Consider the following 72,089-nt stretch of genomic DNA (forward strand, 5'->3'; position numbering starts at 1 on the left):
CTGTGCCCAGAAAGGTTGCTAAAAAAATATTTCTGCACTTTGTAGATAGACGGTTTGTGATCTTAGGTTATATATTTTGAAAGAAATATACACTCTCACCATTTCCCCTGGACACAATAAAGCAGACACAAGCAACCTTTGTTTCAAAAAGATGTCATAAAATTGAAGGGGAAAGCTACTGATTGATATGTTTAATTTTATTAAATGGTACCAAAGAAACATGATTGCATCTTTCAGAAACACTAGCAATTAAAACGATGCGTTAAAGTGTGTAAGTAAATCTCTCAGTCTTGGTAAGTTTTCGCAAAGGATTGACACATATTAAGATTCTGACCATGGAAATTACAATCAAGTGAGAAGCTATTTCCTTTAAAATGTTGAGATTCTCAATACATGAGAGGAGACAACTGAAAGATAAATCCAAAAGACAGAGAGCTGATGCAAATGTGTTTCTTTGTACCATTGCAAATCTGTACGAGGTCCACTGGTTTATATTACACACTTCTTCTATATATTTATGCACACTTAACCTGAAAAAAAAATACAAGGTCAGCTTCTGCTTCCAGGCCCCAGCCAAGCAAGTCCTTTAAGCATTTTCTTAAGATCAGCAGAGGAATAATAATGTTGACATCTAGAAAACTCCACATATGTTTAAGTGATTTAAATGTTCACAGGTTCAGGGTAGTTTTATTTAGGATCTATTCTCTTGTAACAGTGAGCACTAACATGACTTTCACTTTCCTTCCCATAGACTCACTGGTTATAACCAAAAAGAAGTTTGTAGAGCCAGGCAACTCTTTGAATAGGTATAAGTTTATACAATAACAGCTATCCCTTGTGTCCATCCCATCCCACCCTGTCTGTGTCCCCCTACTCACACTCCCTCCCTTCCCCTGACTTCTTATTGTATTTTATCCAACAATGCTGGGACACACAGGCTCAGAAATGTTTAAAAATCAAGAATAATGTAAACATGTTATTTGACCAAATGTATGAGACAAAAGTTGTCCAACATCTGTCTTGCAGAAAGAAGTACTGAAGCAGCACTTCAAGGGAAATTAGATTCGGAAGAATTAGCAAATTTTTTATAATTTTTTTACCTGTTAAATATTCAAGTTTAGGAAAAGAAAAATCCTGATTTTCTTTGTAGGTACACAGGTTGTAAATTTTCTTTTCACTGTTAAGGATACGATTTAGAATGAAAAAACCATTGGAACAAAACTTTTAAGTTTTCCCTGTTCACTTCTTCTCCACCTGTATCCAACTAGGAGTTTAGTATTCACAATGCTGCTTTTTAAAAGCCAGTCAAACTCGAAGGGTCATTATAATGATATAAAATACTTCCATCCAGAGATTCTTGCATGTATCATGGAGTGTGTGTGGAGTTGTGGGGAACAGAAATACAGAAAATTAAAACAGAGTATCAACATTCTCACAACATATAAATGGCAGAAAAAAGAATTTCAGAATTCCTGAGATTTTAAAACACGTACTAAACCTCAGACGCTGCTTCAGCTCAAGCAGTTCAGCTGAATTTAAGGCTTCAGAGATTATAACCGGATTTTCAGTTGATTTGAAACTTGTTCTCTCTAGATATGAAACACCTGAAAACGTCTGCTAAATGTGGAATAAATCTTGCTGACTGATGAAGGAAAGAATATTTTCTTAAGCAACTGCTTATTCTTTCCTCTAGATCTGTTATGTGTGGTGAAAAGATACCTGATATTTGTTGCTTTCTCTTCAATCCTCTGAATTGCCTTTCAGGCTTTTTTTTTTCCCTCCTCATTTATCTTGAAAAATAAATTCGCAGATATGGTTGAAAATCAAGTCCTTTATAACACTTTCATATGCTAGTAATTTGTGCCCAGTAATGGATCTTCTTCCAAAGATATAAAAATTGCATTTGTATTTTACAAAGTGTACTGTGAGACACAGGGGTGGAACATGCACACTTCAGACATCAGTTGCCCTAAGCTTCCTCTGCAGATTTTTTTCAGTAGAGTAAGAGAAATTTTCCGACAGGTTTACCAAGAGCTTAGATATACTCTCTCTTAAGTCTCTGCACATATTGTAATGTTATCATGGTGCACTTAAAAATCTCTCCTAAAATACCAATACAAAGCAGATGTATTGGATATATTCTACTTTCTAAAAATGTATGTATTGAACTATTAGCATTTAAAGTAATTTGTCCTCTCTCAACATTAAAAGGTGCTAAATTTTCAAAATTAGCACCACTGAATTATATTGTTTGTAAGATCTGTCAAGAAATCATAGTTGATATTGATTTGTATTACTGATAACATGAAATTACATGAAAAACCCATACATTTACATCTATCTGACTGAAAAGAGAGGGTCTGACAAATTTCTTCTAGTTTAACATCTGAAAAATCAGAATGGTGACATCCTAATTGGCATTCAAAGGAATACCGAGGTAGAAAAGTGTTGCTGCAGGAGTGAATGTTAACAGTGTGAAAGATTTACACTTACATCTGGGAAAGTCACGGCACATTGGATGAGCTCCAGCAGGTAAGAAACCACTGTGTGGGAAAGGCAAATAATTATATGTCACAGCATCAAAGGAGTTCTTGAAATGTTAGAGGAAATTACTACATGAGTTTAGAAGAAAGGTTTTTTCCCTCGTGGAAAGCTTGCACTGGCTGTCATATGTGGCCAGTGAAAGAGAAGACTGCATGTCCTAAAAATGTCGGAAGGCTATTGCCGAAGTGATTAGGGAAGCAGGTTGCAGCACAGAGATCACACTGCGCTTTGGCATGGGAAGGAGACTTACAACATGAGGTTTCAAACCAAAGAAAACTCCCACAAGAGCTGAGGGCTAAAGAAAGATTCATTTATTTTGTGTAGTTGTAGCATAGAGCTTTTTTCAGCAAGTGGTTCGAGGTTTGCACCTAAGCATCAAAGCTGATTTTTGTAAGGGGTATAGGAGGATGTAGTTTACTGTCTTGCTGAATTTTTGAAAATAAAATTTGATTTAGTTAAGATACCTTTGTTTCATGATCCACTGCTTCAATAGTCATACCCTTCAGAGAGTTTAAAAAAAAAAATTAAATTAAGGTTTCAAATGAAACTAATTCTTGTATACCCTGAGATAGTCCAGATGTTGATTAAACTGCCTTCAACATGCCATCAGGTGTTAAATTTCAGGTCTACGGCAAAAGCCAAATGAAAAACTCTTCCTGCCTCCAAATGTAGGAGCTTGCCAGGATATTTATCAAGGTAGCAAAAGTCAGGTGAGCAGGAACTTAAATAAAAATCAAATACCAACTTCAGGATTTGAAGTTTTGAAATTCCTTGAGATTAGTCTCTCTTGGTTTCCCTTGAAATTAATGATGGCAACAGAATTGATTTAGATGAGAATGTAGTGAGCTTAGCCAAGAGCAAATCTTCAAATCCTGCTCTATGAACACCTAATCCTGAGAGATTAAGTTACAAAAAGCATTTGTAGTATTCTTTTCTCAGTTTTCTTCCCATGGAGCTATACCCTAACAAACAACCATTTTGCGAGGATGAACTTGTGAAAGAAAAAACAGTCTCATTTTCTGTTGTGCAAATTGGCCACATATTTTAAAACAGTTTTTTAGATAACAATTTTATGTGTTACTACAACTAGTACAGAGTCTGTGTAAGGAAATATGCACATGCTCACTGCAACAGAGGATGCTAATCGTGTACTTTAATGAACTCCTGTTGTTTTTAGAGGAATGACAGCTAAATCTAACCAGAATATCCTGTCTGTGAACTCATTTATTTGATTCAAAATATGAAGATTAATAACTACCCAGCTAATATACCTCTAAAGAATTTCTTTAATGATCTCAAATGTCAATCACTTAGTGAGCTTATGTAATTAAAAATACTTTTGAAAACTAATGTTGACCCATGCCTCCACTTATCACAGCATGTAGGATATTCAGATGAGAAACCTGGAAGATGCCTCAGAATTGTTTGAGAGTTGACAAACCTGCAACAACATGTGCCAGGTTTTTACCCTCACCCTTAGGGCCTAAGGGTGCTGACCAATTTCTTTTATCTGTTGATATAGATTACATTTCCTTCCAGGACTTTAAAGACCTTAATGAGTTTCCAGAGGATATTTTTGCACAAAGTGAATCTATGACTCCCCTCCTAACCTCTGTTATGGTTTGAGAGTGAGAAGACTGAACAATACAGTTGCTCCTGCTTTGTGTGCAAATGCTGCACACTGCTACACTGATCTTGTATGGTATTTGTTGTCTTTAGTTGAACTTATTTTTTTTTTTTAATAGGCATTCGTGATTATGAAGACAAAACAATCTAAATGCAGGAACAAAATAAAGTTTTTCTCAAGCCACACCTTTTCCCTTTATCTCAAATAAGGTTTCTAAACTCCAAAGCAGCATTGTCTTTTGACAATGGCATCATGTTTAGAGCTACTACTTTGTTGTGTGATATTAGTCTTTACACCTTTTTAAAACTTTTTTTCAATTTCAATTTCTGACTTCAATTTTCTGTCTCTTTTTGTAATGTGCAGGTTCATGGCAAAAGAAAAGGAGGCTTTGGCTGAAGAAAAGCTCATGGAAAGAGGTTGATGCTGAAACCTTGCAGAATAACACTAGCACAAAATAAGAGAATTTAATATACTAAATGATAACAAAATAAATCTATCTTTTCATCTCCTTCAAGAATTAAGTGTTTATTAGATAGTACTTATTCATCAAACTTTTTAGTTAAACAAAGTAGGTGCATTCTAGTTACATCACATTGGAAAAGGATGTTGCTGCTACTTAGAAATTTCTGACAAATTGTGAGGCATGTTAATTAACTGTGGAGGTTTCAGCAGTTCAAAGAACATACTTCTCTTACTGGAAATGAGAAGTGAATATTTTGTCTGTATCACTTGTTTATCTGGTTTCATTATATGTGCTTTAGCCTGATGAAAATTATCTGAAACAGTATTTTTGTTAAGCTCTGTTTCCTCAGTAGTCAATACAGAAAATGGGACTGTGGGGAGGAAACCAAGGTAAAAAAGGAACTTTAACATGAATAAATTCACTCTCCACTGTTCATGTAACTAAGGAAGTAGGAGAAATGGGATTTAAAATGGGAAACAGAGAGAAATAAAATGCTAAGCAGCATTGAAAGAAGAGGTGTGTATTTTGTTATTTATGAAAGGAAGAATTATAAAAGAAGCAGTAGAAATATTGAGGAAGGTATAGTCTAGTCTTAAGTCTGGGCTTCCTGTCAGAAAGTTGTAGTGCTTGCAGTATTATTAGCAGGGAAAAAAATAGTTTTTCTATACAATTACTCCTGAGAAATTAATAAAGAATTGGAGGGGAAAAACTTCAATCACCCTCATTTCCATTCCCTGAAGTTTTAAAATAGGAAGTTTCAACTGTTGTGTCCTATGATTTTTCAAGGTAAATGCAATTCAATATACCAGAAATTACAGTAGAAAACACATTCTCTCCAAGTTTTCAGCTATTTGCAGAGTCAACAGATTTTGATAATGCATAGAAATGTTCTTTATAATTTTAATAGATTAAATGTCAAAATGGCTCATCTGCTTTGCTTTTCCTTGGCAAACCTTTTCAACACAACAAATAAAGGAGAATGAATACAAAGGGGTTAACTTGGAGCAAGAGAATGTATTTTGTTTTGAGATTCACAGTGCAAAATTAAAAATAGTTTTCACTTCTATCCCAATCAGAGCATAATCCTAGAAAAACTAGGACTATATTTCTCAGGCTTGTTTATTTTTATCCCCCAATTTACAGGGTGCTCTTTGATATATACCAACCATAGAAGCCCTTCTTTATGCTGATGTTTTCACGTCTCTGTTCACACATCCAAGATTTTGAAATCTATAAAAAGGAGTAATTTTTTTATGATAAAGTAGTTACATAATACTATCAACAGTTTAGGCTCTAAATCTGATCGTTGAATGCCCTACATAATATATTTTAGATCCAATGAGACATTCCACTTTAAATCTTTTTATGCTTTAAAAGTAGAGAAGAACCATCTACAATTTTCCCCTTTATCCTAGTTCCCAGCTAAAGGCACAGAGTAAATTAAGTGTGGTTTCTTGATCTTTTTCTTTACCAAGTGCCAAAAAAGGATTTAAAACTTTTTGAACTCTTGTGAACGCCTCTAGAACCTTTACTCTATTCACTTCAAATATGGTAAAAAAGGACTTTAACAGTATTAGCTGTGACCTGCTAACTTTGAGGTCAACATTGCTTTACTTGCAAACAAAATTCCAAAATAAAATGCAGTTAAGAAGATCTGTTCCTTTACAAAGTATTCTGATCTGCGTCTTTTATGTAATGTTCTATACCCATGCTTCATGTATACTTTAAAAAAAAGCTGTGACAACACATGAAATGTATCTGATATTTTTAGATCTACCTATCTCTTGCTCTATGTAAACACCTTTCTGCCTCTTCTGAGATAGTAATTTTCATATTTGACATGCACTATGGCACCTCCTGCTTGGGATTTAAAATGCTATATCTCCTGTAAACCTCGTCCCTGATATTAAAGCCTAAAATATATTCCAGCCATTGTTTTCCTAAGTGTTCTCTGCTTCTGGAGTCTTGATGATATAATTCAGATCTGCTTTCAAGATCCTCACCTTAGGCCAATTGTATTCTAATTGCACGACTTTATGATTTCTTGGGAAAGGAGAAGTAAAGCATTTCATATTACATTTTTTAATCATTTGAGGCGGAGGTGACATGCAGAAGATACAAGCATTACACGCTAGAATTGTGTACATTTTCTCTAAATAAATGTGACAGCACAAAATCAATGTGTACTATGCATAATGGACACTCAGTGAATGACTATTAAGGTTTTTTAAAGTACTTTATTAATTTAAATATTTTATTGCCTTTTGCCAGGATGTAGGTTTGGGAAACTGTTACTGAAATTAATTTTTTTTTAAATTTGATTTTCACTTTAATTCATAGTGCTTTTATAAAAGACAAGGTTTTAAAGTAACCTTCTGATCAGCATGGAAATACGGAGAAGAAATTTCATAAAAGTAGATGTGTAGGAGGCAGAGAAAAATTCCTAATCCTGGAAGAAAAAACAAACAGATTTAAACTGCAAATAAAGTGACAACTGCTCACAATAAAGGTTATAAGTGTAATAAATCTTCAGAGCAATTTTCTTAAAAGCATGGTAGAGTGTTCATCCTCTCAAGTTTTTATATTGTTTCTAAGGGTCCTTCTAATTGCCTTCAGTTTACAGTTGGAACAAACTGTAATAGAGCTGTGCTGACTTTGCAAACAGTGATAGAAATAAATTTCATGCCCTCAAACATTTTGTCTGATTATTAACAATCCCTACCCTTGCTATGAACCCACCACACATGTAATAAGACAGAGAAACAATAGAAATAGAAAATCAATCAAGCATTTTTATACACCATGCTATGATTATAATTTCTGCTCTTTATATATGTTAGAACATAAAACAAGACCTTTAGTCTTTTTATAATTTTAAGTGCATGGATAGAAACACAGTTCTTTTGTTGTTATCTTTAAAGCTGTCCAAAATGACAAAGAATTTTTTTTTCAATCACATACTAAATTTCCCAGTTGCTAAGATTTATCAGCTTAAAAAAAATTCAGAAATTTTTAAAGGACTTCTCTACACTGCCTTTTAAAATGTTCCATGTTAGCTGTATTCCCAGATAATGAAAGAAAAAATTTCATTTTATCATTATTATGAAGGCAAAATCAATATCTTCATTTCAGAATGCATAACTCAAAAAGTTACTTTAATTAAAGCTCTTGGGAGAGCTGGGAAAACTAATACCTAGTCTATTTAGTTAAGATATAAAAAGTACTCATAAGAAAACGCTTTTAGTAAAAATTCCCAAAAGGTGGACTGCGAGAAGCACTGCTCTGCCTATCCTTACTGCACAATTTCCAAGAGATGTTTAAGAAGGGATCTCTATATTAAGTGTGAAAATTAGAAAATTAAGCCTTTTTCAGTGAGTTTTTTGAGCAGGCACACAGCACCATGTAGAAACAGTAAAGACTAACATGAAGAATGTAATCTGAATTCCACTTTGAATTCTGCATATGCTAAATGAGAGCCAAATAACCAGGTGTGTATATATATGTGTATACATATACAAGCATGTCACATTTCAAACCTAAAGTGTTATGACAGGAATACTTTTATGTAAATTTGTGGGGTTTTTAAAAGGCAAAAATCTTCATCCATAAGGAAAACAAAATCAACTAACAAGCCACCATCACCACTACCAATTGCATATCTTCACTGCAGTATATGTGCAGCTTAGGTGACCTAACCTCTTACTGACCTTAGAAAGAAACTTTTCTTTATTTTAAAATGTTACTGAAATTATATAAATATATAGGCCTGCTAAAATGTCCATAGTAGTATTCTTCCTCCCATCTCAGAGAATATACCAAGCATATTCCTCATAACTTCCTGAATTTCAGTGAATATATGCCCAGAGTCAAAGTGACCTAAATGCTTTCCACTTCTAAGAATAATTCATGGACCATCTCAAGAGCTAATCAAACTGAAAGCAATAACTCCTAGGTGAAATCCTACCCCCTTAGGCTGCCTTGTTTCTCATCTCAGAAGAACCACGATTTTGTTTTCTATTTCTAGTTGGGCTTTTTTTTCTAGGATAGAAAAATGAGGGCAAGTACTTTGAGCAATACAGAAATAGGCTAAATGCTATAAATCTTAACAAAATTAAATTGCAAAGTTAAATACAACTTAGGTGTTCTACAAACCTTTCAATCTTTCCAGTTCTAGAAAATTAATGAACCATGAAATAAACTTTTAATATACTCCTTACTTTTCTTTCCTTCACTCTAGAAAATAATTCTATATTTTAAATCAAAGATAGAAAGACAACTCAGAAAAGCCTACATTAGGAGCCTAGCTGCTGGAAACAAAATTGAATTTTGACCTTAAGAGGGTTAAAAAATATTTTTTCATGGCAGTACTTTGCTATATCCAACTTGGTTTTGTTTCAGTATTAAGAATTATCTTTGTATTTGGTCTTTAAAATAACATATGAACTTGTTTATAATTTTATCATTTGTTATGGATCTCTTTTAAAATTCAAGTTTGGAAATTATTTTTAGAAATCCCATAATATTTGACATTAGTTTAAAGAGGATGGTGGAATGGCCAAAATACATTTATGAAGATCCAAACATGGCAATCCATGACTTACAGATTATAAAACGGCCTGGATAATAACATGTTTGAGCTATAGAAGAAATTTTTTCAGAAAGTTTTAAAGCCCCACTTCTCAGAATGGTTAAGAGGGGAAGGGACTTCTTGAGGTCATCTAGACTAAGCCTCCTGCTCAAGCAGGGTCACCTACATTGGTTATCTCCATATTCTGCTTAGAAAACCTTTTTCCATGTTTGATTACACTCATAGTAGAAAAGTTTTTTCTTATGTACAGATGGAATTTCCTGGGCTTTGATTTGTATGCATCACCACTTGTCCTGCCAGGGGGTATCACGTACTTTTATCAGAACTTTATAGGTATTGAACAGATCCTCCTGAGACATTTTTTTCCATGCTGAATCATTCCCACTTTCATTGCCTTTCCTCCACAAAAGATGCTCTAATCCCTTTATCACCTTTGTGGGCCTTGCTGGATCCTTTCCTCTGCATTCCTGTCTATCTTGTACTCAGAAGTTAAGAACAGGATCCTTTTCTTCAAGTGTGTCTCACAAGGGTTGAGTAATGGGGAGAGATCACCCTGTTGAACTGCTGGCAGTGCTTTTCCTAATGTAATCTAGAATTGTGTCATCCTTCTTTGCCATAAGGGTGCTTATTTCCTCATATTTTCCTCTCGCAATGCTGGACATGAGCCAGCAATGTGCACTCAAAGCCCAGAAAGCCAATCATATCCCGGGCTGAAACAAAAAAGGTGTGGCCAGAACTCCTTAAGAACTTCTCAGAAAAAATTGCAGTGACTATGGAATAGGTACATAAGACTAGAAACACTGAGAAATTATCAGTGGTATGATAGGAGTCAGAAGGAAGGAAGGAAGGAAGGAGAGGCAAAACTGAAATTTTAGAAACTTCCAGTTTATGTGATGAATATAGGTGAGTTACTGGTGGAATCTTGGGAATGGATAATGTTTCAAAAAAGATGCTGAAATGTCCAGACTTTGATTTGGAATGGGAGAATACGTATGTGCCGAGAAAGGCCAACCAAGATAATGATGATAAGTAATGCAAAGGGCCTGAATTAGATCCTTTACAGCATGGGTCTGTGACTGGACTAGAGATAACTCTAACACAGATTTGCTGAATGATGTTACTCATGCACAAGGTCTGGAAAATGGAGAGAATAATATTCAAATCAGGCCAATCAATGAAATTAGTGTGTTTATGATTTCTAAAGGAGGTCTTTATGACAATGAACTATGACAAAGCTCTGGAGCTCTAATGACACAGGATGAAGAAAACCCAGTGTTTAAGGTCCTCAGATTCACATTGTTATGAGGAGTCATCATTTAGGATTAGGATCATATCTTCTGGCTGTCTGGAGGCTTTTAAAAAATATCCTTTATGCTTTGTTTGCACCTCCTTATTCATTAGACATTGTTTCTTTTAAAGAAATATTTAAAGTAGTGGGTAGAGGGATGTTTGGTTTGCAATGAGTTTTGAACTTCATGTGTCCTGATGTGTATTTTCTGCATGTTAACAAGACACTTGTACATACCACAAAGGCAAATGAAATCAGTATAACTATGAAGGATGTGATGAAAATTTGTATTCTAACTCAGTATTCACCCCTCAAGTGTACACGTGCCTCTATTACAAAAACGGACGTTTCTCTCTCAGTTTTATGCTGTTTTAGAAATAATATGGATCATATATCTACTTATATTCATTATATACATAGGTAAATAAATAAAGATACTCTACCAAGTATTAGAAAGATTCAGAACTAATTTGTTAAAATGTTTGTATGCTATAGTTTACTGCGGGATGCTGTTTTTCTAAGAAAATCAAGGGAGGATTTCAGCTGCTTAAATACCAGCATGTCCAGCCATCTTAAACTCTGAAAGATATCTAAGTCACAAGCATAGAGTGCTTAAGTTTTTATTGTGAATAAACCCAAATTATTTCCAAAGTAATATTCACTCTTGAGAGAAACAAACCAATATAAAGATTTACAAAACATGTATTTGCTCTTGGACTGGTTTGTCTATTGATTTGGTTGATAAGTGAAAATAGTTGATCTAATGTTAGATGAATTATTCTGTGACAGAAAATTTCTAATGTAAGAAGTGTTGAGTAGAAAAACAAGAATGTGCTGATATATCAAGGTCTCTACCAATATTACAGATGCTGAGTGGATAATCAGAACAGAGTAATACAGTAAGCATCATTAAAAATTCAATATTGAATACTCCATGGATCAGCAGGGTCTGCTATTGTCCACTGCCTCAAAAGGGATGTGCTGCAAAGATATTTTAAAGCAACATTTATTGAGGTTTTAATAGAACTCACTGTACCTGAACATTTTCAAATTCAGTTTTTGCATAGCTTCAAAGGAATAGTTATTCTTTCAGTGGTTTTTAGTACCAATCCTTCCTGCCTTCCTGAAATCTGTAATCTAAAGGAGATTGATTTTATTTTTAACTGACATTTAAAAGTAGCAAATCTTCTTCTACAAATTGCTTATCACTTAAAATAGACTGCTGATACTCTGTCATCAAGAGATAATGTAGGATATAATTAGTCCTTTTCAAAATTTTATGCCACTAAATACAAAAATTATACACATTAGCCATGCCTCTTAAAAAAATATGATACATCAATGCATGCAAATCACTGTGTCTTTATAAATATTTTCTTAGGAAGCAGAACATCCTATTAATCCAGAACCAACCAGAAAGCCCTGATCAACTTTCACAGGGTCAGCCTTTCAGTCATCCTAAATATTCGGGTGAAATCGAAAAGAATGAAATATCAAAAATAGTAAGAATGTTAAAAAAAACTCTTGACTTTTTTTTTTTTAATAAAATTATTCTAAAATATTTGAACTTAGATCAAAATTAATTTACTGCAAAATTGTGTGAGAATGAGTGAAAAACACTATACTCATTTTCCAAAGAAAAAGGACAAGATAGTTTATATTGCTGTGGTTTAAAAAATGCATTTCAGTTTGAATTCAGGCTTCTAATATATGATAGAACCTTCTTTATATTGAAGTTGGGCAGATATATTCAATTTAAAAATGGGAAAATGATTTTGGAAAATATTTCATTATTTTTACATGTGGAGGACATAATAGTTTTGAGTAAGATATTCACCCTAAATTTAATTGTGAAGGAACAACATCCATAACTCATTCAGTATTTAGTCATGATGTGCTTGTTGTCCTCTGCCTTTTTGGAAATCAAGGGTTTCATTCAAACAATTGACTGCATCATAATTTCATAAGTTTATTGTGAAAAATTATGTATTGAAATTGAGGTGAAAATGTCTTTATACTATTTTGTGTCTCATTTCTTCCATCTTTATATTCATTTTGTATATAAACATACGTATATAACTGGATATGTGTGTTCATGTGCATGCATGTATCCAGTGTTCTCTGAAGTACAAGCACGGCTATCTATCTAAGACCACCTTTTGCAGCTGACACCTTCTCATAAAATAGGAATGCACTGTAAAGTGAGCTGGTCCTAAAATGACAGCTAAAAAGAACGACAAATAGGGCCTTCAGCTTGCACATTTTAAGAGTGTGACAGCATGACCTCTATTGCTGTCACTTCATAACTTTCAGACTATAGCTGTCACAAAAATAGGAGGAAGACATTGTCATGATAATCTCTAGGTCTTGGTCCTGTAATCAGATCTATTCCCTTGCAAAGTCCCAGAGATAGCTTTTTAGGGCTGGGAACTTTTCATTTATTTTGAGCAATTTAAAACTCAGTCAACTAGACCAAGTTATGGGTTCTGCACACTGCCAGTGGAGGGGGAAACAATCCACTAAAGTTTAATTCACTTTGCCAGTTTTAGAACATGGTGAATGCTATTGTAAAGACTAGTTTAGGTACATACAACTGATGATAGTTGTAAATATCCCACTTTCCAAAGTTATGTTGCATAAATCCCGCCATAAAAGGATGCCTGAGGTATATGACAGATTGAACACTGATGATTGAATTTGTGACTAAATTAAATTCTACTCCTGTTCATCTGACTAGACTACTATTTCAGGTGCAAGGTGAGAACTTTGAAATAGCAGTAAAAAGTATATTTTTTACAAGATCTGCTATAGCAGAAACAAGAAAGGAAATAGCTTAAAGCTTTTAAAATACAAGAATTTTTGGAGCTAAAACATTTTGAACTGAATATTTTGTATTTTGATTAGTCACTTATTTTAATTTCATAAATTAATAGTCATAGAGTAGAAAAAACATTAACAATGAAAAAATTCACAAAAATCTGAAAGTAATATCTTTGCAATTAAAGATCATTGTAAAAATTACTTTAAAAAAAATTCCCATATTCTTGGAGTTACCAGGATTGTAATCAGAATAAAGTAATCCTGAACTTTTAGATTTTAATCATGCTTCTGATTTGCATTCATAAGGTATACTGTACCTCACTATTTCCTGTACTTACACAAATATTTCTGGAACGACATTCCTTTACTCTCTGTAGTAAGATACATCAACATACTCTTATTTTTATTGTGTTGGTTGCAGGAGTTGCCCCAGGATGTGTCCCAGGAGGAACCCTGAGGAAGGCTGGAAGCTTTGTGATGCATTAATGAATTTGTCTCATGTCCCAGTTTCAAAGTAAGTAGCTTCTAGCTGAAGCCAAATTTTTTATCTTCAAATCTGCAAATTTGCAGGACGGCAAAAAAAAAAAGAATTAAAAAAAGCCTTGCTTCACACGTGAAGAATCATGTGGAGGTCAGATTGTTCAAGACCATTTATAAGAAATCCAGCCAAATCTATGTTATGGACTTACCTAGAAGGTTGTACAGTAAGTAGTGTTGTGTAATGCCACCTGAGAAATCTGTAATTATATTGTTTAATTATTCATAACGGCAGCTGTCAGGATTGTACATTCAATATGTTAAATTATGCTTGCAGTAAGGGTAACTTCACTCCATCTTATGCAGTGAGACTGTATGTGCCAGCATATGATTCAGAAGACTCCAAACAAGAAAGTCCCTGAGAACTTTCCACATTTGACCTCACATCACTCAAGGGCCTTACTCTTTTTCACTACTTCCAATAGCTATGGAAGAAAGAAAAGAAAATTTTGCTAGTTCCAGGAATAAAGGTGATCTGAAAAGTGAATATAGCATTTAACTTAGCTAAAGCACATATATATACATATATACATATAAAGCATCTATATATATATCTGCTTCAGCTGCTGTCATGATATTAACTGATTCCTTCCAGAAAATGACAGCGTGTTTTGTTTTCTTGGTATTTAGGAAACACACCCTCAGATGAACCTGAAATGTTGAGGGTGGTTATAAATATCAGTCTTTTTGGAAAACACTTTTCAGCATGCCAACAATATAGAGCTTTTTCAAACTTAGTAAATCTTTAGTTTTCTAAGAGTATGGGACCTGATCCTACTGAATTCAGTAGAACTGACTTTAGTAGCAGCATCAGGATAAATTCAGGAGAGCCACTTGATGTGCATTTTCCTGTTGGGTCATTTTGAAATCACCAGTATTCATCTGCATTAAAAATGCCATTGACAGGACTCATTGCATGGTTTTCAAGTGATGTTTTCAATCTCTCAACAAGCATACTGTTTAAGGAATAGCTCTCCCTAGTATTCCCCTGCACCTTGAGCACCACTTATGTGTTTAAGTGCAATTCAGTTTAGAATGGCATACCTGCAGGTCAAAGAACAGGCTGAAGGAGTTAAACCAGACATAAATCAGAATGAAATACATAGCTCCATAGAAGGCTCAACTGGATAAAACAAACCATGTATCCACTTGTGCACAGCATGTCTCTCCCAGATGAGCAGAGTTGAGAAAACAGGCTTCATAGACAGAACAAGTGTTGTCCATTGATGTACATAATAAATCATCAGTCTAGAGAATTTGTCAATAACATGCTGCCCTAAACATCCATATGTCTGCTGCATCAGGCTCATGTTGCAACTAAATGAGATTTCAACCAACACAGAATGAAAAAAAAAGCAGTGTAGCTTAAAGCGGCAGGAGATCAGTTTGTGAAGAACACACATTATATCTCCAGTTCCTTTTCAGAGCAGTTTGGGAAATGCACAGTCATTTATGAGAACAAGGAGAACTAGTCTATGCTCTGCATGCCTACTAGAAATCTAGACAGGCATTGGGAAAATTCTTTTAACAGATTCAGACCACCTACAGTGTTCCCAAATACATGACCAACTTTGGCAATGTCTGCAGTGCAGCTCACTCAGGTGACCAGTGGGATTTAGCACTCAATGCAATTATTTAGGGATTCTCGTTTCAGCTCTACCTCCACATGGTGGGGCAGCCGTGAGCAAGTCACATTTGTTTCACCATTGATATTTAACATCTTTTCCCTTTAGTCTCTGTTCATGCAGGGTGAACACGTGTTTGTATAGTATCTATGTTACATTTGGTGGCACCACAATACAAATAAGAACTATCAAAGAACTTCCAAGAAATATGTCAGGAAAGCAATTTCTGAGGAAGTAAAGCAGGTTGTGTATTCTAGAATAAAGTGATATTTAATACATAAGAGAAAGCTGAAATTTATTCAGAAGTAAGTATGTCTAGCCCTCTTACTGCTTAAGACAATCTATAAAGGCCACTAATCCCTCTAAGTTGCTATAAATGTTCCTAATGTATTTACTGCCTGGTATTTTCTGTTATGATTCACACTGCAATACAAGAAAAGCTAAATCAGAAATAGATAGCATTGTTCAAATTATCTCTTACAAATCCAAAAGATATAAAAATTGGATGTATTTATTATAACACTCTATTCACTTTGAGAGAATATGTGTTGTCTCATGAATTTTATATGTAAGGAATTTCTGAGTAGAAAAGAAAGGGTTTTCTGATGAATTTTTTTCTAGAACAGATGCTTCTCCACATTTTTTTTGTCAAGGGATAGAAGTAACTTTTAACTCAGAACTGCTGAGTTTTCAAACTGGACAACATATTTCTTGAAGGACTTGGGGAAAATGAATTAGTAAGAAGGGAGTAGATCTCAACTTGTCCATGATATCCATGAGTAGGACAAGAAAAAAAGGATAACTGATTATCACTGGAAAGAACCTCAAAATTCCTTCTCAAGTACTATATGGAAATAGAGTATGAAGAGGAAAAATCAGATTTTTCAGTACAATTTTAGCAGAATTGAACTCCAAAGAACAAATGGTCTGTGTGAAACCAGGATGAGCAGAATTTTGACTGGCCTGCTGCTGCTATATTCACACAAAGATGATTTTTTGTGATATAATATGGGGGTAACCATAGAATTCTTAGGAGTCTAAATTTCAAACTGACTTTCAGAGCTGGGCAAGAGTTGAGTGGGCATTTAAGTCTGTTGTTGACGGGAAGTGCAGTGAATCATTGTTCACGGGTGTGATAATCTCTTAATGAAACTAAAACATCGGGGAACAGTCCCCATGTGAATTGTGAAACACTACGTATTGGAATACAAAGACAATATGCTGCCAAAAGTAGCTCCTTTGGAAATGTTTAAGTCTGGAGGTTAGCTTTTTCTGTAATTACGTATATATATATATATATATATATCTGTGTGTCTCTGTTTGTATGTGTGCACGTGTGTGTGTAAAGGAAGAGAGTAATAGAGACGAAGAGTCTTGTAAAGGCTAATTCAGAACATCTACTTAGTGGGTTCCCTAAATCATGTAAGTATTCCACAGAATATCAGCCAACTGATAGAAAATCACTAGACCAGAACAGCCCATTTTTTTTTATTGTTCATGGATAATTTACCACCTAGGCTTGTTGTGGCTTTTCCTTTTATTATCTACTATTCCTGACTTCCACACTGTGTTTTATTTTTATGCAATTGCATACAATTGAATTTGGAACATAGAGCATTAGAGAGAGGAAAATAATTACAATCAGAGAAAGAAAATACACATGAGCAAGTGAAATGTCAAACACTATGAAACTTCTTCCCCATCCTTTTAGACAGAGCAAGAAAGGGTAAATTAAAATTAAAAGACAGAAGTAAAGCTGCGCAATGATTCTACTTTCCTCATGTGGTAACAATTAACCAGTGAAAATAATTAATACAAGACTATATTAAAGCAAAAAAGTTTGGGATCTAAACTAATGTAGACACTCACATGGAAAATACACAGGATAACCAGAATTTCAAAATTCATTTGGAAGAAAATTAAATACTCACTCTGCAGGGAATAAGCCATCATATCACAGATGAAAACTCAGGAGAAATTCACCTTTCAAAAAATCTTTCTGTAATGGAGTGTAATTTTATTTTACACTTATGAAAAGGAAATTTAAAGAAATGGGAGAAGATGTTTCTAACCACAAAAAGAACTATGAGCCTAAAGGACAACAGGATTGAAAAACAGAGTGTGAGCCATCTATTTTCTTTCTGTTTAAAGCTCTTGCATTTTATCTTTCTTGCAGACAGCTAGACATATTTGTACTGGACAGGTTTTTTGAGGAGGACATTGTAGACTTAAAACATCGTACTATATTTTTCATTTTTAAGGTACATGCAATCCATCCCCATCACTTTGAGGTAACTTTGCTTTCCAGTAGAATGCTCCAGGTTTTAATCACGAGTCTACTTTTATTCTCAGTTTGAGATCAAAATAAATACACCACCAGCGTGAGCACTTTTCTGAGAGGACAAGAGGGATTCCTGCTTGTCATAACTAATGAGAGTGATCAAAGCCAACCAGGTGCTCACACTGACCTGAGCTTTGATCATTTACTATACTTTCCAATATCTGAGCCTGGGAGTGAGTTGCCCTAATGGCCTCTGGTTACATTAGTGGCATATGGCAGGAAAAGGGAGTAGAAGATAAGAAGAAGCAAGAAGGAGAGGGGAATGTCTAGCTATGCAGCATGTGTAAGTCTAAAAAACCTCTGGGTAATTGAAGTAAGCTCATATTCAAGGCTTTTTATACACTGTACATGCTAATGTTATTGAAATACTCAGTAGATTTTTCATGAAAGCTGGTCCCAAAGGGCAATGACATGATTCTTTTCTCACCTTTGAGCAATTACTCAAATGAGCAGACCCAGTAGTTCAAAAGGGGTTTTGTGTGTGTGTGTGTGTGTGTGTGTGCGCGAGTGCCCTTCTGAAGCCTGCGAAATTTCTGACTCCTCAAAAGAATATGTTAATGCTTTGTTTTTGCATATTACAATTATTTCTACTGACTTGAGATTCTTTCACCCATTGCTGGCTGTGATCTTCATAATAGCCACCAGTGTACAATCCCTCAGTTGCAGACTACGATGCTGTCAGACAAAAAATGTTGTCTATCCTGCTAACTATAGTTTCTCATTAGTTTTAAAGATAAATTATATGACAGAGTTGATAGCTAAAGGCATTTGGGGTAGACTTGCTCCCATCAAGTCTGATTCACACTAAGTGAATCTTTTTGAATACAGTTTTCTTTTGTCTGTGCTAGCACTTGAAAAATTTTATGTACAGTGGCAGCAAGTTTAAATGTACAGAAATACATAATTTCTTTAGTGTACTCAGGTTCTCCAACTGCTGTGCAGATTTCAGATGTTCTCCAAGTGCCTTGCAGCCACAGAGATTAAACATAGCAGGGGATATTATTATATGGGCCAGAAGCTGAGATAATTATTTAATTCACATCCTAATAAAAAGCAATGAAGGAAAAAGATGCTGCTATCATCTTTGTAAGACTCTCCTTCACAAAATTCAGAGGGAACCAAGAACATCAGTGTCCTATTTTTCATTTCCAGAAAAGTGGAGTCTTTCCTTGGTGATGGCATGAAGATTTTCTGCCTTTTCTTTTATACCCCCATTATACCTTTTTACAACTTCTGTATTCTTAGTGCTTTTTGCCTACATTCTTGGACTTATTTGTTCAGCTAGGAGACTAAACATTTTAGAAGCTTCATAGATAGGGGTTAGTGTGCCCCAGACCCCAAGGTCCTTTCTAGAACACATTCTGTAAACTAAGATAGAATCATCCAGGGGAAGGTTCCTTGGGGAGGGGGGCTCATTCAAGCCTCTCACTGGGGAATTTTTGATAGATATGCTGATTAGTAAGACCTGTAATGTTATACCAGATCTTTTGGGGTTTGCATTGCAGTGGGCATTTCGGTGCATTTGACCTGGATGTGGTGCACCCTAAGGATCCTTAAAATAAATACTAAGGTAAAATCCCTTTTTCCCTCCTAACTATGTTTGACTCTTGATTTTAAGACCAGAAAAAGGTATCATTAGCACTTTAACAAGGCAGGAATTCAAGGCTGTGATTTTATAAAAGAAAGAAATTTCAGCCTTCAAAATATCTCCAGTCCTCAGCAAGGGAAGGTTTGTTTTTTTCTGTGTTATGACATCCCTGTTGTAAGCAAGACAAGAGAGGGTGATCAAAGTTACCTGATTCCGCTGAAAACCAGAATCCTATTAATCATTAAATGTTTTAAATTTCTTCCGGCCCCCTTATTACAGTCACTATAATTTTTAAAAATTCCCTCTAATTAGAATAATGCCCTTGAAGTTGCCAGCTAAACCAAGCAGCTACAGAGTGATCAAAACACCTACCCTGGCGAATTAATTTAAAAAAAAATATTATTTTACACAAAATTTAGCTGTCAGTGTTTATTCAGCATAACCCTGACTGTAGAAAGCCTGCTAATAGGATATGTTAACCTTTTCTACTAATGCACAGGCTTGGTATTTCCATTGTCCTACACTGGTTCAGCCACCTTTGGACTGTTTGTTACTACTGATGCTTAAGATGTCTTGCTTTTCCACAGTAACTGCCTTTAAAAGTGGAAAGGAAAGTCGCATAATTTATTTTCCTCTAAACATTTGTATATTTATGCTTACGAACTTTTAACTATAGCTGCCATCATAAATCAGTTCTGCTGCCAGGGGAATAAAGGAAAATTTTATTATGGAATTATTGTCAAAACAGAATTTAGCTGAGATCACACACTTTCAGTGACAACACCACAGATGAATACATTTACAAATAGATGAATGATGTCCAATATCGCAAATAATAATACAATGAAAGAATGTTTTGCTCTTCCTTTGAAGTGCCTTTACTATGCAAACGATCAGCTTTAGGCTTAATTCTGCAGATAGTTCCCTTGTTGCATATTGTGTGGCCTCTGAAGCCAGAGTGCTGTATCACACGTTGGTAATTGCATGGTGTCAGATTGCACCTCGTCTAATTCCATGTCACAGTAAATTACGAGTGTCTGGGTCCTGCAACATGTGCAGCTTTAAAAGCCAAACTATGCAACGGTGCTGTGTGCTAGGTGGTACTGGGGAGCACCGACCTTGATATGTAATTCAAGTAACTTTCAATGCATTAACGGTAGCTGATGGAAGTATTTAGTAGTGTCACAGGCAACAGAGGCGATACAATCTCTTTGATACTTTTACAAACTGGAGTTCTGCTACCTACTAAAAAGTAAAGTGTTTTGTGGAAAGCGCTTTGTGGAAAGTCAGCAGGCGTAATGCCTTCCACAAACTTGTACCACCACATTATTTATATCCTTCTGTTGGTATGTTTGTCATTTTTGGGGTTATAAATGGAACATCAAAAACACGCAGCAGAAGCTGAATGAATTCTACAACTATTCCTGTGTCTACGGCTCACTTTATGTCACATTAAAGACAGCAACACTTGTGATACTTTGTAAAAAACATGTATTTTGTATCCAGGGAAATCAGGGCAGGTCTGAGCTCTGGTGTGAAAATAATTATTTTTTTCCCTGAACGAGCTTGCTACAGAAATACCATGATCCAAGGCATAAATTTTGCAGTCTTTTATACACAAAAAAACCCCAACCATCTTTGTATTGTAAATATTTTTACTATGAGGGGTCATCATCATCAGAGGTCAAAGGCAATAGGCAAAAGAAGCAGTTTGAACTTGGCTTAATGAAAGTTGCTTAGGGTAGTTGGAACAGATATCATATTTTCCTGTGACTACACATAATGCTTTTTACAATGGGAACGAGGTTCTTTGCTGCAGTGTAATCACAGGAGGAAGGGATTCTTACAGTGATGTTGTGCTTCTTGGAACAGACATATTTTAGATCTGATAGAGAAGTCATTATTTTCTAGCAAGAACTGTACTTCAGGTATTAAAAAGCAATAGTAAACCAAGTCTGAAGGTTAGCTACCAGAAGAATTTAGCTTTTATTCTGACTGTCAAACTTCCCTCTGAATCAAAATGAAAATATTTAACAATCCTGGCAAAAAACAATAATGCAGACCCCAAATCCCTAATCCTGTGTTTCACAGCATAAGATTTACACTCAGTAAAAGTAGGGGACTTTCTAAACTCTGTGAGACTTCACTCACTCTTTGGTGGAAGAAGATCCCAATGCTGAATTTTACAACAAGATTCAAAAAACTATTACTAATTCCCAGAAAATTATAGTTGCCTGACCAAGACTTCTTACATCAAAAAGTGTTGAGACTCATGAAATGGTGTCAAAAAATTACCTCTTTCACAGAGAGCCCTATCCTTGTATTAATGGCAGGTAAATTTTTCAAAAGCCATTACCTGATTTAACAGCCCAAATCACATTTTAGAGGTGACTTTAGCATTTAATAATTCAGCCTTACTTTGAAAGCAACTTGGAAGTTACATGTCATCTGTTTTTGCCCTTTTGAAAATCACATCTTGTACTTAATGCAATCTTTAAGCCCCTTGGAAAAGCTGGTTTAAAATCCTTTTTGAAAATGTCACAGTTGTAAGGGTACTTCTAAATTATGGGAGTCCAAAGCTTTCAATGTCTGCTTGGAGTTTATTCCCTTGCTCTTTCCCTCCATGTTAAAGCAATATACCTAGCAAACTTTTTTTTCTGTTCTTTCATGGAAAGGCAATGACATGCTTGTACCAGGAAAATGAATCAAAACCTTTTTTACCTGTACACGGTAAGGTGTATGTGTGGAAATGAATACATGAGGACAAGGCAGAGGGGTGGAATGACTTTTAGATCATTAGTGCTTTTGAGTGGCTTGCTGAAACCAAAATGAGTTTGCAAAATGCAGAGGATGAATAGAATTACTGGCATGATAGATTTGCCTAGCTTATCTGTAATGATCTAGCAACATTTGCAGCTATAACATCTTACATTTTTTGCATGATATCTCTCTAATATTCACCTCACCTGAAATCGCTTATGCTGGAAGATGAGGGAGACTATTCCCATTAATAAACTATCAGTGTTTTTGCAGGGTGCCTGACAGGTGCAAAGAAGAGAGTAAAAATTGGAAAACAAATGGGTGACTTCAGTCCTGCAAAGAACTTATCCATTTGCATCATGCTCTGAGTTCTGAATATCCCTCTTTGCCCTTGCTACACTATTTGCTGTGTGGCTACAGATGTGAGCAAATCCTGTAGGATAAGGGTCTGTAGTTTTGATTAAAGCGCAGGACACAAAATCTGTGTGCTCGCAGCCCGCAGGGCCAATCACATCTTGGGCAGGTTGAGATCAGGTAATAGGAAGAAATTCTTCACTGTGGGAGTGGTGAGACTCTGGAAGGAGGTTGCCCAGAGAAGTCGTGGATGCCCCATTCCTGGAAGTGCTCAAGGTCAGGCTGGATGGGGCCCTGAACAACCTGGTCTGATGAATGGCATCCCTGCACATGGCAGAGGGGTTGGAACTAGATGATTTTAAGGTCCCTTCCAACTCAAGCCGTTCTGTGGTTCTATGACTCTACTTACCCCCTATTTTGGTGGTTCTAGAGAGACCAATAAAACCTTGCAGAGCACAAGGACCTCTGTGCGCATAATGCATTTTTTGGTCTGGATCTACACCCTCAGTAGTTCTTTATCCAATTTTCAAATTGTGGTGTTGCTGCACTTGTGTGTTTTTTACTATTATTATTAATAACAGGAACTAGAACGAAGTTTAGATAGCTGAAAAGTATAAGCAATGATCACATTTGAAAACACAGTAGGATATACCACATAAGTGCTGGAATGCTACAAATGCAGTATTTAATGCTGATAGACTGCTGTTGTGACTAGAACCAGGCTTTTAGACAAGTAAAGAGGTATTTCTTGGTATTATAGGGTCACACCCTACAGTCAAGCTTCAAGTATCACTCTGCATTGACCTCAGTGGGTAGTTGTGTTTAAAAATTGATGGCATGACCTGGTCCTTAATATGGAATGTCACCTGAAAAGAACATACAGATTTTGCTGCTCTCTGCACAGTAAGAACAAGAAGGAGGAAACACAACAGGCCTCATGCTATCTTGACATATGCAGACGGCACAAAATTTTAAGCAGCATTTCATAGTGTGAGCCTCAATCTGCCTAATAACCAATACCACCTTAACTTATTTCCACTGACTTCAATGGAGCTTTGGATTTATGTCTTTGTTAATGCAATCAGAAGCTAACTACACTTGGAGTTAAATGCAGAAATATATTCACGAAAAAAATTTGAAGCATCTCTAAATGTTTTGTTATTGAAAAGTTTTTTTGGATTTGGAAGCAGAACTTGAAAAGGTGCAATAATATTTCCAACTATTCTCCCAGTTTTGAAACCTATGGATATTGCATATCCCTTGAGCTGCAAGTTTGCTGCATTTTCCCAATCTGAACCTCAACAAACCCTTTTCTATCAATCTTTAAACTTACAACAAATTGTAACACATTTTTTTAAGATTTGACCAGGGAATAAATTCTGAAAGCTTTGTCTATCCTGATTCAAAATTCCCATATGCTATTTTTCTTGCTCATATATTCATATGTTTTGTATAAGCTCTCATTTTTCTTTGACAGCCAATGATCTTTTATTATATGAAAGAGATTTAAATTCAGCCTCTCAGCCATGCTGTAACTATTTTGATCTTCCTGATTTGCTTCTCCTCATACAAACATCTGCTCATAAACTTGTACCACATAGCAAGGCTACATATACAGTGTGAGCAAAATCCTCTTATCCCTGTTCCATGTTTTTTTGTTTTTGTTTTTCCCTTTGTCTTACCAAAGGGTGTGATCTGGTTCAAATTACAATATGAATATGGCATAGCAGAGGGATGTATGCAATGAAGATTTAAAATAAGTCACTGAGCTCACTGTAACTTCCTCAATGTCAAAAAATGTGCCATTGTAAATCCCCTGGGACTGCCTGAACAATACTTGCATATTCCAGGCCTTATGTCAGGCTGATACCCATCTGTCTATTTTCAAGCCTCTGTCTCTTCTGTCCTTTCTGGTATCACTCCCTCTGTTGTGGGGGAATGGGAGAGGAGGGGCTCTGAACAGCAAAATTTCCCTTCATTTTGTTGAAAAGTGAGATTCTCTGAATATGATATCTACCTGCAAAGTACTCAAACTCAATTTGCATACTGTTGTAGGATGTTTCTGTGCTAATCCTAAAAGAAAAAAGTCAGCACCCAACATTTTAAATAACCTTGAGTATCACTATTGTACTTGAATAATTTAGAACAGGGTCCTAACTCTCAACTTGCAAATAAAAAGTTTTGATAAATCCTAGTGCAGGGGCTGAATTTTTGTGGTATGCACAGCACAAAATTTGCAGAAGTCAGAAGATATCAAGAAGAGGTAACATTAAACTCTGCTGGTTCTGTATCACCCTAAAATTGAAGAGGCATGTGGAGTAATTTTGGACCTCTACAGGAATGGCCTGTGAGCCACAGTACAACATACACTCTCTGAAGTGTGATGTAGCCTTACTCTGGCATGTCCTTCCTCTAGCGCTGTTTCTGAGTCAGAATTTTGGGGAATCCTTTGGGGAGGAGTTAAGAGTAAAGTATCCTCTTGCAGACTCAAGACTGAGATCTGTAGGTGAGTCATTGTGCAAAGCTGCGTCTTATGAATATTTTGTGATCATGCTGTGGGGAGAGGTGTGCAAATCTAGTATTTGTCACTACCATTAAATTGTTAAATACTTCTGTAAATAGCAGAATACACTTTCTTTGGATTTTTGCCTGCAGTAAAAGAGCAATATACTTGTTTTTCCCTATCATCATATAACTGACATGACCTTAAAATTATATATCTACCACAAGAACCTTCACTGTGATATTTTCAACTCTTTTGTTTTTTCCTTCAACAATTTTGAAACTCTGCTGGATGTTTATCTGGGCATGGGTTGGTTGGTTTGGAAATACAGACTTTGAGTGGTTGGCAAACATGCATGAACTGCTTAGTGCCTGGTTGCGTCTTCTTGCCACTGTGTGAGACAAGCAGAACCTGTCCTCGTGCCTGGAAGACCAAACACAGGATTTAATTCCCAGGAAACACGCTTTGTTGGTTTCCTGTAGGATGTTACTATCTCTACATCTCCTCTTTCTCTTAAACTAGCAGGCTAAAATGTCACTAGGGGAGAACTGACAGGCAGACAAAACCTTACACTGAACATGATTACACAAAACTGCTTTCCCTAAGAAGGCAGGGGAGGTAGGAATTAGCACTGTTCTGATGTTATGCACTGACTGCACTTGACACCTGATTTCAGCTCGTTTTCTGAGTAGGTGCAAAATATTACAGATCTTCTCTGAAGTTTCCAGAAATAGATGTTATCGTCTGGCATCATTCAATTTTTATTTGGGGTTGAGCAGCAGAGGGGGGATGATATAAATAGAGCTGCTTTATAGCTGAAGTATGCAAAAGAAAATATCTACTCCTGTCTGGCAAATTATTTGCTTAATATATACAGCACAGTCTTCTAAATTGTCTCTAAATCACTGTGTGGCTGCCCAAAGTCTTATGTACCTAAGAAACTGATGACCTATTCTGTTATGTGATAGTTGTCTTCAGCTTTTCTAATGTCCCTAAATTAGCAGATACTGGGTGCAAGCAAAAATCACAGGATTTGGAAACATGGCTTGTGCAATGCAATACCTGTTTATTAGACTGTCCTTGGACAAAAATAGTAAGAGACTTCTCTAGTCTTCTCCCTGAATGCCTGCTTAGATGTTTGTTGTCTGACTGGCCTCCTGCCTCCTTTTTTCTTGATTTCACAATGGTCTATTTTCAGTAGAAAAGAAGGTAATAATATTTTCAGTGTAAACAACGCCACTGTCTGTCTTCTCAGATTTTTTAAGCATTAGAAAAAGTGTGATCTTATTTTATCTATCTTATTTGCACAACAAAGGCAAACCTGCCTTGGCTAATATGTTTAGGATCTTTTAGCAGAGTATGAAAACTGTAAACTCAGGCAAAAAAGGGTTTAGGAATTTAAATTTCTCACTTTGTGGGCAGCCTGTTTCTCTCAGTCTTTCAAGAACAATTGCTGCACAATTAAATACTATATTCAGGAAAGGAACAACAGCTAGAACAACAAAAAAACTCCAATTCCGAAAATTAAAAGAGCAGTCATACTTTAATATACAGCCTAGAATCATACAGCAAAGTTCTAGATAGAAATGAAAGTAATATTTATTCTTGTACTATGACCTTTAATTCTTCACTTGTCATGTACACACTGTTATTTTATAACTATTTGTTGTAAAATGATCCTAGACACCTAATACACTCAAACTGAATGGTCCAGTGGGGGCTGGATATTTGCACTGGAGGTACTGTGGCACTTAAACAGTGTGAGCGATCCTTTACTTGATTTGCGACATCAATGAACAAAGATAATTTCTTAGTATTTGTTAACATTCTTTTCTTAAGTATATGACACTATAATTTATCACAGAACCTCATGGACACATTAGGCAATAGCAAAAATGCCGTTTTACAAATACAGTGGACACCCCATCCATCAGGAAACAACCCCCCTATGTTTATTTCCTCTTCAATAGTGACTGTTGCTTCTGAACAATGTCTACTTTTCTCAGCTAGACGTATTTTCCTCATGCTACGAAATGAGAGGTTTATGAGTTAAAAGCTCATATGCCACATCCCATGCAAGTTCAACCATTTTATTTAACAAACAGCCACATGTAGGGTCTGAAGAACAACCCTCTTTGGAGTCAAGATTGAATATGCCACATATCTAATGAATGGCTGCCTGCCTCATTGCCATATGTACAATATAATGCTTCCTGTACTCTATAGCTGGTCCTTAGGCTACTGCAGAGCTAGAATGTTCATATAGCATGTCATTATTTCCTTAGACAATTCTTGTACTTACCCTTCTCTGCTTTTACTTCCCAATGTTGTACTGTGCATTTTAGGAATTCTTCAGTGCTGCATATCTGGAAAAAAAAAAATCTCAATATGGTGTTTAAAATGTGGTTCTCAACCAAGATTTTAAAAATTAAGCCCAAAGGCATAGTGTGAACAGAAATAGAATTCTGGTTTTGCACTGATGGAAAACTGCTGTTGTACAATTCCCATTTTCCTCTACCAAGATACCATAATTTACATTTCACTTTGCTTCTTTTTTCTTTTCCTAGTGCCTTTTTTTTTTTTTTAGAAGAAGGAAACAACATTCCTTTTCCTTATGGGTGTTCTGGGACTATCTAATGTCAAAATATTGTATATTTCAACAGAAAATTGTTCATCTCTCACACAAGAAAATGTTTTCTGCATGTGGCCTTGCAGTATAAAATACTAGAAAGGTATTTTAAGCTGTCTCACAGATCTCAATGTTATCACTACCATATATCATCCAGTTTCTGTATTATTTATTAATATTGGTATATTTTATACCCTAATTCATGTCATTGTATAATAAAATATTTCATAATTGCTGTTTTCAGAATCTTGTCAAAATAGTGTAAAATAGATGTATACTCTGTTTGCCACTTCCTAATGCGTTTATGCTCTTAATTCAGAGCAGTGTTTTAAGAGTAAAACATCTGTGTTAACACATGTGGTATATTACCCCAGGATGCTGTTTCCTGACTGACTGTCAAAAGCTAGAAAATACTCATCTGTGTATGTGGGTTAAACCCTCAACATGTTCTTGTGTTTTTTCTTTTCACGTGCAGACAACTAGACACATACTTTTGTGAGAAACCAGAAACATGACAGCTTTAGTCTCTGCTTCTTTGAACAAGTAAAAAAAAATTTTAAGAGGTGATAAACATTTTGTTTTCCATGGTAAACTGTATTGAGGAAAATGCAGAATGTGTGGCCACTGCAGCATATAGTGTGCAAAACTCTCAGTATGGTAATGAGTTATGTCTCTGGAAGATGGTTATATTTTGATCCCAGATTTTCACTCAGAGCTTTCATTTTCTCCAGTATTATGTACACTCATAATTTTTGGAAACAGAATATCTGTTTCATTATCTTCAATATTTTCTGTATGTACTATATGTTTCAGCCCACCTTGATATAGATTCATTATAGCAGCACTAGTTGAGTTCACCATACCAAATTAGAAGAGAAGCAGATCTCTAAACGCTGTGAGATTTTTCCATTTTAATGTATATTTGAAAGTCTTAAATCAATATCATATATTTATTATAATTATCACAAAGATTTTAAATTCAGCATATTGTTTTTAAAGAGCACCATGGCTTCCTTCTTTCTACTGGTGTTATTTTAATATACTAAAAGCATGAATGTTGGGGCAAGGAGAATTAAGAAATAAATTTTGTGAACAAATCTTAATGTAATATACACTCTTAGTGAATCCTCAACTAAGAAAAGTAGAGATAATTGATATTGTAGTTTAGGCAAGAGATAGCATGCAAGGTCACCTTTCTTTCACTCGATAATGTCAGAGTTTTCATGAAAATTCCATGTTACAAAAAGCTGTTTACAAAACACCTTCAACTTCTAAGTGGTAGTACTGGTATTACTGAACTGCTATTTGTAAGAAAACCAAAGTGCTGACTTAACAATGTTGCTCCAAGTGTACATTTAACATGCTGCTTTTTCACCCAGTACTGAAATGAAGCTGACATACCAACACAGATCATTCCAAATCAAGGAAGGTTTTCCTGAGGATATGTAACAAGACATTTTAAATTTCAGACTTTAAGTACCTTTCTCCAGGTAAGATGCAAATATAAAGAAAAAAAATCTAAATTTATATTTTACATCAATATCATGTATAACTCGTGTACTTAAAGAATCAGCAAAACAATTTTTAAAATATCCTTTCTTTTTTTTAGTCATTGTGATTTAGCATCTTGATTCATAAAAAAACCCCTTATCAGAGTACAGAAATATATCATCATTTTACCTTTCTTTGGAAAATATAAATTTATTTGTGATTTGCCTTTCCTGTATGTTCAGTTGGAATTTTCAAATTTTTTTCAACATTGTCAGGACAATACCTAATTTTCCAGATAACAAAATGACTACTTTATTTGCAGTTATTTAAAATACTGATAGTTTGCAAAGCACATTTTGGTAAGGTATTTTATAGGGAATGATACACATTTCAATTTCTACTTGTGTTTCTAATATCCACCTTACAAATGTTTGATATCTGGGTTTAATTATACTGTAAAAGAAAATCCTATATTTCAACATTGTGCAATTTACTTTTAATTTAACAAGTACATATATGTAAAATATCTTTAGCAGAATCATGCAAATCTGTACTACATCAATCTTTTGTACCTTTGTACCATTTTCATCACTCAAAAGAGAAAAAGGAAGCTATTAATTTTTGAAGACAGTAAAATAAAACATATTTTTTGTTTCTAATTAATTTTAGTTGGCCGAAGTGAAACATTCAGACTGAAGTGGCTCATGGCAGATAGAGCATTTCCTTAGGGATATTTCTCTTTTTATGCTATGGACAGATAGTAAAGAGGGATAATGTCAGAATGCTTTATTTTTCGTGAAGATAATGGCATAGGATAAGGTATCAAGGGCTTTTTCTGGTTTGTGGGGTTACCACAATGTGCTGGTTTCAGCTGGTGTGGGGTTAATTTTCTTCACAATGGCTGGCATGGGGCTGTGTTTTGGATTTGTGCTGAACACAGGGTTGATGATATAGAGATGTTTTTGTTATTGCTGAGCAGGGCTTACACAGAGCCAAGGCCTTTTCTGATTTTTGTGCTGTCATGCTGGGGAGAGGGCTGGGGATGCTTGGGAGGCTGGGAGGAGACACAGCCGAGACAGGTGACCCAAACTGACCAAAGGGACATTCCAGGCCATAAAACATCATGCTCAGCATACAAAGTAAGAGGAAGAAGGAGGAAGCTGAGGACATTTGGAGTGATGGCATTTGTCTTCCCAAGTCACTGTTCCACATGATGGGGGCCCTGCTCTCCTGGAGATGGCTGAACACCTGCCTGCCCATGGGAAGCAGTGAATTCATTCCTTGCTTCATTTTGCTTGTGTGAGCAGCTTTTGCTTTCCCTATTTAACTGTCTGTCTCAGCCGATGAGTTTTCCATCTTTTACCCTTCTGATTCTCTCTCCAATCTCACTGGTGGGGGAGTGAGGGAGCAGCTATGTGAGGCTTGTCTGCTGGCTGGGGTTAAACCACAACACAATTAAAGTTATACTGCTATACTGGTGCCAGGGAAGATGCTGACTAATGGGGTCCCTTGAGTACAGGGTCCTGGGATGGAGAAGAAAACAAGCCCAAGGTTAAACAGTATCTAAAATTTAGTGCTTTCAATTCTTCTGTGAACTCTTTTGAATTGTTGAGAACATGGTACTGGTTACGGACTAAGAGAGACACTGTGGTGCTGCATTGCAAAAGAAATATTACATCTACTCCTAATTATACACTTCAGAGTGGACATGCAGTAGAGGACAGCCGTATAAGGTTTAGCTGATATTTAAGATTAGGAGCCAAATTACTTAGCCCCCGTACCTCCCAAAATATTGAATATAAGCAGTCATGTCAGGAAGGAAGAGTCAGATATATAAAGTTTAGATTTGTAGTTGGTCTCATTAATACTTTCTGCAACTGCCTAAATATCTGTAATAATTTAAAGTGGTCTTGAAGGAGACTATAGATGCCCATTTTATTCTCTAGCATAAATGCTTTCTGACATTAATATATATGTCACCTGCCTAAAAACTCAATTATTATTTTTTAATTCTTCATTTGATCCATGTTTCTGCTGTACTCTGACCATGGAAAACATGCAATCGTATTTTTTTTTCCTTTTCCCCCGAGGGAAGCTAGATTCCAAATGTGAGCATTTCAAGGGACATGTTTGTCTAACTAAATGCAAAATTGCAAATTTTAGAACTTAGAAGGCAATTTCAAAGCTTTTCTGCACTGGCCCACTCTGTTTTTTATTGATGTCAGTGGAAGTTCTACCATCAGTATGAGCAGAAAGAATCTATTCCTAAAAGCATTTGAAAACCTGCTCTGTAGCTATTTTCCTATGTAAGATGAAAAACACAGTAAAGCAGAATCAGGTCTCTTTCTTTGAGGCTAGCTGTGCCGGTTTGAACAAATTTGGAGGAAAAATATCCTTTGATAGAAGGCAGGTTACAACCAGCCCTCCCCCACCAGGTTCAGGAAAAAATAAATTTCTCCTCAGAGGAAAGTGAAAGAGATAAAAGCTATTTATTAACAAATACAGGAAAAGGATAATAATGCTAAATAATAAAAAATCTCTCGCTGTGGAGAGAAAACCTGGGAAAATTTTAGAGTCCTTCTGTAGATCTCTCTCCCCCTCCTTGGAGCTGGGTCATGGCCCCACCTCCAGGGCCAAGGCCTTGGTGGAAAGTCCTCCCGATGTTGAAACAGTCCAAAAAAAGAAAAAGAAAAAATCGAAGTCCCAGGAAAACAAAGTTCAACTCTCTGTCTCCCTCCAGAGAAAAATAGCCAAAAGCTGGCTGAAAAGCAAGCAGGGCGCTTCCCTCCGCTCTCACTGCCGCAGGAGAAGTCTGTGTATCTGTGTCCTAGAAAACAAACAGTTAATTGCTTTGAAAGTTTTGCTGGGTTTTTTTCCTCTCCCCCCTCTCAGGCTCAGTTTAAAGGCACAGAAAGGCACAAAATTAATTTCTGGGCATAGAGCAGAGATAGGTGATACACATCATAAAGTCACCCCAAGACACTAGCAAAGCAAAAGAACTTAAGCATGTACAAATATAATTTACAAGGTTTTTTAATTCCATTCTCCTTCTATATCACCATGTAGATTGCACAGTAAAAAGGAAAGCTTAAGGTAAATGAAACTGTGTTCCATGGGAACTCCATAATTTTAGGTCACAACGATCTGAAATTGCTGCTCTGAAAAATTCAGTTCAGAAGAGTCTGAAAGTATACATTTAAATTTAAGCCTATGCTCATCTCCAGCAGACACAAAGACAGGACAGTTTAGGTATTTTGTTTCAGGGCAAGACCAAGGAGCACTCACCTTGCTGTGGACTTCCTCCTGCACCCAGCTGAACAGATAAATTCCGACAATCATGTTTGACTCAGCCATCAAACCAGATGGGCGATGCCTAGTCAAGTGCTTGTTTTCTATTATGGGAGCTGTAGATAACAACAAACTCGAACTGTACTAGATCATCTAGACTTGATTAGAACTCATTGCTCCAGCTCTTTATTTGGATATTATTTAAGCTGTATCTGCTGAGAGGTCAGCTGGGTCCCAGTGAATGTCACATGAGCATTCTGTGAAAAGGCATTTGTTTCTTTTCAACAGAAATGTCTCCTGGCCAGCTGGCTCATTTGACACCTGCATTGGGTTTACATGGCAATATTTTGGCAGCAGAGGGCTGCACGGATGGCTTCTCTGAGAAGAGACCAGGAGCTTCCCCCATACTGAACAGAGATAGTTACAGATGGCTCCAAAAGAAATGCACCATTGCTCAAAGCTGAACCAGTCAGTAACACCAGTGGTGTCTCTGCGATAACTTATTTAAGAAAGAGTAAATTTTGCGTAACAACTCTTAGGATCAACTGAAAAAATGTGCCCTGAGGACATCAATCCCAGAATCTCAGAATCCCAGAATGAACTAGGTTGGAAAAGACATTTGAGATCATCAAGTCCAACCTCTGACCTAATACTTCCTCATCAAACCATGGCACTGAGTGCCACGTCCAGTCTTTTTTTAAACACATCCAGTGATGGTGATTCCTCCACCTCCCTGTGCAGACAATTCAGTGCCCTATCACTCTTTCATTGAAGAATTTTTTTCTGATGTCTAACCTAAACTACCCCTGGTGCAGCTTAAGACTGTGTCCTCTTGTTCTGCCAGTCGTTGCCTGGGAGAAGAGACTGACCACCACCTGACTACGACCACCTTTCAGGGAGTTGTAGAGAGTGAAAAAGTCACCCCTGAGACTCCTTTTTTCCAGGCTAAAAATCCCCAGCTCCCTCAGCCATTCTTAACAGGGCTTGTGTTCCAAGACCTTTACCAGCCTTGTTGCCTTCCTCTGGATGCATTCTAGCATCTCAACGTCCTTCCTAAATTGAAGGGCCCAGAACTGGACACAGCACTCAAGGTACGGCCTCACCAGTGCAGAGTACAGGGGAAGAACGACTTCCCTGATCCTGCTCGCCACACTATTGCTGATACAAGCCAGGATGCCACTGGCCTTCTTGGCCACCTGGACACACTGCTGGCTCATGTTCAGTTGGCTGTCAACCAGCACTCCCAGGGCCCTTTCCGCCTGTGCACTTGTCAGCCCCCCTGTCCCCAGCCTGTAGTGCTGCAGGGGGTTGCTGTGGCCAAAGTGCAGGACTCGGCACACAAGGTCAGGTAAGAAGGAGTGGGAGCAGAGATTCTCCTGCAGCCCATGCAGAAGACCATGGTGAAGCAGGTGACCCTGTACAGCCCATGGAAGATCATAGTAGAACAGATTCCCATACCTCATCTCATGGAGGATTCCATGCTGGAACAGGTGTATGTAACCTGAAGAAAGTTTCAGCCTTTGGAGGGTGCATGAGGGAACAGACTTTCTGGCAGGAACTGCAGCCCGTGGAGAACCCCCGCTGGAGAAAACCATTCCTAAAGGACTGCACCCTGTGAGAAGGACTCATGCTGAAGCAGTTCAAGGAACTGCAGCCTGTGGGAATGAACCATGCTGGACCAGGGGAGCAGCAGAAGGAGAAAGGAGCAACAGAGACTAATCATTATGAACTGAGCACAACCCCCATTCCCTCTCCCCCTGCACCACTTGGAGTGGAGGAGGTAGAAAGATAAAGATTGAAGTTGAGCCTGGGAAAAGATGATGTATAGTTAGTTTTGTTTTCATTTCTCACTATCTTAATTCGTTACTAATAAACAGTAAATTAAACTAATCTTCCCCAAGTCAAGACTGTTTCGCCCACGATGGCAATTGCTGAGTGATCTCTCTGCCCTTATCTCAACCCAACAGATTTTTCATCTTATTCTGTCCCCCTCGTATTCTGAGGATGGAGTGTGAGAGCAGCTTGGTGGGCACCTGTGAGCCAGGCAAGATTAACCCACCACAACACCATATTTCCACTACAAGTAGATACAGCCTCCAAATGAAGCTGTATTAATTAATCTTCAGTGAATAATCGACCAGGCTCCTTGTGTGGCCCTTTTCAGTTAGGCCAAAGTATAGATGCATATTCTGAGTCCTTTCATGCACTGAATCTTGTTATTATCTTTACAAATGCTCAGTGCATCAGGAACACAACAGGGATCTGATTATTTTCCCCAAGAACAATCAAGGGATTAGTGGAATATAGATGGAGATTGAATCTGCATGGAAAATTGTCCATGCTGTGTTCTATTAGAAGGTGCTGCTGCGCAAAATTTGTTGCTAATCATGTGGCAAAATTACAAGAGACTGTAGAAAGAAGAAACTAGTAAACAGAATAATAAAAGTAATTTTAATTATTAAACTTCAGTGTTATAAATTATCTGCCATTCATCACTGCCACAAGTAAGTGTAAAAAATGGAAAAAATCGATATGCTCTATGCACTCTAATTTAATTTTGCATAATAAATTAGTGAAATGCAGAATGTTTAAAAATATGAATAATCACCAAATTACTATCCATTTTCAACAGGCAGTGTCTAAATTTTAATACAGACAGCTATTACAGTTAACCTATGCTTTATGTTGACTGAAGCACAATAAAAGCATTGAATGAGTATTATAGACACAGTTCCAGTTATCAGCCACTAATGATGCTAAGTGATGAATTGCTATATTTTTAATAGAACAATAAGAATCCAGGGTTTTTATTATCTTTCTCAGAATATTTTGCATGCCCTCTATTGTTCTTCCAATTAGTCAATAACAAAGAGGATCTGTTTGAAAAGATATAGTAAATGATGAGTCATAGGTGACAGGTAATTCTCCCTGTGCTGCCTGGGAAGAAATGCCTTCTTGATGTTAGTTATGGTTGTTTTCCATCATTTTTTCAAGGCAGTAAGGTGATGCTGTCCCTTTAGCACAAAAATATTTTCACTAAATAAATGCAGATGATGTATGCACAATGAAACACTTGCTCTTAAAGCTTCTAGGTCCCTATTGATCTAGATTTGTAACTTTCTACTGCTATAGTGAATACCCTTCTGAGTTAAACCTCATTATACACATTCCTCCAAAGTGTTAAAACTCGTGTCAATAAACACCTGTTTAATTACTTCCTTAGATGTTTTATTCTTCATAAACAAACAACAGGGAATATACTAGTTCATCATAAAGTAAATTATTTTATAACCAGCATTATCCTGCTCACAAATGCCCAGGGTTACAAAGACTATTCACAGGCTGGAAGTACAAAAATGAAACAGTTCAGTATTGCAAAAATGATAGATGAAATTGAATGATCCAGAGACCTCTTCCAATACTTGTAATCATGGCATTCTACATGGATGTATTCATATGGGGCAGTATTTCATCCCAAAATAGCTCAGATAGAACCCCTGGGAGAATTTGAGCAATATGCAGAATACAGCCTTCAACAAATTATTACCTTTTTTTATTTTTCTCAGAATGGCTCTCATGTTACAGATACTTTTTATTCTTGTCAACAAAAGGTTTTTGATCTTACTGAGACAAAACATATGAGTCCATTGCAGTGCTGTCACTAAGCTCTTGTCACTATTCAGACTGAAGTCTAACAAGTCATTCCCAGGATACAGAGCACCAGTTAAGTATCTCATTGACTGCAGAGTACAATTTGGTGGAACATAAAGTGAATCAAACAAAAGGGATAAGTTGTACCGTCTCAGTTCCCAAGACTGTTGTTTGCACTATTTTCAGTGGCTTATGACTACTACAGACCCCATCTGTATTTGGTTCTTGTCTTCCCTCCTGACTTCAGTGTCCACTCCAAACTCCATTGTTTAAGAGTTCACACAGAAACTTACCTTATTTTACTCAAATCAGAATAAACATGGTTTCTCAATGTACTAAGATTGAGAGACACCTGTAAAATATTTCAGAAGGACCGAGGCAGACTAAATGACTTGTCAATGGCAGATGGCATTCAGTGTAAATGTAAAGTTACAGGTGTGGGGAGAAACAGTCCTATTTTCTTATATAGAATAATGAACTCTATGCTGACAAACACAAAATGTTTGGAGTCATGACAAACGACTGCATGAAAATAGCTCAGTTCTTGGCAGCATTCAAAATTCAAATCAAATGTTACAAATTATTAGGAAAGGAATAGAGAACGAACCAGAGAAGATTACAATGCAGCTGTATAAATTAATGATCAGCAAAATCAAGGTCAAAGGTCTTTCATGACAGTTTCTTGATAGTGGACAATCAAATAGACTGGGAATTTTCAGCTTGAGAAAAAGGTCACCAGAAATTCTATGGAAATCATCAGTGGCATGAAGAAGCATGAGAGGGAGTGACTGCTTTCTGCCTCTTTCACTAAAAGAGCAAGTGACCATCAAATTACAGCACTGAAAGCCAAGTCCAAATCTTAGAGATGGAATTAATTTCAACAGGAAGATGTGTAATCTACTAGAAATACTTGTAAGATCTGTTGCGTCTATATTTAAACCATAAAAGACATAGGAAAATCTCTAAATGGAAATTTGTCAGAGGCTGGGAGGATATTACTATTATATATACTTGTTCTATTCTTTTCCTTCTCTAGATGAACTGGACTAGTTGGCTTGTGGCTTTTTCTGTAATATTTGGTTTCTAAGACAGGTCCTTTTAGAGTTCCTTATAGATTTCCTCTGATTTTCCTAAGTGTCAATATTGATAAATGGATTTTGTGACTTCAGTCATCTTGGAAAGAAGGATATGATACTGGTACCCACTTCAAAACAGAGACTGGAATTCCCCTGGTGGCCCTAGCCCTGTCCTTTATGACATTTCCAGAGTGCCCAGTTCTTTATCTTCATCTTTGTATTTCTCCCTCTTCTCATATTTTTAAGTGAAGGAACCTGAGGCAAAGCTTTGATTTTCCTGAATCTTTCTTTATCATCCTATGAGTTTTCCCTATGGGAGACAAGCACATAGCACTTACCTTATTATTTCATTTGAAATAACCTGAACTGGATTTATGTACACCTTGAAATGTACTCTACTTGCTCCCTCAACACTGCTGGATAGACATAATGTAGCAGTGTGCTGCAGGGAGGCAAATGACTTAGGCTGTGAATAAAACAAATTGTATTAACCCAGGGGCATAGCAAAGAGCGTTGTTTTAATTACTACAGAAAGGAGTGTACAGGAATGATTTACAGTAGGGCAGTCTTACAAATGGTGCGGCCGAGAACACAAGGTGGTGCTATTTACGCTTAACAGAGCTGCTGCACAACGCTCAGTCTACCCTGCTGGCATTAGCCATTCCCCCCATCAGCTTCCCATGGCTTTGGCCCAGGTTGGAAGTGCAACTGAGCCCCATTGTCCTCCAGATGTGCAGGTACTAGCTATGAGGGGACATTTCCTTGGCAACAGCTAGATAGCCAAGGAGTTCAGCTTGACTGGAAGGGCATGTTAATTTGTCCTTGTCATCTCTGGAAGGCAGGACAGCAGCGCTAGTTGTTTTGCTGCACCAAGTACCACAGGGAAATTTGGTATTATAAGAAATGACACACTTGGCTGTTTCTGGATAGAAGGAAGTTAGAAGCTAAAGCAGCAAGAACTGACTCTTTACTATTCCCCAGATTAAAGAACTGCCTTAGAAGGATTGAGGATACCAGGTGGTGTGGTAGACAGCTGATATTTTGCTTTTTTACCATCTTTCTCTGTGAAATCAGGTTGTGCTTTCAGCTGTAATTAAGCAAGGTCATTACCAAGTGTAAAATAATAGCTTCTATTCAGCTGGGTGAATCACTTTGAAATTCTCCATGGATGGTAGATCTCCCACTGCAACTACTTTGTTGAAAAACTGAGGAAATAATTGTCCAAAGAAAAAGTGAAATATTATTTTGAGTGTTGCTTGGAGGGGAATGGGATATTGTTAAAAGTTGATTGTTTCACTGAAAATAAGCATGATCAAATCCCTGCATTCATCAACTGTTTATTCTTTTTGGAGTGTTGTTTGGTTTTACAGATTGGGTTTTTTTCAAATAGTTTTGTGTCCTCAGATGCTTGTTTCTAGATCTTTGCTTCACAAGACAGTTCTGTTGCAGCCAACAGTTCTTTACCTATCTGTAAAATTTTCATTCTGAAAAGAGAAATGATGGAAGTTTTATTTGGTTTGCATGGGCAGGTTTTTTAACTGTGGGTGGGACAGTCATGGTGGTGAGTGGGGGGTTATAGAAGTAGCTTCTATGAGAAGTTGCTAGAAACTTTCCTCGTGTCCACCTAAGCCAACACCAGCTGCTCCAAGATGGACCTGTCTCTGGCCAAGGCCAAGCCCATCGGTGATGGTGGTAGCAGATCTGGGATAACAGATTTAAGAAGGATGGTCAAAGACCTGTGCAACTGCAGCCCAAGAGAGGAGTGAGAATGTGAGAGAAACAAGATCATTGCAAAAGGATGGGGTGGGGGTGCTCCAGGCACTGGAGCAGAGATTCCCCTGCAGCCCCTGGTGCAGACCATGGTGAGGAAAGTGTGGCCCTGCAGCCCATGGAGGACCACAGGAATGCAGGGATCCACCCCATGCCAGAGCAGGTGGGTGCACCCAAAGGAGGCTGTGATCCCAAGGGAAGCCATGCTGGAGCAGGCTCCTGGCAGGATCTGTGACCTGTGCAGAGAAGAGCCCACAAGGAGCAGGTTTGCTGGCAGAACATGTGACCCCACAGGGGACCCACACTGGAGCTACCTCTTCCTGAAGGGATGCACACCATGGAAAAGGCCCACCCTGGAGCAGTTCCTGAAGAACTGTGGGAAGTCTGTGGGAAGGATGTACATGAGTAATATGTGAAGGACTGCCTCTTGTGAGAGGATGGGCAGTGGATGAACTGACTGCAACTCTCATTCCAACTTCTCATTCCATTCCACTCTGCTACTGAAGGGGAGGAGGTAGAGAATTCAGGAGTGAATTTAAGCCTGGGAAGCAGCAAAAGGTGATAGCAAAGTATCTTTGAGATTTGGGTTTATTTCTCATTGTCTTACTCTGATTCGTTTGTTAATAAATTAAGCTGATTTTCCCAAGTCGACTCTGGTTTTAATGCGATGGCAACTGTTGAATGATCTCTCCCTGTTCTTATTTCAGCCCACAGACCTTTTGTTACATTTTCTCTGCCTTGTCCATCTGAGGAGGGGAGTGATACAGCTGCTTGGGTGGGCACCCACAGAAGTTTAGTATTTCATTTCAGAATGGATTGGTTATTTCAAATAATGTTCCAGAAAATAGCTTCCTGCTTTTTGATTCTTGACAAAGGAGACTGAAATCATTTCAGGAAGATCCTACAAATTAGAAAGTCCCATGTACTTTAGCATGAGTGTAGAAAATTTTCCTTCTTTACTAAGAACAAGAAAAAAGACCACAGAATTCCTTTACAGAATTTTTTTAAGCGGGTGTCCTGACCAAGTTGCTGCAAGTAATTCCTGCTTGTCATTTATTTTCAGGAAGCTGACAGATTAAACTAACTGGTTATGAGAACCATGGTCTGTGTACTTGTGTGCTGCTACGCTTTATGGAGTTAAACAAACCTTACAAATTCAGACTTTTAATTAAACTCTGAAAAATTAATGTTTCTGGAGTGTGATGGAATAATCAATATCCAAATTATTTTCAAGAATAAGTTTATATTTGTTGTAATTTTTTGTCTCATTTGAATAGCCTACTGTTCTAATTGGTCATCTCTTTCAGGAATTTAATCTTTTGTGTAAGAAAATCAGAGTTAAGCACTATTGTAAGTACCTTTCTTTAACATAATTCAAGTGGCATTTCAAGAAAAATCTGTATCTTTAATCAAGGTGCTGGTCTCTTCAAGAGTGTGATTATGTTAGTTTGCAAGGGCTAACTACTGACAGAATATGTTGAAGGAATTTAATTATATTTAAACAAGTTGTTTCCAATCTTCAGGAATTATGAAATGAAGTGGGGGGAATAATATATCTCAATGGAGTTATGACTAAAACTTGTGGAAGACTACAGCAAGGCCTATCAAAGAACCATAAGCAGCAACATAATTTAATCCCAAACTATTTAGGATATTCTGTATTTCATATTGAAAGATACATGATCTTTTCTCACCCATAAAAAATTTTACATTTGTTTCTTATTTGTTCATTTGCTTCAGGTGAGAGTAGTCTAAGAGAGAAGTGCCTTTGGTTCACTGTAACTGGAGAGTCTCATGTCAAAGATCTTGTTGTAGTAAAGCAAACTTTTATCTCATGTACTGTGCTTATTTAGAAATAATGCAAGAAATAAGAAGATTTATTACTGCTACATAATATTTGCATCATCCATGAAAAAACAGTTCGTAAATAGAATCAAAGTATTGTATAATATTTTCCAGATGTTTCATATATGTTATGTAATTGCAAATCTCACATCTAAAGGATGTAGCATGGTGTCCTCCGTGGTTTGGCTGAGCAAATTTTTTTGGCACTTTCCCATGTACAGAAAATGTGGTTGAATGAGTTTATCTCTTTGGGTGAACCTGTCTTGAAAGGTGAAATTAAATTTTAACTCTGCATAATGGATCACCTCCTGTGGAACTACTTAGTGCCGTGGGAGAATATGGTTGCTGCTATGTAAAACATGAATTATTCTTTTCCTTCTAACTTATTTTATTTGTGCTTATGTAAGTCCTGTTCTGCTGCAAGCCAACCCAAACTATAGCTATATGCATTTTAATTGATGTTCTCTTCATTCTATAAATTATAGGGGATGTCCTTAATAGTTTTCTTAAAATGCCAAAGAACAATGAAAATTGCAATCCAGTGTGCAGCTTTTAATACTTGTTTGAACTCTCCCATTCAGCACCTTAAGGAGCTTCTTTCCTAAGGAATACAGGAGCAGATTTATTTTCTTGACTCCAAGAGGGTGCAAGAGATCCATTCAGGATACAGAGAGAACACAAGCATCTCCTAGGAAGTGAGCATCCTAACGGAGGCTGAGAGAGAGAAAAGTGGTGTTGTTCTTCTGTAAGATGACCAGAGACATGCTGCTCTGAGACATATTATCACATAAAACTGTTAAAAATAATTCAGTCTCTTACCAATCAATCAATCAATTGATTGATCAACCAATACAGCCCAAAAAAATAAAATAGTTACACCGCTTTGCATTTTTCGACTTGCTGCACTCACATGAGCTGTGCTGTGTGCATGAAAGGATTATAATCCATGAGAGAAAATTTCACTCTTTCCAGTAAAGAAAAGATAGTATGGAGAATGGTGGAAAAATATACTTCGGCATAATTCCAAGTTCTGTGAAGCAGTTTCTTATCTATCTGTGTTTCTTTCTCAGGGCACTACTGAGGAGGGAAGTGATTTCTACTTCCCATTTTGTACAGTTCCAAACACTAACAATCTGGACTTCTCATTTATTTTGACTGTTCTTGGACAGGTCCTTTAAATTCCTTTTATATAAATCAGGATTCTTTTTTTTTTTCTGCCTTGAATGCAACGTTTTATTTATCCAATATTAAATAATTGACTTTGAACTGTCATTATTATGCCAAAGCAAGAAGTTACACTTAGTTGGGGGAAAAAACCCAAACACCAACAAAACCTTTGCTATACAGGCTGTTCCCAGAAAAAGACAAAACATCTCACAAATCATCCAACCACACTATCTATACACCAGGAAATAACAGAGAGGATTGTGCTTGAACTGGAGCCATACCACATTGTAGACATTATGGGCTTGTCGACTTTTGAGGATACATTATTCTTTCCCAAGAAAAAGACTCTTTTATGCAACTGCTATGTTTTTTATTTATGGTAACTTACTGATCAAAGCAAGGAATGCCTTCAGAGAAACGAATAGTCTTGCAAGGAACTAAATCAACTACATATCTTTCACTCACAGCACACAGACCTTCCTTTGATTCTGTGATGAGAAGGGGGCATACATATTCAAAACATCGCTTCTGGGCCTGCTATCATCATCACTACCACCACAACCACTAAGCAGGGACTCTGGCAGCAAAACCAAATTCTGGTCCAAGTTGCATATTTCCATCAAATTCACACAGCTGAGAATATTTAAAACGGGATCAAAAAGTGAGGGATATTGGGTTCACTAACATCTGCTGTTTCTTCCATTACAGTTACTTGATCATCCTGTTCTCTGATGGTGACTGGCAAGCATCAGATATGTGTGCTATGTTAACATCCACTTTAGTTAGAATGAAGCATGACCAACACAGACACATGAAACAGGAGCAGCAAAACACCTTTGTAATACAGGAAACAATGCTCACTGGAATACATAATCACAGAAAACAGGTGGAAGATTTTCTGGTTAATCATCAGATCAGACAGCATTCATTCACCATTATATTGAGAAGTATTTGCCTTTACTTGGTCCTCTGTGAAAGAGAATGACTCACCATTTTCATGTGTTGGCAAATTAAGTCAGGGTTTGAGCATGTTGCCCAGTGAGGTGCCTCTCAAATCAAACTACCCATTTAACCACAAAAAAAGGAGATGAAAACATCAAAGAAGCCACAGTATTGAGCATGAAAAAAGCCCGTATTGGAATAAAGTCTCTATCTTGCATTTAAAGAGACCATACAAATTCACTTTGTAAATAATATCTGAATATAAAATTACATATAAAGAAGAGAAAAGCAACTGTCTCTCAAAATCTATTTGAGACAAAAAAACAAAAAAACCTCCTTTCTGTTTGGTTTGAAATCATCATTATTATTATATGGTAAGCGCATAGTTTTCTGAATTCTCCTAATTTCATTTGCATATCAGCTGGGTACACCAGTTTCACTTGGAAAGAAGACAGTTATCCTCAGATTTCAGGTTAAAAAAAGGTCTCTTTCCAATCTAAAATTTTCTGTGGCTTCCAGTCTAACCTATTATAGCATTCGGTCCATAGCAAAAGTTGAACCCTTCCAGTGAACTATATATCCTCACCTATTTTGTCCACTGAGGGTGAACTGTTCTCAAGATTTTTGGCTTTCTTCTTTAATTACTATGGAGGCCAGTGGTACAAGGGATGAAGAGAATCCATTGGTGGGACAGTCCCTAGTATCAGAGATCCTCCCCAGGTTAGGGAGACAGAAAAGGCTTCCTCCAGGCTGCTCTGCTTTGGTACGTTAATGTACCCCAGATCTGCTTCCCTACTTGGCCATTGACCTCCCCGCCCTTTGTTACCTTATATGTCCCTGCCCTAGAAGGTTCTCCACTCCCTGTTCCCCCATTGGCCCTTGCCCCATTGCCACACCCTCAGAGCTCCCTATTGGCTCTCATTCCCTAGTCCCGCCTGTGTACCGGCCCTGTGCCCTCAGATCATTGGTCTCTGATGCTCCTTCTTCTCCTGTATATAAGCCTGGAGCGCCCCGCCATCTTCCTTGTCTTTGGTCTTGGAACTCTTCCCATGGAACCCCATATGAAGACCCTTCCCATCTCTTTGTTGTTGACCCATTTTCTGGAGCTATCTATGTGTGTTATGAGGGAAGCTTGGACTTTTTGGGTGGAGTAAAAGTCTGCTCATTTATTAAAAAGAAAAACCAGGAGCAGAGACTCGAGGTAAGCCCAAGTCCCACTCGACAACCCAGAAAAAAAACAACAGTGTGGCGCACAGGGCATTCCCTCAGACTCAAGTTCCTCTGGAAGACCCCCGGGGGCTGAGCCCCGGGGCAGTTTTTCTAGTCTCTCTGATGTTGTGCTTGGTGCAGCTCAGATCCTCCCTCTGATGGCTCGTTGCTAGGGTCCTCGTTGGTGTTCAGTTCCATCAGTCTCTGGGGCGTCGAGTGATTGGTTTGCCCCCTAACCAATAATTCCTCAAAATGTTTACATCATAATTATTAAGTCATCTTAAGAACATTCTAGAACATTCTCCTCTTTTCTATAGACCCATTACTTTCCCCCATTGGTGTCACCATCTAGTGGGCACATAGCAACATTACACCCGTACAGTCACATATTAATTAACTCATTAACTATATATCCTCAATCTTTTAACAAAAACTTTTAACTTCTTCTCAACCAAAAAAAACCTTTTAACCATTTATTACATGTGTGTGTGCGTGTGTATGGGTGTGTGATGGTCCTGCCAAGCGGCTTCGCCTTGGAGATGCTTTTAGGAAGGTCACAGCACTTCATTATCTGGCACAGCCAGGCCAGACCGTGACAAATACTACTGGGTAATTTGGACAACATGCCTCTATTAAGCAGCATATTTTTGAAAATTAGATAAACCAAATCCAACATTAAATGTCTGTATAGGATCCTTGACTTTATAGGCAGATGTAGAATTTTTTCTTCTTCTTTTTTCTTTTTTTTTAATTCTTGAATAGCTGATATTAGAATTGTAAGCTTAAGCAAACTCTAAGCTTCCAGCAAAAGCCTTACATATGAATATTAACACTTTCTCAACCTTAAGGCTAAGATGTGTTAAGTGGTACATGGGCTATTACTTTAATTAACCTGACTTGCTGTGATTATCTCAGACTGCTAGTCATGGCCCAACAAGATACATATGACTCACATGTAAATCGGTCCTCCTGCTCTTAAGTGCGGAGCCTGTATCCGAATACATACCACTCTTGCTCTATGGGGAATTACTGCTTTTTCTATTCCAGAGTAGTTTTTATGGCTTATCTACATGAGCAAGCTCTCTGACAGATGTGTATGTAGTATTTTTAAAAACAGATGTGCTCCTGATGTGTATTTAATATTGTAGATACCTGCTTCTGCTAAAAGCAAACAAGATTTTTTTTAACCTTGTTAGTACTCTACACTTGACACGATTCAAGACAGACAATCTGACTCAAAAGTCATGACTTGAATCACCAAGTATTATTTTCTAAGTACATTAAAGGCGATTTCAAAGGTAATTTGAAAGCACGATATGAAGATGTTGGAGTGTATCTGAGGGTTATTGAGCATTGGAACACGTTGCCTAGAGAGGTTGTGACATTTCCCTCACTGGAGATATTCAAAAGCCCTCTGGACACAATCTGGAGTAGCACACTCTAGGAGACCCTGCTTGAGCAAGGAGGTTGGACAAGATACCCCCTATGATTCTTTCCAGCCTTACTCATTCTGTGATTCTGTGGAGGGTAGAAGGTGACCAGGAGAAAATGTGGTACTTATGATGATGATGACGACGAGGAAAGACTCAACTCAGCTTGCCTTCATTTCAAGATGAATTACAATAATTTAATTTGAAAAAAAACCAAATAGATTCCTACTTGTGAGCTCAGCACATCCAGGTAGGCTCCAAGACACAAATACGAAGCCACACACAGATATATTTAACTAGAGGACAAATTTCAAGTTAGCAGTTAGGTAAATATTTTAAAACTGCCAAACTCTGGTAACAATAGTATAAGTTTATCGTAGGCTGTATATAGTTAAACCACATATGCTTGCAAGATCATAAAAGCTTTAATAAAGCTGACAAAGCAAGTTCATTAAATTAATAAAGCACTTAAATCCCAGACTCTGATCCACTTTTTCTTTCTTACTCGTCTTCCTGAATTAGACTGATGCCTTGGGTTTAAAGTTTTAACCTTTATATTTTTCAAATTCTGTACTGCTTGGTGTGTGACTCTGAAGATTCTTGTAGCCTGTTAATTTCTGCTCTTGTGCTAGGTAGACATAACAAAGCTTCTCTGGATCTGCTCTTCAAGGACACTTAGGCTGTCCTAGGCTCAAAAGTATAAACCAAAGAGCCACTAAGCGGGGGGTAAACTGAGGGGAAAACTGAAGCTTTAATTGGGGAATTAACCCTGCTATGAAAATGAACCAAACCTATAAAAGGGTGAAGAAGTCATGACCTGGGGTCCATCTTGGGGTCCATTTTGAGAATAGCTTCAGGCTCCCCAGGGTGTACTTTTGAAGGCCTTTCAAATAAATGCCCCTTTTAATCCTTTAGTCCTGTCTAGTCTCTGTTTCTAGGAGGCCTCTCAAGGCATCAAGATAATTGAATCAGAAGGGTGGCCACTAACATACTTCAAGCCAACTGGTAAGTTCTCACTCAACATATTATGATTATGACCTTAATGCTTCTGTTCTCATGATCACACATCCAGACTAAATTTGGTATCTTTGGGGATGGTCTGAAAGAGTCTGGAAAAGCACTAGGTTTAATCTGACTGGATCCTAACATGAAAAGCATCCCATGTAGTTGATCTAAAATGCATATGAGCAATTTTGATATCAGCCAGGAGAAATGAATTGAGTATAAACTGCCTGTGCCATAGACTTGAGCAAACTATTAAGCCAGGATGCTATGATGTCTTCCTGCTTTCTTCACTTTATGAGAGGTGAGACTGATGTCCTGAAAGGCATTGGGACAGAATATAAAGTGAAGAGGGTAGAGACTATATCAGGATAACCTAGGGCTGATCTGAATCAGAGTCTACTCTACCATCTGGACTTTGGTGGCGTACTATCTATAAAGTATCTCTAAAGTATCACTGTATCACTTTCTGCTGCAGAAATTCAAGAATGAGGGTGGCAATTCAGGTATTGCCTTGAATTGGAGTGTATTCCATCCAAAAGAGGTGTTCCCACAACAGCATGTGTAAAAATATGAGCCTGCCTTCAAAAACCAAGTAAACCAAATAGACAGAAGCAAGAAACTTGCTGTTATGTGAATAAAAAGTTCCAAATTTAGTCAGATTAAAAAATACTCAAGTATTTTGGATACTTTCAAAGTAAGAAGTAAATTAAATAGTAAATTCTTGTTATACTCCATTTGATTTACTTAGCATAACAAATAAAGCTTTAGTGAAAAAACCTTTTTTTTTCATTCAATTCACATTTCCTTGTGAAGTTATCACAGACAGATTAATGGAAATCAGAGCTATGAAGTTAGGATTTTCTGATCATTACCCTTAATAGAGTCTTAGTCTGAATATTTTATGTTTTTTTCAGCAGCCTCAGCAAAAAGGCAGATGTGTGTGCTTGTGTATGTTCATGCACTTAGGTATACCAATGTGTGTGTGTGTGTGTGTATACATATATCTGGCTCTGAAGAAACTTGTTCAGTTCACATAATGCCTATTTGTCTTTTCGTGGGCTGTATGACAGTACTGCTATTTAAAGTTTCTCAGCCAAAGGCCAAAAACTTTGCTCATGGGCTTTAGATAGATGTACAGCCTGATTACTGAAGGACTTCAGAGGACAAGTGCAGGAGAAAAGTAGGTCAGATAGAAAAGAAAAAAAAATAGATAAGGGGCTAGAAAGAGATATTCTGAAGACTTTTTTCTTAAGAGGTTGTTTCAATGTGAGTCTTGTCAGATGCTTCAAGTTTGAAATTTGCATTATCACAGTCTTTAAGAGCTTATTTAAAGTCTGAATACATTAAGAAACTTGACAGCAATGATCGAAGTACAAAATATTTCCCCAGTATTAATGACTAGCCTAAATCTCTATACCTTGGGCAATGAACATCTTCTGGCAGATCATTAATTCCTTAAAAATAACCTGTCCTGAGGTCATTAAGAACTGAAAACTGGAAAAATAAAATAAAATATGCATATGCTTTTTTATTTTTTAACTATAGAATTTAACTGGTATGTACAGAACAGGTCTGAAAAATTATTGCCTTAAGTGTTAGACAATCAGATTGACAGAATTGTCTCTCAAACTTCTATTCCTATTATAATAATATATGCTCATAAATATAACTTTAATAATAAAAAAATACAAAAAGTATGTTTCAACTATAAAACATACACTGAAGCTAAGTAGACATGTAGGTTTAACATAAGAATTGAAAGTAGACTGTGGAAACAATTTCAAGCTTTTGATAAGTCAGATATGTCATTCATATTAATTAAGTAGAATGTAAAGAAAGAAAGGTATTATTGCAAAATGTCTTTGTATTCTATTTTTATCTTAAGCTTGCTTTATATATTTATTTTCTTGGAATTGCAATCCAGGTGGTTGGATTTTGAAGTTTCTACTTGCCATTGTTTACAGGGACTTCAGCTAAAGGCAGGGCAATTTATTTCCCATGCTGAAGTATGATGGACCTGTTTACTTCCCTCCATCAGCTATAAGGAGGTCATATGAAGTATGAATGTACACTGCAGTACTCCTATTAGGTAAGGTGATACCCATCTCCAGCTTAGGCTTAAACTAACATTCCTGAAACTGTTTCTCTAAAGTAATAAATGGAAAGAGTCTCACTCATTCGGATGACATGATTCACCAACTATAAGGGAAGAATTGTGTGATTACTTCCTGAAAAAGTGTGATACTTCAAATGTATGGCATGAAATAAGAAGTACTTCCTTTATATGACCTTCAGATATGAGTTTAAATTCTGGGTTTATCAATTTGCATATTGAAAATGTTTTGATGAAAGCAACCTTCATTTAAAGCAGGAAACTGGAAATTGTGTTCAGAGAGCTGGAATTTTTTGTTTCAGAGAAGAAAAAGAAATAAATAAACTGGTTAAAGGAAATATCTATGTCAACAGTTTTCAAATCATGTATAGTTTTCTTTGATTTAAACTCACTGCTGCATTTTAATGGCAAATAATGAAACAGAAAATAAAATCACATTTACTATAAAAAATCTAAAGTATTTTTCTAAAAATTCTATCACTATTTGATAAAACAAATTGTAGTAATTATATGATGCCACTGTCAACATCTTCATAAATCACTTGGATGTAGGATGGAAAGGATACTAAGCAAGTTCACAGATGATACAAAACTGGGAGGAGCTGTTGACTCCCTCAAAGGCAGAGAGACCTCAACATATTAAGAGGGCTGGGCAATCACCCATCATATGAAGATCAAAAAGGGAAAGTGCTGGATTCTGCACATGGGATGGGCCAACCCTGGGTGTATGGACAGACTGGGGAATGAGGGGCTGGAGAGCAGCGCTGTGGAAAGGGACCTGGGAGTCCTGGTCGATGGCAAGTTGACGATGATTCAGCAGTGCCCTGGCAGCCAGGAGGGTCAGTGCTGTCCTGGGGTGCATCAGGCACAGCATCACCAGCCGGGCAAGGGAGGGGATTGTCCCAGTCTGCTCTGCACTGGGGCGCCCTCACCTCGAGTGCTGGGGGCAGTTTTGGGTGCCACAATATAAAAAGAGATTCAGCTACAAGAGAGAATTCAAAGGACAGCAACGAAGATGGTGAAGGGTCTGGAGGAGAAGCCATAGGAGGAGCGGCTGAGGTCCCTTGGTCTGTTCAACCTGGAGAGGAGGAGACTGAGGGGAGACCTCACTGCAGTTACAACTTCCTTGTGAGAGGAAGAGGAGGGACAGGCACTGATCTCTTCTCTGTGGTGCCCAGTGATAGGACCCTAGGTAATGGCCTGAAGTTGTGTCAGGGGAGGTTTAGGTTGGATACTAGAAAAAGGTTCTTTGCCCAGAGGGTGGTTGGGCACTGGAACAGGCTCCTCAGGGCAGTGGTCACAGCACCAGCCTGACAGAGTTCAAATAGCATTTGGACAATGCTCAGGCACATGGTGTGATTCGTGGGGGTAGTGCTGTGCAGGGCCAGGAACTGGAGTCAATGATCCTTGTGTGTCCCTTCCAACTTGGCATATTCTGTGATTCATACCAGCAAGAGTTCATTTTTTTGTGTGTGTCTGTACAGTTGCACAAGATTTAGGTGGTTTCTCATGTTCTTGGGCACCTTAGAAATATTTCACTTGGAGTCGCAGAAGGTCAAAACATGCTAAAATTTTTTTTCATGTATTTTATGTACATTTAAATGAAGACTGGTTCAAATCAAATTTTAACTGACTCAGTAAATACTCAATTTTCAGTCTCTTAAAGGATATAATAATTTTTTTACCTGTATAGATAGACAAATATTGGCTAATGCAATTCCATAATTTTAATTTCCCCATTATCATTCAGCTGATACTTTTCATATACCCCACTCCAAAAACAAAAATGGTAGGAGTCTGATGTAACATGATAAATCTATTACATGGAAATTCCTGATGCAAGGTTGAACTTCAGCTCCTTCATTGGAAAAAACTTCCAATACCCAAAACATTGAATGATGCAAAATTTGTATAATTAGGTCAAAGAAATTCAATGAATGATATATCTTAGGCAGGCTGATAGGTATCACATGCATCTCATTGTTTGGGCATTTTGTGAATAGTAGGACTTATCTTCAAAATAAGTTTCTGTTGGCTTTTTTTTTTTTATCGTAGTTTCCTCTTATGATCCTGATGATAGCTTTTCTTCCCAATGATTTTTTTCAAGTAGCAGTGAAACACTATTTCAAATCTGATAAACTTGAAAGGTTGCAGTGCACGTAAGATTAAGGATCTTTTTTCCATCGAGTGAGAGAAAAGGCAAACCATGTGTAGGAAAAAGAACTGCTAGTGAATCTTACTGATAATTTGTTTGATATTTGGTCATTTATACACTCCCAACCATCTCAAAAGAACTGGTATAGTGATAAAGCTCAATGTTTACCCATGCATTTCTGTGTGTATGTGTATACAGATATATATCTCATAAATGCACAGCTCTACATGTTTCTTAAAGTTGATACTGAGAATTATTGGGAGTGGTATTTCACTGCAGTGTCTGTGCTCTTTCACATGAGACCAAGCAAACTTCTTTTCCAAATTTTCCAACTTCATTTATTATTTTTTTATTCTCTTTTGCAGGGACTCTAAACCTGTTTATAATTTTTATTTACTTTCCCTGTTTAGAAGATAACATTAGTTAATCTTTCAAGGTATTTCAAGTTACTTCAAGTAACTGTTGGTATTCAAATATTGTTTGCAATATATATAAAGAATTGTAGAAAATCCGGCATGTCCTATGGCAGATAGAACTATTTATTTACTACAAAGTCAACATATTTCAGGAATGATCAATGTTGGGTCTTATGTTCATGAAGCAATAGCTGACAAATCCTGTACTGATGAATAGACTTAAAATCAAGAGTTGACTGAGATCCCAGAGGACAAAAAGATACATGGCTCCAATGTGGTGGTATCCAAACACAGCAGAGGGGTGCAGCTAACTAGGGGAGGCAAAAAAGCCTATGGCACTGTCGTGAATAAAAATATTAAAACTGCCACTAAATGATAGCCTGAACAACACAAGAGAGGTAAGATTATGAATTCATTATTTTAGTATGGTTTTAAAATATCCTGATGGTTCATCAAAATGATGCAATAAAAGAGTCACAGATTGTCAGGCTGGAAGGGGTATCCAGAGGTCACCTGGTCCAACTCCCTACTCAAAGCAGGTCTAATCCAAGCAAGTTGCAGAACACCTCCCAAAACAGAGGTCCCCCTACCCCTTTGGGCAGCTTGCTACAGGATTTTACTGCTCTCATGGTTAAAAAATAAAAACAATAAGAACAAAAAAATTCATAATATGCAAGTAAATTTCCCACATTCCAAGAAATAATGATTTTTATGTTACTAGGATTTTGTTGCTTTTATTCTACACTATTTTGTACAGGGTTTTTCTGTTGTAATGTTAGAAAATCATGCACCGTGATATTTGTGTCTCCAATAAATTGGAATATGTCGCTCTCATATCAACAGAGATACAAAAATACAACTTTGCAAATGGCAAATACTTTGTTCCCTTCATCACTCAGACATCTACGCACCTGGCAACATGTTGTGACCTTGTAAAAATGTCTGAGTATTATGTGAGCCTTACCACTGTCTTTCTCAAACTTCGAAGGCTTTCTTACCCCCTTTCTTGCCAGCTTTTTAGATTATTTGCGTTATATAATGGGTTAAATTTTCATTTTTAATTAAATAATCATTATTTTAACCAATTAAATTATTCTACTCCAAAGAAAAACTTAATTACTTAATTAAACCTTTGGTAATGGTAAAGCAAACTTACCAATGTGTGCATTTAGGTTGCAGAAAGGCTTTCTTCCAGTTTCTGCAATTTTATTATTCTTTTTGGGAAAGATTTTTCCTTCAGCATGTCACTCCAGGTGCAGCCCTCAGAAGGCATTTGATACATAGAAACAGAGGATTCTACGCTGCATCCTTCTGTCTCAGTGGGAAAAGATATTTCTCAGCCTGTAATAATCTGCAGATAAACAGCAAAAATTTTGGACACATTCCCTGCCTACCTCTAGTCTTTTCTTGCCTATTCAAGGCACAACATAACACCATTAAATTCAAGGTGTAAATAGCCCCTGCACAAAAGAATAAAGGAGATTTATATTTGCATTATTTCAATTTACATAAACATAAAAGAATTATGTTCAGAGTCCAGATCACTACTATTTCTAGGATGTACAAAGCACACATTAGTCAAGGAAAAATTGTTAATGTTTGTGCTACAGCTGTTTTAGAGAAAGACTTTGGAACATAAGAGAATGTTAACGTTTTGCTTAAGGATATTATGATGCAGAACACATTCAGATTCTTCTGCCATCTCCTTTCCAAATTTAAGTAACTCAGTGGATGAAGAATAAGAAATTGAAATTTTGCATGCATACAGACATACACACACACATATATACACAAATCCTTATATATTTAAATATCACTACAATACCTGTGAACGTCACTATGTAAATATGGACACTAAATATGTATGTAGAGATATATGTGTGTATGTTCATGTGTGCATTAATTAATTAATTTTTTTTTTACTTTATGCCCCTGTATGCATGTGTAGCCATATATGTGTACGAAGTGACTATGAGAGTGAGCATACACATTCCCTGATATTTATATTCAGAATTAATTTACAGTTTTATGGCTTCTGAACTGAGAGAACTACATATGCTGTAATTCCAACTGTGAGTCACTGTGAGGGAAATAAATGCTTAATGAAAATAGACCATAAAACAGTTGTGTTTAATAGAACATAACTGAAAAATAAAGAGATAACAAGGAACAATGATCCTCCCATTTATTTTGTTATATTCCTTTTTAAAAAATTTCTTTGTAAACAGCAATCTAATCAAAGACAGTCCTGAAGAAACAGTTTATCCTTTGTTGTGGCCTTGAATTTTGACTCAAACAATCCTGCTCTGTAGTCATCTGGTGAACATATGGGTATTGTTCATCCCCTAGATAAATGCAGGCCAAACCCATAGATATTTTTTGTGATGTTTTAGGACTGCAAGCCAGACAATACTATGGCTTGATTCCCCTCCCTGGACTTAGGTGGTAGGGGATATATTGCTAAGGAGATTGTCAGTTGGATCTATGCAAAGGAAATTTTTTTGACTCAGGGTTAGGCTGGATAAACACACAGAGAGACAGCAGCCCCAAGATGCCTTTAGGTTAGGGTTGAGAAGGCCTACAGCTCCGGAGGTGCTGTACGTGGAACAGGCACACCAAAGAAGCACAGTACTCCTTCTTCCAGAGATTTCTAAATTGGACCACCAAAGACACTGGGGGTTTCAGCTGCAGACCCACACTGCACTTATGGTTAGGGGTAGGTTCTAGAGAGCCACAAAGCCTACAGGTCCAGAGACAGTGAGCAGGGAAAAGACATGCCAATGGAAGTACAGCACTGCACCAACATTGCTGCCTGCACACGTTTCTAATCTGGGCTGTCCATGGTAGAGGGCCCCAAGCTGTCATTAAGGTTGGAGTAAGGATTCAGAGACCAACAGTGCCTACTCCTCCAGGGACACAGCGGGTGGAAGAGGCAGACCAAGGGAAGCACAGCACTGCACCCACATCTTTGCCTTCACAGCTTTCTAAGATGGGCTACCTGTGTCCCAAGGATAAATTATGCTTAGAGTCAAGGTTAGGGCTGGCCTTCAGACAGCAAAAAAGGTTACATCTTTGGGGACAAGGGGGATGGAAAAAAGCATTCCAAAGAGGAACAGCACTGCTCAAACATCTCTGCTTGAAGAATTTCTGATCTGGGCCACCTGTGATGCTGAGGACTTCAGCCTCACCCCCAAGCTGCCATTAGGGTCAGGGTTAGGGTGCAGAGAGGAATGAGGCATGAGGTACAGCTTCAGGGATGCTGTACCTGGAATAAGCATGCAAAAGGAAACATGGCACTGCACTGACATTCTCGTTGCCAGAGTTTGGGATTGAGAAATGCAATCCTACACCTAACACATTATACAATCATAGGTTGATAGAATGGCTTTAGGTTGGAAGGGACATTATAGGTCATCTAATTCCAACTCCCCCGCCATGGACAGGGACACTTTCCACTAGACCAGGTTGCTCAAAGCCCTATCCAGCCTGACCTTGAACACCTCTGTGGAAGGGGGGGCACCCACAACTTTTCTGGGCAATGTGTTTCAGTGCCTCATCACCCTCAGAGTAAAGAATTTCTTCCTAATATCTAAACTAAACCTACTTTCTTTCAGTTTGAATCCAGTCCCACATGTCACTACTTTGTAAATAGTCCCTCTCCATCTTTCTTGTACACTCCCTTCAGGTACTGGAAGTCTGCTATAAGGTCTTCCTGAGGCCTTCTTTTCTCCAGGCCAGCTCTCTCAGCCTGGCTTCACAGAAGAGGTGCTGCAGCCTTCTGACAATCTTTGTGGGCCTGCTCTAGGATCACTCCAACAGGTCCATGTCCTTCTTATTTTGTGCACCCCAGAGATGAACAAAGCCCTCCAGATGAGGTCTCACCAGAGTGGAGTAGAGGGGCAGAATCGTCTCCCTTGACCTGCTGGTCATGCTCCTTTTGGTGCAGCCCAGGATATGGTGGGTTTTCTGGATTACAAGCACAAATTGCTGTTATAATGATCATCTAATTCACTAACACACCCAAATCTTTCTCCCCAGAGCTGCTCTTCATCCATTCACTGCCCAACCTGTATTTGTGCTTGGAATTGCTGCAGCCCAAGTGCAGGACCTTGCACTTGGCCTTGTTGAACTTCAGGAGGTTCACACGGATCCGATTCTTAAGCCTGTCAAGGTCCGTTTGGACGGCATCCCTTCCCTCCAGTGTGTCAGCTGCACGACACCTTGGACCTCTGTACATCTTAAAAATAATCACTGAAGTTCAAGTGATAGAAATAATTATTTATCAGAAACTCAACATTTCTGTTAAAAATCATTTAGCAATGAAACAAAACAATTAATAAAAATATTCCTGTACTTTGCCTTGCAGAAATGAAGATACTGTAAAACACAGTCTATTTGCTGAAGTTTGTGTAGAATTCAATTCTATGTCATTAAAAAGCTATCTCACTTTCGCATTTTGACATTTTCAGCATATTTTACTGTCCTTTGGACCCTTCTGATAACAAGGATATTCTCAGACCTTCTCCAAAGAAAAAACCCCACAACCCTGAAACATAAAATCAATGTTAAATGACAGAATGCAATGAAAGCAATTTTGTAGCATAAAAATTTAAATGAGCAGCAGGATTTCTGGATGCTTATCAAAACCAAGCCAACTAATCTTTTAAAGTGTGACCGTTATTCCTGCATACACTAAAATGAGGGAGTGAGCCAAAGCCAGTAAAATCCTGTGTCGTCACAGAAGAACATTTCAGTGGAATTTGTATCCACATAACAATTTAGAAGTTGGTTTGTTTTTGTGGAGATTTGTTTTGGTTTGTTATTCCGTTACAAGCACTGTAATGTGTCAGGTTTTCTGTGGCTCAGGCTGGCATCAGTAGCATCATACAATTCTGTAACATCTTCTGTTTTATCTAGAAGTGCATGCACTTCAGTTTCCACACCTGAAATTTCCACCTTCTTGGTGTAAGGGAGGAATCAACTCAATGAGTATTTGCTTACACGGTTGTCTTAATTGTATGTAGTCACAACTCTGAGCATATGTCATGTGTACATTTTTGGAGAGATGCTTAAACGAAAAACCATTTCCAGTGACTTACAGCATGATTTTTTTTTTTAAATTAAACTCATTTATAATAACTGTAACTGTTCTATAACCAGTCCCTGAAACAGTCAATTGGGATAAAAATGTCATTGCACTCAATGCTGCAGAGGTGGCACTTTTGCATATCATATACAAGTGTTCCTTGAAGTTCTGTTTGAGAACTGGAAATTATTTCTTTTTCAGTTTTGCAGCAACTAAATTGAAAATAAAAAGTTAAAGGTTTTTTAGGGTTTTGCAGAACCGGAGAGCTAGAGATAAAAAAAAAAAAAATGAAAATCCCATTTTCTCATGAAGATTCTCTTAATTATAAATCATACTTACATTTGATTATAACTCACATCTTTGTTCTACATTTAGCAGGATTCTCTCTGGAAATAAAAGTCGCTTAGTCAAAGCTGATTCAACAAAGTTTGTAATGCTCCAGTTCTTAGTCTTTTTCCAGAAGGTTTCTGACAGAACACTGCCTCAGGAATCATCTTGCCTTGAGCAGTTGACACTACCTTTAAGTAAAAAAAAAAGTGAAATATATTTCTGTTTCTCAGAGATTTTCTCTTGTATTCTCCAGTCATTTGATCTGGTCTGGGTAACAGATCTCACTATAAATGATGATAAAAAACTAACAGATAGAAAAGGGTAATTAAAACTAAAAACTTGAATGTGTACTGGGAAAACTGGAACAGCAAATATTTTGTGTATGGGATCCCCCTGAAGTGAAAATAATGGAATCTTTTGTCCCATTTGTGGTTGCGGTTGCAGCTGCATGGTAAATGTCACTTCCAAACAGGGACACAGCTGTCCAACACAGATGCTAGATTTTTTCAGTCTTACACTGAAACAGAAACTTCACCAGTTTGGAGACCACCAAACTTAAACCTTGTGCTGTTTAAACTGTGTTACAGACAAGAATATAGAATTCAAGAAAACACAAAATGAAAGTAAAAATAAGAAACAGAAATAAGTTCTGGGACCCAGCCTGTATTTTCAGAGATTATTTTTGGTTTATTTAATTTTATCTGTTGTTGAAAAGGAGGCAGTCCAAGCCGGGAAAAGTATCAGAAAAAAAGCAATCCCAGCTTTTCCTGTATCCTGATAAATATACTCAGATACTACTGAACGCAACTGACCACCCATACTTCCTCCTGTTTTCTCTGCTTAAGAGCATCCACTGCTTTTTACTGTACTTTAATAATTTAAATATAAATGTCAAAGCATTCAGTAGTATTTAACAGCAAACTAGTAAATACTGGTAAATACTGGTAAAGGGCCGGATATGTTCTCCACAAGATACGTAACAATGTAACTTTATGAACAAAAGAACATTTTGAAAAAAGAAAAGGTGGTGTAACATTAAAGAAAAACCAGCACTGGCCAGGTCTGCATAATGACAGCACAAATTAAACCTCACAACAATTCTCAGGAGACAAATGCTGTTATATCCTTTCCCATGTGAAGGCTCAGCAAGGCAAAGCAATTTTTTGGAAAACACAAGTGACTAATGTTGAGTGAGGCAGAAATTTTATTCCCAGTGGTCTGAGTTAGCACCCGAAATAACATCCAAACAGTGCTGCCCTTTTACTGCCATCCTTGCTAAAGTATTTGAAAGAGTCATCTATTCCAAGTAGGCAATTTTGACAGCAACTGGTACTGCTTAAACATATATTAACTGTTTTAAATTGAACTGGATGTAATGCTGGAAAACAATTAATGTAGGCCATTAGAAGATGTAAGGAGATAAACTACACATAAGGAGAAAATGCTGTCTCTGGCCATCTGCTTGTCCTGGTAACACACAGAAAATTTGCAATATGCAACAATTCCCTCAACTTGCTGAACAGCAGGTGCCCATCTTTTCCTTCAGCTGTCCAAAAACTGTTCCCTTAGAACTCTCCCTGTTCTCCCTGAAGGATTCTTTCATAGTTTTGTAATGCAAATTTAGAATAAGTAGGAACAGGTTCTGTTTGAACTAGAATTATCTCAACTTACCTGGTAACCAATGGATATAGATCCTTATTCTGTCCTGTGAGCATTCTACTTAAATGAACAATCACTTTTTTCCCCCAGTGTCACATCTTTTATAGATGGAAACGGCAGCATTATTTTACAAACAATAAAAAGCACAAGGTGTGAGGACTGTGAATAAGGAATCCTGTTTCCACTGTGCTGTTTTTCTCAATAAATGCTAAACCATAAGTAAAGCAATAAATAACCAGAATAAGTTATTGTCTTGCATCCTTAGCAATCATTTTTGTCTTCACTTGAAAGGAGGTTATAGTTAGTTGAGGCCCTAGGAATGTCAGGCTCAGATGTTACAGAAGGAGTGGAGAAGCATATTCCATTCAAAAAAATTCACCAGTTAGGGAATCAAAGGTCAAGATATGGCAATATTAAATTCAGTAGACAACTGTGTGTCTTTTCTGCATATATTTTGAATGTCTTTGTTTTTAATTATGTGCCATATACATTCTGGAAAAGTCTTGTGTCCCACATTTAAAATTTAATGCAGTAAATTAAGATTTTGGGACTGCTAAAATAAAGAATTAAAGCTCCAAATTTACAACCTCATCAAAAAGAAAATATGAATATCAAATTTAGATGTCAGGCACATAGTCAAAAACTATGATCTCAGCAGCCACTAATCAGCCACTTACATGTCTCTAGGTGCCTCCTCATTCATCCTGGGGATTCCATGACCACTCATGGAGTTTTAATATTCTGCACCTCTACATAAGTCTCTTGATAGCCAGAAACTAGGTGGCACCATGCCTTCATGTTGTGAGGAGTTTGATCAAATAAGGATGTTCTAGTTATGCCTTGACACCAAACAAAATGTTCACAAATTGCAGTAGTGACTGCATTGATTGTGGTGTTTCCACAATGCAGCCTTTGCAGAATGTTGTAGGTTAGAGCAATCTCTAGAAAGACGTGAATTTAAAGCTCCCTTTAAAAGGATTTTTATGTAAGTGGATTGGTTGCTCAGCTCTCCAGGGAAAAAGGCTGCTTAGCCCTTCCGTCAAAGTCACTGTGCAGAGAGAGAAGCTCATGAGGGCTGTGGGTGAAACATGGTCTTGGTGATGAGGGCACTTATCTGGAAAACAGTATATTTAAATTCCAAGAGACAGAGAATGGAATTAACCCACTTTTACACCCTAGGGAAATGTTTAATCTCCTACTAAACAAGAAAGGGGAAACAATGCCAGCAAATGGTACCAGCAGTCTCCTTTCCTTTTTAAAGAAAACTTAACCTGTCTTTGCATTTCAGCTGTCAAGTTGCTGTTGCATAAAACCTTGCAACAGGCTAACTTAGGGTTTGGGCATCCTACCTAAACTCTCAGAGGGGACCCAAATTTGAACCAATCTGTGCTTCAGTAGCTCAGATCCCTACGTACAATCCTACAATTTAAAAACTAGGAAGTCTGTGAAATTTAGGCACCTCTAGAGCATTATTCCTGTGGCTAAACACCACAGAAGATTAATTTTGATCACAGATTTACTTTAAGGACCAAAATTGCAATAAAGGTTACTTTAGAGGCCTACACACAGTACCAGATCTCATCCCTGGTGTTTCAGTGTTACAACTTCTCCAAGTATACCATCAATAATTTCTCTCAGTAGTAGGCAGTTATTATGAGGGTAAAATTGATATACAGAGTTAATGTGATGATAATAGTAGTATCTAGGAAGTTAGATGAAAATGATATGACATAATACCACTTAAAGTGTTGCACAGTATTAGAGACACATTTTAGTCCTTATGACTTGTTTCACCCTTAGCAGGTTGCATTAATCTCCTGTTCCAATGACCCTGTTTATGTCTGATGTGGGCTGTAATTTTAAAACCAGCATCTCTTTTCAAGTTCTCTGGCTTCCAAACATTTAAAATTAGAGCCTGCTGGTAGAGTTAGGCTTTACATTACATTAAAATGGATGTATGTCCGTTCCATTTGCAGTTATGTTTTTTTTTTTTTTTTTAATTATGTTTCATTTTAGGGACTTAGATGAGCAGCAGACAGGAAAACCCTTTGATTTGTATTGTTAACACAGCTCAAGCCTGGGTCAGGAGAAATCCTCTGGAAGAAGGGGAGGTGCTGTTTTCCCTGACAGCAGCTGACCTTGCTCAGCTGGGAGAAGCTTCTAGAGAGTAGAGTGTGAGCAGCAGAGTGTGAAGGACACAGAACAAGCAGAGAGTTCACAGCAGGAAGAGGCTGGGCAGCCCCAGAGAGGATAAGTGAGCAGGCACACAGCCAGGCCTCCCAGAGGCTATAAGAAAAAAAAAAAAGATTTTTCTTTGGACAGGGAAGGAGGAGAGGCCGCTGGAAGCAGAGAAACTGCTAAAAGTTTCTCGACAAAGATCAGGACTGCAATTAGAAGACACTATATATGGGAGGGAGAAGGAGATTTTTTTTTTTCCCTAAGGGGAAGATTGAGGTTTTTCTGTTAATTATAATGCTGGAAAGAAACTTAACTTTTAGTTTAGAAGTCCTGATGATGCTATGTTCGCTTTAAATAAAAAGTTCATGTAATTTAATTTCAAATCTCACATTCACTGTCAGACACGTTTCTTATTCAAACTCTTTTTCATTTTTAAACAAGTATCACTCAGTAACTCTTTATTATTTTAAAACATTTGTAGATATTCACTGACAGGAAGGTTTTAGACTTGCTGCATCTCAAAGGTTCCAATAAAACTAGATGAGAAAGCCTATCATCAGACTTCAGGGGTACTTAAATGACTTGAGTTTTCACACTGGGGAAAACAGTGCCACCTCCCACCTTGCCCTCTCAACACCAAGCAAAACAAAGCAAAGCAAAACAAAACAATAAAAAATTAATAACCGAACACCTGAATTATCCACTTAATCAAGGCAACAATGTCCACTGTCATCAGTGACCTCATCAGTGTTATTTCATGTAGAGGATTAGCTGTGTAAAGTAGAACAGAGACAAAATTCATTCCCATTAGAAATGTAAGTAAAATATTATCCTGTTGATTGAACAGAAGACAGCCTGAAAGAAAATATCCCATGGAAACCTGTGTCAAGAAAGAGACTGCCAGGAAAGGTAAGACCAAGTAAGCAATGGTCATTTCAGCTGCTTAAAATTACAACTTTGTATCTGAATTCCCTTTGACCCTGCTAGGAAGGAAACCTGGGGGCTGCTAGTGCTAAGTGACAGGACCATCATCATAGAGCAACCACCCAGGCAAATTTGCAGCCTCATTTATACCACAGCTGAACAGCAAAGGACATGATTTCTGGCAATGAGACTGTGATAATATTTCACTCAAGGAAGAAAGGGTTCTGTACTCCCTCAAACATCACTCTGAACATCCAGGACAGGTATCAGTAAAGAGACTTCTCCTTACATTTATCCACAGGAAAACAAACATCTAACTTGCCTAGTCCTCTGGCAGGAGGCCTGACACATTTTGGGGGCAGATGAAAGAAATCCAATGAACAGAAACCGGAGCTGTGTCTAGTACTCTATCCCTCCTCATTTTGTCCTCTGCTGCTCTACTAGTAATAATTATTTTTAATAATAATCATAATTTTTACAGAAAAATAAATGTCACAACCCTTTCATATAATTACTATGTAAGCAAGCCCTCAGTTTAACTCTCTTTCTTTTGCTTAGTGAGTATGGGAAAATGTTGAAACAAAACATCTTAGCAGTGCTTTATTTTTAAAAGTGCTGTTACCAACACAAGATGCTTTTTCCAGCAGAAGGCCTAATAATGTCAAGAGTGCAGGAGGTCTCATAAGCAGAAATAATGGGAGTTTCATGCAACACGTGAAATTATAATGCATCTTATGAGTAAATCAAATCACCTTTTCTTTATAATTTCTGAATTCCATAGGGGCCATGAAACACATATTTAAAAGGTGTGCAGAAGGACCTTATTCATTAAACAGCAGAGAAAAGTAGTTGAAGCTTTATTAAAAATTGACTAATAGGCATTCCAGATAATTGAACTGACAGGCTGTTTTGACAGCTGCAAGCAAAAATGTGCTTTCTCTAAACAGTTGGTGTAACTCTTTTAGATTTATAGAAAGAGGCATGATGTACTGGTTTAACTTTAATCAGTTTATGAAGTTAAAAAAATTGTAACTGTTCACCTAGTTGAAGCTACGCTAATTGAAGGTGCTGCCAGCCATTTCAGTGGTAGAGTTTGAGCTGAAAGAATTGCTAAGTTCTCACACAATGAGAAAGGTGGAAGGTGAATATTTTAAACAGTTTTGCTTAGCAGAAAATGTAAATTAAGATGAAAACTGAACTCTGAACTTGATTTCCAGAAAGGCACTGCAATATTCAGCCTGACTGGAGTTAGTGGATTTTGCAAGAATCTATCAGCTTTGAAAATTAGGCTGCAACTAACTAACAAATGTGACAATCTGCACTTTGAGTGGTCTCACATAAAGTAACAGGCAATTATACTGTCTAAATGAAAAAAATAAAAAGGAAGAAAAGGGACAAAAAAACCACCAAAAAACCCAACAGAGAAAGGTTACTTATCAGACTTTCCAGGTTTGAGAATTCAAAGTAGAAGGAAGCAAGGAAAAAAAATTGTAAAAGTGAGGCAGGAAAGACAAGATAGAATTAAAGTTGGATTTTATAATAATTAGTTCACTAAAAAGAAAAAATTGACCAGGCAGTCAAGTTTCAGAAAAGAGAAAGAAATTTTAGAAAGGACAAACAAAGTACTAAAAAGGTAAAGTAAGTGAAGACTTAAAAACCTGTTGACATACTACATAATTAGAATCGACATGAGTGTAGGACTTGTCAGTGAAGCATTGAGAATAGAGCCATGTTACTTTGTATTCAGTCTTTAGGTGTTCCTTTAATCTGTGTATACAAGTATACATTTTATATCTTGATTTAGAACAGATCTATGCTGTTTTATAAAGCTCACAAAAAGAAGGATAAATCAGATGAACTCACCACAGGCGTGTTCAACTATAGGCATGTATAGAATAGTACAGCAACAGCCAAGAGGAGAGAAAAATCTTAGAAAAAATGAATAGCTGACACACTGAGACAAGCTTACCTGGCATTTGATTATAACATCTCAAAAATCAGAAGGACACAGCTATTGAATTTCTGTATGTGTTTTTATTTTTAATAAACAAGAAAACCAAGGGTTTTAGTATCCAAACACTGACATGCTGAACTTATGTTTGTTTAATGTATTGGATTGATGTATAATAACTGAACAAGAAATCTACATGCTGTTTTGAAGGGTTTATTTGATTTGGAGGTAGAAGTCTTTTAGTCATTTCATATGAGAAAGAGTGCTCTTGGAAATGTGTATTTCACAGTTATCAGTTTTAAACTACCCTTTATTCCAAGAGGGAAGAGCAATTGAACCACTGACTATTAGTTAAACTGGTTTGCAAATGAAATTTGATTGATATTTTAGATTTCTTGGGACTATATGTGGCACAGCTTTGTATAAATTATATTTGTTTAAAATGCAACTGAGCTCAGAAGTGCCAGGAACAATTTAGACCCCATAAATGTTTCCTCTAAATTGAATCAGAGAAGGCTGAAAAGCCTCTAAACACTGTACAGGGATTCAATGTTTAGGTTTTAAATGAAACAATTTTAAAAATTGGAGCCTTGCCATCATTTATAACACTGTCAGAGTCAGTGCTCCAACAAAATAAGTTGATTTTCTTCTTCTGTTCCTTGCTCATCTTTATTGGACACTTTCACTGTTAAATGAAGTAATTGGGGGGGGGGGGGGGAGGAGAGGAGCACAGAGAACAAAAGGGTAAATGAAACATTATCATGGAAAACTATTTTCAGAAATGGCATTTTATATTCAATATGGATATTTTTGCCTACACCCAACCCTAAAGACCATTTTTATGAAACACAATAAAGCCATCTCAGATATTTTCTTGTTTCATTATATCCAAATACATTAATTTTTTGGTTTCAATGAAGATTTATGCTACCTATATTGCACAAGGTAAGTGTAAATAAGAGCTATAAATTGCTAAGTGGTTAACGTTGCTTATGAATGGAACTATTGTTCTCTAAACAGCCTGAATTTTAGAGAATCCAGCTAACTTAACGCCTATGAGGTGCCATACCGGAAAAATGCTATAAAAGTCTAATAACAATAAATATGCATTGGTATTAAGTTATATTAGTTTGGGTGAAAGTGCATATATTTAGAACTTACTAGTATATATACAGTTAAAAGGAGTTTAAATTAAAAATGTTTTGGGCACATGTGTGTCCAGCTCACCACATACGTACCTAACCATTCATTTAATTTGATGCCTTGTTATTAATTCTTGGAAATACAGGCTACCTAGAAGTGTCTGAACTATAAAGACTGAAGTATTGCAAACTTCCAGTGCAGTCTGCAATGAAATTCACAAGTGAAGGACACTCTTGTTTAACAGTAGATGTTTTGCTAACTTTCGGACAGTTAGTATTTTAAGACAAGGCCTAGAGAACATACCAGAACCTACCATTTCTTAGAGGAGATGTAGATCTGCTCATTCTGGATGTCCAATATCAGGATCCAAACTAAAATCCTAGGTTTCAAATCCCTTGTATTATGCCAGATTTCAGTGGCAGGATTCATAGCAACTCCTTAAGCCTTAATAGCTCTACTGTACTCAGTCCACTGCGTAGAGACATTTGCTGCATGATGTTAAGAAATGGCAAATATTAATGTGTGAGCAAGCCTTAACTATTGCTAGATGTAGTGTCTAAAAATCTAGCAAACAAAAACATATGGTAAAGGATCAGCTTTCAGTAGAGGAACTGAAAGTTGCCTAGGAGTGTCAAAGCAATGCACATAGGATAACAAAGTTAGCTACAAACCACCTACCTTTTGCTGTATGAAGAGACTACCCAGTGCCAGAGCCAGTTATTCCACGGCCAGTTTTCATGCTGCTACTATTCCCTCCAGTGTCATACTCTAACATTGCTCTACTTCTTCCTTTAAAGGTCTTGGACACATAAAAATGCATTTCTGAGCACTGTCCAGATATGATAAGGAGATGTCTTAATCTATTTGAACATAAAAATGAGCTACTGGTTGTATTCTAGCCTTGAGGCTACTACAACTTCTCTTCTAAGGCTGAAGAAATAGGACATAAAACCATGCTTTGAATTAAAACCATACCTATACTCTGACAGTTAAGAATGTTCTTCTGCTGATTGTCTATTTCTACACAATTCATGGGTAATAAATTTAAAAAGCAACGAAACAAAATAACAACTTCCATGTGCAGTGATTTCTCAAATCATAATATAACTCACTATTTTGACTGCAATGATAACAACAAACATTTATTTAAAAAGAAAGGTGATTGCTTTTACTTTCAGTACATTATCTTTTGGCAAAAAATGCTGGTTTCAATTAACTTTTATTGATTCAAAGGAATTCATAAATTAAAGTTGATATGCAGTGGTTCTGAATGGTAATTTTTTACTCACTCTAAGTATGAATTGAGCTTAGAAGAGTGTATCTTGTACTGAAAATATTGGTTTGACCAGGAAATTTAAAGAAATTAAAAGGAAATGGATTTGAGGGGGAGGAAGTTTGACTAAATCAGAGGAAAATGATTTTAGGCACATCCTAAAATAGGTTAGAAAAAACATATTCTTACAGGTTATTCCTCCTTTTGCCACATCCTTCTCTTAAAATCAGGCAAAGTCCAATTCAAAGTGATCTTCCATTCCTCTGGCTCTTTAGTTTAATTAAACCTGAAAATCGTGAAATATAACAGAATTACCCCTCAGCTTCAAGTTAAACTATTCCTTTAACTTGAAAGAGAGTGGGAGGGATATGGGGAGAAGATATAAATGGCAGTATAATTAAGATTAGGGAACAGGATCTTTCCTACAATGACCAAAAAGTGTTTGGAAGAAACTTGTTTTGTTCATTAGGGCTCATTAATATTCTTGCCACAACATTTTTTTTCCATATTCATACAGGCCAAAACTTAATCTGGATCACTACACCTGACTGCTACACAGAGAAGCGCTCATATTTCTTTGCACGCTTAGTTGGAGAATTACGTTCAAAGGAGCTTTGTAAGAAAGAATTGCCTCATTTTTGCTTCATGCTTGCAGTGGATAGTCTTCTGTTAGATATTTTACTGTCTTGTCTTATAAATCTCCAAAGAGCAAAAGCAACTGCGTGTATCATATTCAAACTTTCGCGTGTATTAGACTGCACAGGTAGTATACATATAAAACTGAAAATAAAACAGCATAGTGCAAGGTGTAGGTACTAAATAATTAACATCATTAATCTTTGTCCTGATACACAAGTCCTCATAAAATACAGGGATATTGCAGAGCAGCAATAACATAGCTTTGAAGTGCCCTGAGCGATCCTTTCCAGAACCACCAGTGTTAGGTTGTAAACATTGTTGCTCATCTCATGTTTTTAAAGTGCATGCTAAGTAGGGAGTTATTGTTAAGGTTCCATCCTCGCTTCGCACACAAAGGAGAAAGGACTTGGCTAGACTGGCCTCTAGGAGCACATTTTTTATCAGGGTAATTTTAGGCATTTTCAGCCAGTCACAGAAATAACTATGGGGAAAGGAGGAGGTGTGGAGAGCACACCAAATAAAACAATAACATATTTATAAGCCTTTCTTTTTTTCCAGACCTTTTTAAAAATTATAATAATTATTATTATTATTATTCATGCCTTTAATTTGGGCTATGAGAAAAAAACCCCTGAAACTTAAATGTGCTTTATTTTTTCTCACTTTGAGAGTTCTTACTTTTGCCTTAGTCTCTTTACAGATGGTCTTAGAAAACACTTGATGAAACAATTTTCCCAACTCCTACAAGTCTGAAATTGAGCTCCTTTTAGTTTCTACTAGGATGGAAAGGCACTGTTTATCTTCCCTCTCTATTCTGTGGTTTAAATGTGTGTATCATTCTCTATGGTCACAGCCCAGAGTTAAAACTGTTTCTAAAGCAGTGCAATTAAACAGAACATGCTAATATCTCCAGAAAACAGATGCCATAATTTTGGCAGCTTTCTTATATGTTTCTCCCTCACTGAAAATGCTATGAAACAGTGATGCATCTTTACTGTAACATATCACCTGCTTTAAAAAGGAGTACATGATTGTATTTATTTATCCATGTCTATAAAACACACATGGTTGCATACATAATTTGTTTTCCACATGCTTCTTGTTCAGAAATTACCAGAGCCATAGAGGAATAAAGGTAGAGGAATAAAAGTAAAGGAATAAAATAAAATAATAAAGTGCAAGCATGTGAGATTTGATTCACAGTAAGTTGTGTTGGCTGCTTCCAGAGACAGACTTAGTAGTAAAGCTGTCATGGATACCACGAGTACAACTGCACTGAAGTCCAGAGACTAGACAAGCCAAGCTGAAAATGGCAAGGGAGAAAACAGTACTGGGTCTTGGCTGAAGAAACTGTCTGGCTTTTTCCCTTTCATCAAGACTTACTGCATCTGTGCTACTCTCTAAATAGGATTCAAGCACTGGAAAGCCTGGTTTACATAGACTGACATGAATTTTCTAGTTTATTAAATGCCCCAGGAGCTTTCCCAAAAGTCAGTGCTATTTGACTAAAGAAATTATTTGATCTGAGGATATATATGAGATTTCATAACACAGATTTAAATTCATGAACATTCAGGTCAATGTATAGTCTATAAGCAAGGTCAGCCTCAGTTTTTCTGAAAAGAGATTAACCATTTCCTCCCATTTCCCAGATTTCTCACTTGCGGAGAGAGAAACTCCACTACCTGTGCTAGATTAACCATGCTAGATGAAAGTATTATAAAGTAACCAGGTTTGGCTCTTCTTACACAAATTGCCATCAGAAATTTTAAATGGTTTAATTGTATACTCATGATGTGTATTTGTGAAAAATTACCTTCCCAAAAATGCAAAACAGTTTTATAAGGAACCTTTAAACCAATGCAGACAAATTTTGTTTGTTTGATGGATTGATTGGTTTTTTTTAATATCTTCAGAAGTTCAAGAGGACTTTGAAGGATTTTGGAGTGAACACAGAATACTGCTGATATGTTTTTATAATTTTGAATGGAGTCCTTTTCACTCTCCAAAAAAATTTAACAACTGGTGAATATTTTGGTGAAATACCTTGCTAGATCTCAGTGGCAGGAGTTGAAGGGGGACACAAAACATTCATCTCAGCTGACAAATGCTCAGTGGGCTGTATTTCATATGTACGTGTGAGTGTTGAAGTCATCCAAAAGAACAGGCACATTGAGGAAATTGTATCCGGTGTATAGATGTTGCCACAGAGAGTGAGAGACCACTTGGGAACGAATGTGTTCTGAAAGGCACATTTTTGTGTGCATTTATGTTTTAGATCTTCTAGTCACCTTCACTTTGTGGAATAAAAGGACCCATATAACCTAACAGAAGGGGTGACCATGTCTTTCCCACGGAAAAGAATCTAATGGAAGAGGTCTTTTATTTGCCCCAAATTCTTCTGGATCCTGAATCCTGAGTGTAAGAAAAGAGTCACTTCTCAGCACTTGACTGTGTTACAGTATGCTGGGGTTATGTTGTGTAAGCTTATAGAGGCTGATATGCCTCTTACTCTTGCAGAATTATAGGAAATAATTGCTTCTGACTTATTCAAGAGAAAAAGTTTATATCATAAAGTTAAAATAAATAAGAACATGATTGGAAACTATAAAGACTTACATAGTTTTGTCTATTTTTCCCTAGATACAGTTCCTTTAATATCTCGATGCTGTGAGGAAAATAATTTCACTGCCATCTAGATTTGGATTGTTTGATAAATTAGCAGGAAAGTTAGAAAAATGTTCTTTCTCTCTCTCTGTGAAAGCCATAGTAACAATGTACATAGTTTCTTCTCTTTGTCTCTGTGTATTATAAACGATTGAGCAGATTGTGAGTCGTGTGTGTGGGTGGCAATTAAGATAATAATTGTTCATAGACTATAGAAACTGCATTAGAAAATGGAGACACTCCTGCCTCCTTCTCTTCTCTTTTAGACAGTGAAAAAATGGTCTTTATTATGTCAGATAGTCGACCGAGAAATATGCATTACTTTTTAAATAAGATACTGGGTGGCCAACTGGCATAATATTTTTGGATAATATTTGTAAATGCTGTAAACCTACAAGCATTTTTATGATTGCTCAAAGATTACAAGCCAGTTTAGACCAAGGCTGAGTTTAGAGTTATAGAAGGTTTCAAGCCAATTTCTTTTTAAGATGCAGTGAGTAAAAATTAACGAAGGATATAGTTTCAAAGGTTTGTTTCTGTTCGTGGCTAGGTACCCTTCTGTGTCCTTTCTTTTTTAAGGTGGACTTTGTAATTTTGCACTTCCTTCTTTTTCTTTTTTTACTTTTCTTAGGTGAAACTAAGTATTTTTCTTACTTCCTAGACTGTGGTTCCAGTACTACACCAGTTCTTTTTATTTTAAGGCACAACATGCCCTTAACAGGGCCTGTGATCTGTTGGCTATCAAAGTTTAGTGATCTTGAAAGACATTTGATAATAAATGCTTGATTCTCTCATTGTGAAAATATGTTGCATTCTGGAGATTTGTATGGATTTATATTTCATCCCTCATACTATTTGCCAAGAACCAATGTTTTTAGTAATTTATTAAAATTTTTTTTTAAAAAAGAGGACTGCTATTTATATTATAGGGCTGGTGTATTTATTTAATGATATGTTAGTTCAAGTGGCAGAAAAAAAAAAAGAGTCTAAAACATGCAGCTAGATCTAGTTTTTTGCACCTATTATAATTTGGCATCTTTCCACAGACTTCACTGGAATTATAATCTGTTCCAGTGAGTATAATATGAGGTTCCCAGAAAACATCAGTGCATTAATTCACTTGGCTAGACATGGATTTCTGTGGATGAAGCTTAAAAAGGCATCTTTTTATATTTTTCTTGAATATTTCTTTCAAGATGGTGATTAGGATAATGGATCATGCCCCCACTACAATCTATGAATTGGTGAGACAACTGTGCTTGTCTATGATAATGCACATCACAACCCTGAGGCAAAGCACATGAGCTGGGGAAAGCATTCTCAGGGAGAGCTGTCTAACAAAATGCATTTCTACCTAAGGCAACTAATATCCTCTGAAACCTATGAGTCTGTTTTAGCAAGTCTAACTTGAAGGGAATTCCAATTAGGGTGTCCTCACTAAAAATGTCTCTGTTATCTATAACTTTGGAGACCACCTACATCACCAATTAGTAGATCTTGAGGTGCACGAAATTCTTTTAATGAATTAATATGTACACGTTCGTAGAGGATATGGGGGTGTGTGGGGATTTATCCCTCTGTGCTTGTGCTACTTTCCTCTGTTTCTTCCAATGACATTTCTTGTTGTGTCTGTCTGTGGTAATGATGACCATCCAGCTAATTTTCAGAGGATCACATTGACACTAACCTTTGGCTTACCCATCTGTTCCTCACTTTATTGCTTCAAATATCTCCTTTCTGACTCATTGTTAAACTGGAATAGAGGCAAATTCCTCTAAGCACAGCAGGGCTCTGCTGGGCCATTTATGACTGCAGAAGTCTGCTTACTAGAGTCCTCTGATTCAGTTGCTCTTGTCATTGAAGTTTTCTTACCACTGAACATCTTGCTGGATGCTGACGGCAAATAAAACCTCTGTGGGTGACAGTAGGCTTTCCTCTCAAAATAACAAAGGAACATGGCTCATCTCCCATCTTCTGACATGGTTTTTAAGCTCCCCTTGGATGTCTTCTCTCCAGGAAATGAGTAGCTCCTAGGTTGTTAAGCTCAGCACAAACACATGAAACTAAAGGTTGGGATGGATAGCTCTGAAAACCTTTGGGTTTGTGTAGTGACATAATAAATAGTCCAGCAGAACTACAGGTAAATTTCTACTGCAAGGATGCACAGACATATTAAATATCAGAGTATTTTCAGTGCATTCATTCATAATTCCATATATACTGATTGGTAAAGCCTTTAACAGTGCCAGAGTTGTATAAACAGAGAAAGCTACTAAATCTAGTGGGTATTATGAATTTAATGTTTTCTGTATTAGCACTTTCCACTTTTTTTTTTGGATGGTAAAAATAAAGAATATTTCATTTTTCATTCTGATTTACTCCTGAATTTGTCTCACACATTATTTTAATAGAAAGTATTCCCTTTTTATCTCTGCCCACTGCAAAAACAAATATACAAATGCAAAACAAACCAAAAAGCTAAAATTCAGAATATAAGAATGTTATAATTACACCAAACCAGATTTGTTGCTTTGGGAAATTTTGTTCTCCAGATTGCCTTGCTTTCAGTGCACCATAATAAAATATATTTTTATGTAATTTAAAACATATGTTTTGAAGTGTGTTCTGCAGCAACTGAAGAAAAATGTGAACAACCGAGCCATTAAAATTGCAGTACATTTTGCATACCTTAAGTTCAGATACTAAGAATTATTTTGCATTGCAATAATCTTATCCTTTTAAATTAACTTGGAGTGTCAGACTAAAACACAGGGCCTGGATAACAGTTAAATGAAGGATCTTTACTCTCCAGTCCAGCAAGCTACATTGAAAAACAGGGAAGGGGGCAGGGAGGAAACAAAATTGTCAAGTAGATGAATACCGCCCCTTAATGTCCGCAGTAATGGAGAAGCTGTTTGCCAACATGCAAATCTGTGCTTAGTGAGCAAAAAACATCCTCCAAGGTTTTCCATCAATGCCAGTTGCATACCGACATGGTTTAAAACAAGTAGCCT

General features: G+C 37.0%; 1 long non-coding RNA gene across 1 annotated transcript; it reads left to right on the top strand.

Moving 5' to 3' along the window:
* The first annotated feature begins 29,388 nt into the window (after positions 1-29,388).
* LOC121659081 lies at positions 29,389-49,798 on the top strand. The gene is made up of 3 exons (XR_006014154.1): positions 29,389-29,399; positions 30,883-30,884; positions 49,670-49,798. It is a non-coding gene; the product is annotated as an uncharacterized LOC121659081 (long non-coding RNA).
* The last annotated feature ends 22,291 nt before the right edge of the window (positions 49,799-72,089 follow it).

The sequence above is a fragment of the Corvus kubaryi genome, unplaced genomic scaffold (assembly GCF_017639235.1).
Source record: "Corvus kubaryi isolate FWS band 111438036 unplaced genomic scaffold, C.kubaryi_AGA036_p1.0 split3-73, whole genome shotgun sequence".
Taxonomy (NCBI): domain Eukaryota; kingdom Metazoa; phylum Chordata; class Aves; order Passeriformes; family Corvidae; genus Corvus; species Corvus kubaryi.